Here is a 72,089-nt window from a genome sequence, read left to right on the forward strand (position 1 = left end):
GAAGATCAAGTCAAGTAGAGTCCTTCTAGACTTAAGGGTCAGAAGATCGAGAGATTTCAACCGCTCCATGTAAGATCTCCCTTTGATCATGAGTCGCGTGGCTCGTCTCTGAACGCTTTCAATCACGTCCTGCAAAAAGGCTTGGTGAGGGGACTAGATTTCACAGGCGTATTCAAGGCGAGGCCGCACAAGGTGTATGTAAAGCTTGCGAATCACAGCAGACTGTGTCAGATTTCCACATGTCCGTTTAATCAGCCGCAGGATCTTATTTGCAGAATTTACTTTTGTAAAGATGTGGTCATGCCATGCTAGTGTGTGATGTAGCATTATACCTAGATCTTTTTCCGTGTCAGATAGGAGTAATTGTTTCGTACCAAGATGATAGATATTGTGGATTGGGTTTTTCTTCCTTGTTATACAGAGCTGTTTACATTTCTGTGAATTAAAGTTCATTTCCCATAGTTTACTCCAATCATGTAGAGCTGACAGATCGTTTTGGAGGGTGTAACAATCATTAAGGTCGTTAATCACTCTGGCACACTTTGCATCATCTGCATAGAGGGGAAGACTGGTACCAGTAGAAAGGTTTTCCGCAATGTCATTTACATATACAAGAAATAGAATGGGGCCAAAGATAGATCCCTGAGGAACTCCGGAAGTAACTGGCTTCCAGTCTGACGCAATGCCTTCGATGAGGGTTCTATGACGTCTATTTGTAAGATAGTCTTTGATCCAGGCTAATAATGGATTTCGAAAACCAGGCATTTCGAGTTTAAACATAAGTTTCTCATGTGGTACCTGGTCAAAAGCTTTTGCTCTTCGATAACAGATGCCGAATTCGCTTCGATACTGAGCGAAATTGATCAATATTATTCTCTGAAAAAAGAACTCAGACGAAATTCTCCAGAGAAAGATGAGGAAGAGACTGCAACTCTCAGAGAGGAAATAAAAAAAGAATACCAAAAAAATTGGGCTCTCTACTTACACTCGCAAAGAATTGAGAGTTGAATTCGACAAAAGACCGAGTGGGTTTTCTTTGTTTATTTGAAGACAAAAATCATGAATTAAAACTTGGTTTCTTCCGCTGTTTCTGGTTTGTTCTTCCGCGACGAGGATGTAAACATGACAAAATTTGTCTGATGCATCAGACAAATTTTCATTGGTGGACGATTTCCATAACAACCCTGTCGTCTTTGCGTGGTATTTTGAAAAAAACAAAGAAACATTGCAGTTTCGATAGAAAGAGACTTTCGAGAGAAAGATATGCAAATTCGTGTAAAATACAAATTAAGCTATGAAAGAGAAGCGCTCTCAAAAATCTAAGGTGAATTTAAATTATTCAAATTCGCCATCTTTCATCATGTCAAATTTCTCTCACAAATAACTTTTTCTGGTCTGATCTTTTGATGAAATTTCTTTGATTATCCAGCGCATATTTAATAGCAGAAGAGTTCGAAATTCCACAATCTTTGGCGGCTTCTCCGAGTGATTGATATTCTTTGCGAAAACCCGTTTCATCACTCACTTCAACCTTCCGTTTGTTTTTCAAAGGACAATAGCCGAGCATTTCTTTCAATTCTTTGCTTGCAATCTTGTTTCTATATTTTATTCCGCAGCCTTTGGCAATTTCTCTGAAATCTTTTGTGATAAAAATAAATTTTGGAAAAATAGAATAGAAGAAGATAGATTAAGACTGAAGAAAACTTATCGCTTTCCAAAAGATATTGATGAAAACCTCTTTCTGCTTTTGACAGATGAAGAAATAAAAGATCACTGCGAAGGCGAGCGAGGGGAACTTAAAAAAATTTTACAATTTACTTTGAAAAGAAAAGCAGATTTTTATAATTACTACACGGATCTTATTCCAGCAAATTTCCAAAGCTGAAAAAAAAAAGAGATAAAATTTTTTAAAAATATGAATTTTTTATATTTTTATAAAAATGGAGAACTGGAATGTTAAAGAATTAAAAGCCGAGGCAAAACGACTCGGGCTAAAAAAATATTCAAGCCTCAGAAAGCAGGAGTTGATTGAGTTGATATCAAACATTATTGATCACCCAATTCCAGCAGATTTCAATGCTCCAGTTCTCAGACCAACAAGAAATTCTAGGCAGTCGCTAACGCTTGATCCGCAAGAACAAAGGAGAAGAGAAATAAGAGAAATTGAAGAGATGCTTGGATTGAGACCATACGTTACCACTTCGGATGACGCGACAATAGCAGATGAATGGAACGAGTTCGTTGAAAACTACGAAAATAATCCATTTACAGTTCGGGAGTCAGCATCTGCATTGAGAGGTTTCGCAAGACAATTCAGAATAGAAGGAGTTGAGGGTTTTGAGCCAAATCAATTCATGCAGGAGGCAAAACCGGCAGTCTTGAAAATCATGAGAGAGAACCGCCAGGCAAGACTCAAGATGATTCTTTCTTGCGAGATGAAGAGGCGAGCTATGGATGGAGAAGTTCAGTATCTTGACGCTTATTTCCACACCAACACATTTGAAAATCTTGATGCAACTGATGAAAGCGAAACGTATGAAAGATTTGTTCAAACTATTCAGGAAAGAATTGAAGAATTCAACAACAACGGAAGTAACTGGGAGTTTCACACAGTCATTTCACTTGACTTGCATCTTGTAGAGTACAACCCTTTGAAAGGCAGCTCTTACATCGAAATACCGAAAGAGCTCAAAGGAAAAAAGCAATAATCAATATGGAAAATCAAGATAATGAATGTTTTAAATGGTGCATTACAAGAGCGCTTTATCCAGTTGAGAAAAACCCTCAAAGAATAACAAAGATTCTTAAAGAACAATCTGATCTACTCGACTGGAGAGGAATCAACTTCCCGGTTGAGCTTGACAAGATAAAAAATTTTGAAAAACAGAACGAAAATATCGGGGTAAACGTGTTTGGTTATGAAAGTGAGGCCAGAGTCTATCCTCAGAGAATAAGCAAGTCACCAGCCGAAGAGAGGAATCAGGTGATCAATCTTCTTCTTATCGAGAAAGACGAAGTCGCTAACGCAGTTGCTATTAAGTACTACTGCTTGATAAAGAGCATCAGCAGGCTTCTCTCGAGTCAAGTTTCAAAGCATAAGGAACCAAAAGAATTTTGTCTCAGGTGCTTGAATCACTTTTAAAGCAAAGAAAAGCTTGCGGAGCACGAGGTACTCTGCGCAAACAATGAGGCTGTCAAGATTCAAATGCCAAAAAAAGGAACTTTTATCAAATTCAAGAAACATAACCGCTCAATAAGAGTGCCCTTTGTTGTTTATTCTGACTTTGTATCATTCACAAAACCTATTCACTCTTGTGAGCCAAGAAGTGATAAGAGCTTCACCATTAAATATCAAAAACATAAACCGTCCGGCTTTTGCTATAAGGTTGTCTGCTTTGATGACCAGCTTTATTCTCAAGGGCCAGTCATCTACAGAGCAAAGTCTGAGGATGAGGATGTTGCTCAGATCTTTGTTGAAATGCTAGAAGAGAATATCAAGAAGATTCACAAAAAATTTGACTTTAAAAAGAAGATGACCTTCACAAATGAAGACAAGAAAATGTTCAATGCGGCGAAGTGCTGTTGGATATGTGGTGAGTCTTTCCCCACTGATCCTGTTGTGCTCACTTTGATTGGCAACTCGCGCGGCAAAGTTAGAGATCACTGTCATTTCACTGGCAAGTATAGAGGAGCTGCACACAGAAATTGCAATTTTCAATTCGCAAAGCCAAAGTTCACTCCTGTCATATTTCACAACTTGGCTGGTTATGACTCTCATCTTTTTGTCAAGAATCTTGGAAAGACCGAGGGAGACATAAAATGCATCCCCAATAATGAAGAGAAGTACATCAGCTTCAGCAAATCTGTTGCTGTTGGCTCTTACACCAACAAAGAAGAAGAAGAAGTTGCCATCAAGACTGAGATTCGCTTTATCGATAGTTTTAAGTTCATGGCTTCTTCTCTCGATAAATTAGTCAGTAATCTGAGCCACGATAAGCTGAAGAAAACTGGGGAGGTGTTTAGAGACGCTGACATCGAGTTGATCTCAAGAAAGGGTGTTTATCCATATGATTACATGAGCAGCATTGAAAAGTTCAGAGAAACAGAACTTCCTCCAAAAAGAGAGTTTTACTCAAAGCTTAATGACTGTGATATAAGTGAAGAAGATTATGAGCGCGCAAAGAAAATCTGGAATGAGTTTAAGATGAAGAACATGGGTGATTATCATGATCTTTATCTCAAATCAGATGTTCTCTTGCTTGCAGATGTGTTTGAAGAATTCAGAAACGTCTGCCTTGAGAATTACAATCTCGATCCTGCTTGGTATTACATTTGACATTGGATGGGCATTTGACTTGGATGGGCATTTGACTTGGATGGGCAATGTGCAAACCTCTTCCTGTCAGAGGTTTCATATGGATAAATCAAGAAGAGATTGGAGACTGGAGACCGAGCGATAGCGAGCATCGCAATATTCTCTGCATTCTTGAGGTTGATCTTGAATATCCAAAAGAGCTTCACGATCTTCACAACGATTATCCTCTTGCTCCAGAGAGAATCATGATCAACTCAAACAAAGTTGAGAAACTTGTGCCAAATCTGAACGATAAGAAGAAATATATCATTCATCACCAGAATCTCAAACAGTGCCTTGAACTCGGCTTGAGGGTGAAAAAGATTTACAGAGGAATCAAATTTGAAGAAGAACCTTGGCTGAAAAGTTGTATAGAACTCAACACAAATATGCGCACGAATGCAAAGAATGAATTTGAAAAGGATTTCTTCAAGTTGATGAACAACTCTGTGTTTGGAAAAACAATGGAAAACATCAGGAAACGAGTTGATGTGAGGCTTCTGAACAATCGAAAGAAAGCACAAAAGCTTTCAGCAAAACCAAACTTCAAGCATTGCACAATATTTGACGAAAATCTCATTGCAATACATATGGGGAGAACATCAATAAAGTTTGACAAGCCAGTTTTCTGTGGAATGGCTATTCTTGATCTCAGCAAGACTTTGATGTACGATTTCCACTACAACTACATAAAAAAGAAATATGGAGATAAAGCCAAGCTTCTTTTCACAGACACTGACAGTCTCATGTATGAGATTGAAACTGAAGACTTTTACAAGGACATAGCAGCAGATGTTAAAGAAAAGTTTGACACCAGCAACTTTCCAAAAGACCACATTTCAAAGATCCCAACTGGTTGCAACAAGTTATGGGCATGATGAAAGATGAGGCTGGTGGAAAGATTATTGAGGAGTTTGTTGGATTGAGAGCAAAACTTTACAGCTACAAGATTCTTGAGGGCAAAGAAGAGAAGAAGTGTTAGGGAATCAAGACTATGATAAAGAAGAATATAACTCACGAAGACTACAAAAAGTGCTTATTTAGCGGAAACATACAAATGAGAAAGATGAATGTAATCAGATCACACAGACATGAGATATTCAGTGAGACCATCAACAAGATTGCTTTGAGCGCAAATGATGATAAGAGAATCATGAGAGAAGACAAGATCTCAACTTTTTCACATGGCCACCATAAAATATGAATCCTCAGAATATTCCTTTCAATGCATTAATAGTTGGACCAACAAATTCAGGAAAGACAAAATATGTCGTCAATCTTTTGAGCAATAAATTCAATCAGAAATTCGATTACATTTTTTTGATTTGTCCAACATTCATCCACAACAAAACTTATGATAAGTTTGGGGATTTAGACAAAGACCTCTTTATCTTGACTCCACTTGAAAACCAGATTGACTTTTGTCTCAAGCTCATTAGTTTTGTTTATGAGGGAACTAATACACGTATCATCCTTGATGACTGTGAAGCACAGGACAAATGAACTCGTGAATTTAGCATTTAGTGCAAGACACAAGGGAATCAGTGTTTGGGTGCTCACACAGCAGATGACAAGTATCGCAAAACCATTCAGAGAAAACACTGCTGCACTGTTTTATTCTACACACCTTCGGCCAAGGATATGAAGGCAACATTTGATGATTATGCAGGTGATTTGACGAAAGAAGAGCAAATTGAATTAATAGCAAAGCTGAAGAATGAAAAATATTCTCATCTGATTTTATCACTTTGCCATCCCTTCGATATAAAATTTGAAAAAGAAATAAAATAGAGATGAGCGAAGCGGGCAAAGAACAAGAAGCAATCACAGATATTATTGCTATGAACATTCTTGAAGCAGAACCCACAAGTCATTCAGATCACCGAGAGCAACTTGCTGTTCTCGTTGCGAGTGGAAGAGCAAAGGAAATGATTGGTGCTTCTCTCACCCAGGATCAAGTCAAAAGGCTTTCTGAAAAAGATGTTGAGAAGTACTTCAAAAGATATGAGGCCTCAATCTCTTCAAAGACTTGTGATGCGATAGTCGACACATTTCTTCAGCTTTCGTGTAAAGCGTTAGCGTATTTTCTCCCTGTTGATGAAGGAAAACTCATGAAAGACCTGAACGATGACTTCATTGCGAAGAGAGAACTCGGAATGATTGCAGGAAGCTTGAGTTTGAAGTATGGAAAGTACATGGCGATCGCAAGTGCTGCTCTTCTCACTGCCAAAAATGTTGAAGTTCCCTTAAAACCAAATGCGATTAATGTTGAAGTAGAAAGTAATTGTGAAGAACTTGAATAAAAACTTGAATAACAACTTGAATAAGAACTTGAAAAAGAACTTGAAAATATTGTGACAAGATTTAAAATGGAAGAAAAAGAAACTCAAGATCCAGCAGAGCCGTCGCAGTCGCCGCCAGCACAACAAGTCACTTCAACTGATCAAAATAAGACGAAACCGAAAAAAGATCCAGGGCGTGTCGCTGCTGGGAAAAAACTTACTGAACATAACAGAAGAGTTAGAGAGCAAAAAAAGGTAGATGCTTCGAAGCAGCCAAACCTAGAGCCAGAACCAGAACCAAAACCAGAGCCATCATCATCATCATCATCATCATTCTCACTCACTCAAATTCTTTCAGTAGCAAGTACTGTTCTTTCACTGGCAGGACTGTACTATAAAAGGAAAGAGTTGATGGAGCTCGTAAAATCACGACCAAACCCAGAACCAAGGAAAATTCAGCGCATCTCTGCGGGGGAATCTGCGGAGTTGCCTCAAATTCCAAAAGGAGTAAAACCAATGGATTGATTTTTTTTGTCTTCCAAATAAAAATATCTGATAATACACTTGTGAAAACTTTGACTGATTCAGCTGCGTTGACTGGATTGGCTGCTGGAATTGGATGGGTAGCAAAGAGAGTTATCAAAGAACCGATGACTTCTGATCCGAGTTCAAATCTCATGAACTATGTAAAGTTCACTCTCGTGATCGCTGGATTAATCGCAGCAAAAAAATATCTTTAATAACAGAAGATTTTGCCATCTTAAGAAATGCATTTGAGTTTGCGGCGACAACGCAGACTAACTCAATATTCTATGAGATTAGTTTCATGATGAAAACTTGCCAGCGATTAATAAAATGGCAAGCATAGCAACAATGATTGGAGGAGCACTCATCAATGCAACTGCATTTGTTGGTGGGAGCTATCTCGCAAAATATTTGAGTGGCGATAAAAATAGTGTTGAAGGAGAGAAGAGACATGATCTTGCTGTAGAAAAATACCAGGCAGCTTATGAGAAATATTAAGAGAATCGAACAAAGCTTCTCGATTGGATTGCACCAAACGACCGAATCAAAAAAGAGGCAAATCAAAAATTTTGTTGATACAGATTATGCTATAAAGCTTTACAACAAGGCACATAGTGAAGAGCTTGATATGAAAGAACTACATTTTTCTAACGTCTACAAACCGAGCACACAACAGAAACAAGGTGAAATGATTTATGCCGGAGGAATGGCTTTGGCTTTGGGATTAGCCGCAAGTCGATTTTTGTGAAAGCAAAAGAAAATGGAGAGAAAACTTTCAAGAGTTTACTATAGCCCGAAAGGATTTTGGAAGGGATTGGGTGCAATGAAAAAGTTGGCAGAAGAAGCTCGGGTTCCTGAAGATGTTGCAAAGCTTTGGCTGATGAGACAAGCCATCAGGCAGATTTATTTGCCTGCACCTAAGCATATCCCACGGCCAACGTTTGATGTTGATTTTCCAAATGCAGTTCATCAGGCCGATCTTCTTTTCCTTTCTCATGACAAACTTTTTAGAAAGGTCTATAAATATGCATTGACAGTGGTTGATGTTGCGAGCAGATTCCAGGCTGCTGAACATCTCACCTCAAAAGAATCTTCTGAGGTCTCAAAGGCTTTCCAGACAATTTACAAAAGAGGGCCATTGAGATGGCCAAAAATTCTTCAGGTTGATCCTAGACGTGAATTCATGGGTAAAACAACTAAAGCGGATGGCAAAGCATGATGTGAGAATTAGAAGAGGAAACGTAAACGTTCATAGAGATCAAGGGATAGTTGAGGGATTTAATCGAACTTTGGGTGAGCGCCTTTTTAGTTTCCAATACGGCCAAGAGATGAACTTCAAAGACAGAACGAGATCAACAGAATGGGTGAAGAGGCTTCCAGAAGTTGTTTCATCATTAAATCGTGAGGTGACAAGATTGACTGGAAAGAAACCAATTGGCGCAATCAAAGAAAAGCCGGTTGACGCAATGAGTTCAACTTCTTATTCAAGACCTGTTGGCTTCAAAGAAAAGAGACTTGACTATTCAAAAAACGTGAGATATCTCTATGCTCCCGGCGAGTTAGAAGGTGGACAAAGAAACGTGAAATCTTTAAAAGCGGGAATCTTTAAAATGCATGGAGAATCTTTAAAAGCGGGAATCTTTAAAATGGAGAATCTTTAAAGGCGGGAATCTTTAAAAGCGGGAATCTTTAAAAGCAGGAATCTTTAAAACGTGGAATCTTTAAAATGGAGATTCTTTAAAAGCGGGAATCTTTAAAAGCGGGAATTTTTAAAACGGGGAATCTTTAAAAGCGGGAATCTTTAAAACAGGGAATCTTTTAAAGCAGGAATCTTTAAAAGCGGGAGTCTTTCAAAAGGAATATCCATTGGCACTCAATTATAACTCTTTTTTTTATTAGCCGGCTGAATGGTAAGTCAGCCATCAGCTCTATAAGCCATTATGATTGAATACTCTGATCGACATCGTTTTTCGGTATTATCCTCAAATAACAGCCGGCTGCTTGGGGCAGCCTGAACTTTTAACATACTTTCTGGCAATTTTTCAACAAAGAACTAGAATGTTCATAGAAAATATTTTGCTTATTGATCGTCCAACTGAAGTAAAAGTCGCTGTCCTGTTATGATGAACATTTCATGTCAGACAAAAAAGCAGCTAAGAAATGTTTTAAAACCTTTCTGAAGACGTAAACGAGTATAAAGTTTCGAAATATGAAGCGTGCTACGAGTATTCTTGTTTACAGTATTTAGCTTTCTACGTATTTGTTCGAGCGTGAAACATGCCAGTTTGTGTTCACACTGTCACATTACGGTGTTTATGTTTCTGCCTGTACATTCTACCTTAAATAAAGATTTATTTTCAATGTCGTTTGTATTGCCTTCATTTCTCACGCTTTCAAATTAAAGTTGGTGTTTCACATAACGGATTTCCCATGACTGTAAGTGAAGAAGTGCGACATTTTGTCTAGACAAAGTTTAATATTTCACGCTTTAAACAGACACCGAAAAATTGAGTCGTTCACTACGCTTTTTTATTAGATAAGGAATTGCCGCAACGAAACTTATTGATCAAAATAAAGGTTCTGACGCTAGAATTATTTTAGTTATTTGGTCATGTTGAGTGTTGAAAACATGTGCTGAGTGCCCTTCCATTAGAGCTTAGTTTTACTTGTGTCACCAGTCATGAAGTTTGATGGGTTCCCTTGCTTAAAATTGAAAAAACGATCAACTTTTCCATAGACCACACATTCATTTGGCCGATTTCATTTCACGCTCCTAAAGATTCCTCGTTTTAAAAATTCTCACTTTTAATCATTCCTCATTTTAAAGATTCCCGCTTGTAACGATTCCCGCTTTTAAAGATTCCTCATTTTAGAGATTCCCGCTTTTAAAGATTCCTCGTTTTAAAGATTTCCGCTTTTAAAGATTCCCCGTTTTAAAGATTCCCGCTTTTAAAGATTCGCCGTTTTAAAGATTCCCGCTTTTAAGGAATCCCCGTTTTAAAGATTCCCGCTTTTGAGGATTCCCCGTTTTAAAGATTCCCGCTTTTTAAAGATTCCCCGTTTTAAAGATTCCCACTTTTAAAAATTCCACGTTTTAAGAGATTCCCGCTTTAAAGATTAACCATTTCAAAGATTCCCGCTTTTAAAGATTCCTCATTTTAAAGATTCCCGCTTTTAAAGATTCCTCATTTTAAAGATTTCTCATTCCCCATTCCTTATTTTAAAGATAGCCTAATGAAAGCGGTAAGTAGGACGGAAATTGATTATGTACAGCTATTCAGCGAAGTTTTTATTTGAAGTACGAACATTTTTGACAAGTGTCGTGGAAAAGTTTTTTCCGCCGAAATGTTTGTAGGTCAAATTTTTAAATAAGATATTTGGAAGAGATTTCTCTGAACAAGAGAAAATTATGTTCTGAATATCTGACGGACAATTTCTGGAAATGTCAAATAAATAATTCTTGACAGCCCCCTTGACAGTACAGGTTTAAAAATCCGTGTTCAACAACATGGAGCTTGTCAATTTGAAGACTAAGATAAAGGAAAACGATAAAGGAATGTCTTTCGTAGTTTAGACAGTCTTTTTTTTCTTTATCATATTTTATCAGTTTTTGTGCGGCAACATCGCACAAACTTCTCCACGAAATAGCATCGTAAAACCAGAACACACTGACAAGAGTATTTGGCTCAACACAAACGATACTGTCAAGTTCAGAATGGCCTGGATCATAACTGAAGAAAACTCTCTGAAATAATCGTCAATGACGAAAGAAATTAAATAAGCAAATTGTCGGTGAGAGCATTCCGTCACGTGAATTCGCCAAAAAAAAAAAAAAAAAAAAAAAAAAACAATGCCGAAAGCCGCGCAGTTTAAAACTTTCATGAGTACTTTGTCTGCGCTCACTTGATACAATTCACAGACAACAATTTTTGAAAGCTTTTTCGGGCAGTTCATCTAACATGAAACAGAAAACGAGAAATTTCACATCGCCTTACGGAAGAAAATTGAGACCAAACAGGTGCGTGTATCAATGCTACAACACCGCTTTACCTTTTCATGTCAACGTGTCACAACTTAAAGTTCGCACTGCATATAGCTCCGGTTCAAACTGTCGAGGACAAATAGTTTTTTTTCTTGTGTATGCGTTTCCTGGCTAAAATTTTAAGAGGAAATAGCTTTCTGAACAACAATTCGTTTAGTTTGTTTTTCTATTTTTGTTGTCCACAGCCCTTGCCACAAAAAAGTAAACAATATCGGTTGGCCTACTTGTTTGTGAATGTTAAAAGGAAACTTTACGCCGCCGGCAATGGAAACAAGTATTCTCAGAAGAAATCCTTTATTTTCGAGAATTGCTTTCATTAACACCTATCTTGTTGAACAATGAAACGAAATCATAAAGTAACGAGTTGTATATATGTATTCGCATATAATCGGCGAGACCTTAATTTCAAGTCGAGCGAAAAGCGAGAAATGTACCCTGAAAGGTCCCCAAAATATATTTTCTCAGGATGGCATAATGTTAGGTGTTGTTTTTACATTGAAGATAAAGGCGCAACAAGTTTGTTCCAGAATTATTTTCATTAAGTTAAGAATGTTTATTTTTTTAGCCTATTGTAACAAATACTGACTCTCAACTGATGCCGATTTTAAATCCACAGAGATCGCAAAAATTAACTTTTGTGGAAATTTCCGTTGTAAACGCCAACAAGGGAAAGAAACGCATCCCAAAAAGTTTTGACATTTAGTCCACACGTATCCGGAGATTTTAGTATAGGCAAATTTTTTTATGCGGATACACCTGGCGTCCACACTTGTCCGCCGTATACGCTCGGTGTATCCGGAGATTTCTTTATAAGCTCTCCTGAGTGGAAATTTCTGTATAAACTGTGTATCCGGATACGCGTGGACGCTCGTATCCGTATACTTTTGTATACTCTGACGTCACAGTATCAGAACCAGTCTTTTTCCGCGCGAGATTTTCTATGCTTTGTTGACTAATCCTTTGAGATGTCCTGATACGAATCGGATACGTGTGGACGGTCGTATGCGATTCGTATACGCTACGTGTGGACGCAGATATTTTTGTATCCGCAAAAAAAAATTGGCGGATACAAAAATCTCCGGATACGTGTGGACGGGGCCTTGGGATTAAAAAGAGAAATTCTATCAACGAGTGTTCCAGTCAAATTACTTGTTTTTTCTTTCATTTACATTTATTTCTCTTTCGTCAGTTTCAGTTTTACCTGGTTCTAAAGAATTTCGATCCATTTCAATTACGGTGCTTGGTTCAGTTGCAGCCCCTCCGTGCGAGACAAGATCTGACTTCAGAACCAGTTTGACTCTGATGGGGAAATTTTGTAAGATGCAAGGAATTGAAAATTGGGAATATGAGACCTTTTAAAGTTACTCTTCACCTCTTTCCAATTTTTTTCTGCATCTCACAATTTACTCTGATGGTCAGCTGGGAGAGAGTCGGTAAGAAGACGCTGATGAAAGATAAACACCTCCAAGTCATTGAGAAAATTCCTTGTGATTTGGATGAGAGGGTTAATTTTTAGTGCTCTGTATGAACCTTGCATCATCGAATTTCGGCAGAAGTCTGCGGACTTCATTCGGCTTAATTTAGAGAAGCTAGTGTAGTTAGTGGGGTCTCTGTGGTGTGGGTGGTTCCTCCCCTTAGGTTTCCTTTGGGTTCCTTTTCAGGTACTTTCGGCCTAGGATTTGGTTTAAATTCCGGCATAATTTTCGGCATTTTCGTTCAAGTTTTTCATCAAGACATTGCCGACTTCTACTTCAGTTCTTCTCCAATTTCAGCCATCATCATGTTCTTCGCATCAACTCTTCGTCTGCCCCGCAACTCCCTGCTTAGTTGCGCCCGCTAAAAAGCTAACTTTCATCTGTGTTTCACTTGATAGCAGCAACTCCACCGACGGCAATCTGGTGAAACAATTTAAACCAAATTGTTAATAAAAAATTATGTGGTAAACCATTTCGGTCATGAAGGTTCACCCAGATATTTTAATTAATTTGAGAGCTGGACGGGAGAGTACAAAACCTGGACCCTGGGTCCATGCACCAGTTCAATGGACCCCTTTTCGTGGACCCCACGAAGCGCAAAGCGCACGCAGTGGAATTCATTATGGTTATATTGTCGGATCAGATGTAGCCGATTAAAAAATGAATTTCTACTCTTAGTTAGATTTTCAAAAATGGCTGCGGAAGCTTGCTGTCTCATACAGCGCCACAGCTCAACTTCAGCATGACGTATGAAGAAGCCGTTGAGTTCCAAATGGAAATTAACATAATCTGCCATCGCGGTTTCGGTTCGCAGACGACGCAAATTTTGGCGATTTCACGTTGTTGTTTTGCATAGGACGGCTAAGAAATGTACAAAGTTTCAAAACGCACGTGCTGAGCTATTGTTCTGCCAATTAGATCTCTTGTTTTTCCACGACCTCGTTGCCGTCGCCGTCGTGGTTTCTAAAGGTCCCTCATTTTAAAAGACGAAAATTTAAAACAAAGATGGCGGCGCGAGGATTTTTTTCTACTTATGTAAGAAGTTTACCTAAGAGCTTGTATTTGATGGTTGAGCGGCCACTGTGAATGCAGGAGATAGAAACTAAGATAAAGAAGACGATTTTCGGAGAAGTAAAGGTTGCTTCACTTCACATTTAAAAGAAATATTCAATCGATATGAAATCTTGCGACGGGGAAAAAAGAAAGAACTCAAGTGAAGGAAAATCTACCTGAAGTGGAAGAAGACTTTGAAACTTAAAGGAAAATAATATGATATAGCCAGAAGTCGTGTGTAGGATTTTTAAGATAAGCCCGGGAGTCTGTCTTTGACAGCTGTTTAATGATTTTCTTAGCAGTAAACGTCTGTAAACATCAGCAGATCGTAAGCGCGCGGGTTGCTGGTATGTCAGCTGATAATGTCCGCAGCTGAGAGATTGTCCGAAAAATGAATATTTGGCCGCGAAGCGAAGCTTCGAGGGCAAATATGAAATTTTTAGGGCAATCCCCCAGCCAAGAACATTATCAGCCAACATACCAGCAAGCCAGAGTGGGGTTTATTTATTTTATAACCCTCCCATTAATTTTCACATCGCAATTAAACTGCGCGTAAACACAGTAAAAAAGCCAGTGGTGATCTGATGGCGAATGCACGTTATTGACGCAAGCAAAAAGAAAACGAGTTTGGTTTCCTTCCATGTAAATAGGAAAACGGAAAAGTTGAAACTCATGTGTTAATTGACTATGTTTCTTTTTCACGGAAAAAATCGGAGGACAAATATCAACACGGACAGGGGTTATTGCATGATAACTGTCCTGTGATTTTGCACCACGTGACGTAAAGTAACCAATAATGTAACCAAAACGTAAAGTAACTAATATGCCTGATTTAATTTTAACCTACAAAAAAGTATCACTACTAATGTGGACAATGTCAGACAGAAATACGTCAATGAAAACTCAATTAGTGTAGACAAGGCCAAATTAAATCCCTGCAATGACATGGTAATTTTTTTTTGTGTTCTATTCTATTAACTAGCTGGGTAATGGTTACAACAAATTTGCTAGGGTTCATATTACATTGTTTTTATTGTCTGAAATGTGGTCAGAAACTTTAGTAATCTTTGTTATAATGGGTTGGTAAAGAGCTCTGTAGTCAGGCCAAAGTTCATGAGCTATTAATCTCAGTTTTGGTGGCTTGAAGTGGCTTAGTAATACTGCTCACAACTCCTTATCTCCTAGATATAATGCTAATGATTTGCAGGTCACCTCCATCTGACATGTTGTGTTGTGCCAGGAAATATTCCTTCAATGCCTCCTTCATGGAAGTTTTTTTGGTTTGTAGTCTGGCCATCTGGAATATAGGCAATTTGAGGAACTCTTTAAATTACACAGGGGTTCTGTGCTACACTTTATATTGCAGTTTTCAATAACATATTTTGCATACTCTGAAATTCAGACCTAAAACAATGGTTACATTTTTCACTGCTGACAATCATCTTGGCTAGCAGACTTCTCTGGAAACAAAGCTTCACTTCAACCAGGTCAAAAGGTCACATCTGTCAGTTTTGACTGGTAGTTTTCGATCTATTTTGCTTCTTTCTGTTTTTCAAGGATTGTTAGCTATTGCCATAATTATTATTGACAGCAACAGGAAATTGCAATCATTAGTTGGGTTTTTAACTTCAGATTTTGCATTTAGGCCCAATCTGGTTTAAGCTTGATCCCTGTACTGTATAGAGTGCTTTTACAGTCACCATTTAAAGTAATTAATATACCAATATGAAGATGCCAAGGAACTTTTTTTGAAAACGATTAGGAACATCACATGTACATAATTTTCTTTAATTTCAGATTTAAATTCTGAAGAGGTTTTCAGGCCAACTAAAAGACCATTCAAGGTATGAATATCTACCTTACATTTAAAGGTTATTTAGGTTATTCAGATTAAATGCTTAAATGGTTATTTAGATTAAATGCTTTCAATTCTGTTTGTTTCATAGATTATTAAAAAAATAATTTACATTTCAATTAAGTATGTTGTTTTTGAGTGAGAACTGTTTAACTCCCCCTCCCCTCCCCTACCCACTTCATAATGTAATTAAGGGGTCTTTATAGATTTTGCATACTGTGCAAATGTAAATGATAGTAATATTAAATTTGGATATTTTAAGATAATCATATCAAATCACCTTTTCAGCAGAACCCCGCCCTTGATACAAGACAGTTTTTATACATGTTCAACTATTTTGTTTTTCTAGGCGAAAACTACAACATTTATGTACATTTGCCTGCCTAATACAGATACCTGTTAAATGAACAACAGACACTTTTCCTTGACCCCTGTAACATTTTCTCAGACAAAGTTACCCTCACCTAATTACCAAACCTTCTATAGTAAGTTAATTTTTCTTTCTTAATAAGAGGCCATAATTGTCAACTATAATTTAAATAAATGTAGTTAAAGTTGCCCGATTGAAAATTTGTATTTGGTGAATGTAACTATTTATTAATCTATTTATGAATGTAACTATTTATTAGTCAAGCAGGTGGTGCGGGTCATGGGCGGATAGCTGGTGTGAATGTCGGTGCTGGGTGATGGCAAGTGGCTGAAGTGGGGGGGGGGGGTGCAGCAATTGGCAATGGGAGTCAGGCAGGTGGTGCGCGTCGTGGTCAGGTGGCTGGTGTGGGTGGTGCCTCAGGTGGCAATGCATGTCAGTCAAGTGGAGCTGGGTGTACCCAAGTGACTGATGTGAACACAGCGACAAATAGCAGTGGGAGTCTGGTAGGTGACGCTGAGGATGGGCAAGTAGCAGCAAAGGAGGGTAATGGAGCGGTTTATGTTGTTGATGGCGAGATTCTCTCTGTTGGTATTGTAGACGAAAATCGTGTGACGCTTTATGGCCATAAAATTGAAAGAGGGTTTGCTTGTATTTTAATTACTTACGTAAAAAAGCCAACTGTGCCAGCACCAGTAATTTTGGGCGATCCTGAAGAGAACAGTCATCTACAGGAAGGGATGTTCTTTGTCTTACCTATTTCCAACTTGTTTAGGTGCGAAAAGTATATCGCGGGAGACAAAGTAGTGTTACGTGCATACCACAGATCAAAAAATGTTAGCGACAAATGAGTAAAGCTTGATTAAAAAGAGGTTCTTGAGTAATGAAGTAGTGATTGCTTTTGTACATCTCCGGGAATAGGGATTCCAACTCGCACACAAACCAAAAAGCCCTTTTTATAGCGTTTTTGGTCATTCATCCAGCCTCGATATACAGCATTTGGTTTGTATCCGATGGAAAACAATTAACGCAGTAGCTAATTCGCAGAGAAGCCCGTTTATTAACAGTCTCTTTTCCACCGTAGATATTTTGCCAGCATTTGACCAAGATATACTGCCTTTGAACTGCACAAGAGAAAATACGTGACGCAGTTATTAGCGCATAGGTTGTAAATAATTGCTATCATTTGACGGGGATCTGTTAGGTTCGGAATGCGTAATCAAAAATGCAACATATAAACAACGCCTATTTTCAGCAAGATTTGCATTAATATTTGTCAACGGAAAATATCCGTTCCAAGAAGGGAATGGTTTTCCGAGTGCGAAGAAATGGTGTCCAAGAACAAATATTTAACAATTATTCCACGAAAGCGCGTTGGATATGAGATGATAGATAGCCAACGAGGCGCGAGTGGAATAATTGTTTTATTAAAAAAACGCCCCCAAGACAGACAAATCTTCTCGACTTTATTTTGTAAGAAGAAACCCGATGTTACAATGTACAGATATTAGATTATGGTATATTGGCTCGATCATATAGCATAATACCTGAGCCAATAAAAAGTCTTGAAGCCATTATCCAATGATCCAGCGTTTAATAATAGTGGATATGTTTTTTTGCCAAGTTGAGGCTACTTTGTTTTCATCCTAGACAATTTTCTTACACAAGACCGCTCATGTTGACAGACCTTTACTTCAACCTCTCAAACGTCAAAGTTATACTTTCTGTGTTCAAAATATTGTTAATCTCTTCAAAAAATTTTAGCTCTCTTCAATGTTAATTAAGACAACCCAAATTGCGAAGGGTTTCCAGATCACGGCTGTGAAGCCAGTCTATTTTGGCATGTCTGGGTTCCAATCAATCTGGGTCTAAAAATTAATGCAAAGTTAAGCAAAATGCTCTAGGCTCCGAATAAGGTTAATTATAGCCAACTTGACAGGTTAGGTAGTTATAGCAGTTCCCATGAGAGCACCCCTTTTCATGTCCGTCATCTTGGATTTTTTTGTAAAGGGATAGCATTGGCTTGACCAGTCATGGTTAAGCCACGAAATTTTCTCACTTATAAAAGAGAGTCTAATATATTGTTGCTGTAAGTATCAAGTTATTTCATAACATTTCCAGAGAGTTACGATGTGCGTAAAAAGCTCAAAAAAGGAGAAAGACTTCCAGGAGAGGAGGGGAAATTGACAACGAGGTTATTGCACATTTTTGACGTGGCATTTTAATAAGCAACAACATATTATATACCATTAGAAAGCTCTTTAATAGAGCAACAATTTGGTATATTTCAAGTTTCCTAACCCTTACGTGGGCAGTCGCTGGAAGCCAGAAAGTTCAGAAAAAGAGGGCACATGAACCACAAGGGGAGGGGTAGAACTAAAACAGCTCTAAAATCAAAAATGCTCGTTCAAATCATGAGAGAATTGCTACACGTAATGATCATCACTCTGCAAATCCTCTCTGAAAATTTTAGCTCTCAACTCTTACGAATAAAGATTTCTTTAAAATTTTCTTTATGCTGGACTTAGTGAAAATTTCAAGAGTGAATAATAAGGACACAACTGGACTTTGTCGGTTGGTACCAATCCCAAGGCCTAAAAACCTACACTCACTTAAACGCCCGTAACTTTGCAACCGTTCATGATTAGACCACCAAATTTGGTCCACGTATATATTAAGGTTTGATCTAAAATAATTGTTGTAAGTATGAAGTGATTTCATTAATGTTCAACAGAGTTACGACGTGCGGAAAAAGTCGAAAAAGTTGAAAAATTCTTTTTTTTTTTTTTGCCATATTCGTAAATTACTTATCATGCTAATTACTTTGGCGTAAGTTTAATGAAAAAATGATAAAAGCTGAATTTTTTATGAATTTTTTAATTTAAAAAAAATCCAAGATGGCGGACGTAAACAGGGGTCTACTCGTTTGAACAACTGTAACTCTTAAACCCTGCACGGCGTAGGCATGAAATTTGGCACACTAGTATATAAAAAAGAAACATTTGCAAGCTGTAGATATTATTAGATTTCAATGACACAAAACAGAACTACGATGGTAAGAAGTAGCGAAATGGTTTAAAAATGGATCACTTGCTATGACTGTGACTATTAACTTTGTAACCAGTAATGGTTAAGCCATGAAATGTTGCTCACTTATAGAAGAGAGTCTAATATATTGTTGCTGTAAGTAGCAAGTGATTTTAGGATGAATACTCTTCGCGGAATTCGCGTGGAGAGCAATAAAAAAATGTCTTCTTCATTTATGAAAATTTTCCAAAATTCTGTTAAAATTAGGCAGTGAAGATACGGGCCTGTTATTGTTTGGTTCAGTTTCATACCTTCCTTAAATATGGGCGATTTTTCACATCTAATTTTGGCTGTATATGTTCCAAGTGATATATACAAATTAAAGATTTCTGCTACGACATGACGTAGAACGTCACCTGCACACTTTAATATCCGAGTAGGGCAGGAGTAGAGGCTGTGTGACTTATTGTTGGGAATAGGCAATATTTCCAGTCCAATTTCAACCGGAGTGATAGGTTGAAAAAATTAGCATGAGACGCGTGATTTACTTTTCCCTAAGAAATCAGTTAAATATTTTGGAGTTGGAGGTAACTGATGAGCCAATTTTTGTCCAACCGTTGCGAAATGCTCATTGAGTATATTAGGCATTATTAGCCTAAAAAATTGCAATATGCAGACCTCTTCTCCCAACCAAGTTCTGACAGAAATCGAAAACGGTTGTTTTATCATCGACCTAACAACGGATCTGCAAGAGTCTTTAGAAATTTTGTCAGTTCACGTTGTAAATTGACAGGGGAAAAAGCAAGCTTCCCTTTGGTATGATAACGGCTACACGATGAAAAGAAATGAGAGTTTACGGGGTAGATTTTTACAAAAACTAGGCTTTCCAGCATATAGTGCCTCGCGTCACGGGCCCCTTTCTCGAAGGTCCCGAACAGTTTTCTCGCTCGGAAAAGCAGTGGCAAAATCCTAAACCTTATTATTACAAAGCTGTCTTATTCACATATTCTGAATATGAACAGAGCTTGCCTTGATACAAGGAGTTTCAGGCGTATTCCCCAGATTGCCTAAAAACGGCTTTGCGGAACCAAAAAGTATCCGGGGCCTCAGAGAGACGATCCACAGGGTTCCAAAGAAAATAAAAACTGCAACATTTCGATGGTATATTACAAGGGAAAATCACGAGAAACTTTCGTCGGAGACAATATCAAGTTTTGAAACACGAGTTCAATAACGGTTGAAACCTGTTGTAAAGTGCGTCCAACACTTCAAGGGGCTCTCACTGTTCTTGTTAACCCCAAAGGGCTTGTCCATCTTGTTATAACAAAATAAAAGGAACGTTTTTGAAGTGGAATAGACGAATTTAATAATGCTGATATTAAAGTGAACGTGAAAATTACAGTCTACTTTGAAATTGTAGTGAGCCGGAAGGCAGGTGCACTGAACAAAATATTGCAAATGTTGCTTGTTTTCCTCCTCGCTGCACCATGTCACCGTTACAGTTAGAAACAGTAAAGAAAATGGTAATCAATAAAAGCATTCCGAGACGAAACTAAAAAAAAAAAAATTGAATTATGGTTAATAAATACAACATATACTTTATTTTCAATATTCAAGACCGATGATCAACTCACGGAATAGATCGCCCCCAAAACAAAAGTAGGGGAGAAACCTTTCCTCAGTATTTGATACAAAATGCCAATAATTGTTGCCGCCACCCTCTCTGCATTGTATATTATTAATAATTATATTATAATACTTAAAATGTATATAATGCGACTTTCAAACACGCTGTAATAAACAAAAATTCATTACAAGTTCCATACAGCGTACTAGGCTTGTAAATGGAGATCTGATCAAGTCTGACTTCTCCTGGCCTAAAAATAAATAAACGACAGATTGCAGGAAGTATCATCATTTAAATCGAGCACTTTCTGGCACGCAACTACAAATCGCTCTAAAAGACTTTGATAACCAAGTAATATTTGGGCACCAAGGTCATCATGACGATGACTGTCCACCATGGCAATAGATTGACCAGCTAGTGGTAAGAAGAGAACGGTCTTTTCGTTGGCTATAGATAGAGCTGCATTTCCGTGGAAGCCATCACACAGTGCTGATAACTGGCGCACTAGAGATGTAGGAGCATGGTCATCACAAACTCGTCTAACCAAGGGCGAATGCACGGACACACTCACACATTGTTCTGCAACAGTGGCTGCCTCTGAGGCTGAAAGAAAACGCTGAGGTAGGCTGTGTCGACAGCGGTCATAAAGGCGGTTTCCCACCCTGATTGATGCACAGAGTAACATAACCCCCAGAGGAGATAGTTCACGCGTAGGTTGGAGATCGAGCCGCTCATGCCACACTCCATGAGCAAAGATCAAAGCTATTACACTTCAAGCCGAACTGCCGTTTCTGCCGTCGAGCGTTGACTGGCTAATTTCCACAGGAAATTTCCATGAAAATGTATCGCAATGGGGAATTCCTTCACCAAGTACCACAATGTTAATTCCCGCACCTGGTACGTTTTTGTAATTAAAGGTGATTTCATCTTCATAAGAATCACCAGTGCTATCGTACGTGCCGTCGTCAACGTCAACGTCATCATCATTTTCTGCACCCTCTTGCAAAGGCAGACATTCCTCGTAGTCACTACCACTTAATGCAGCTTTGAACTTGGTAGCTGCAGAACAAATCTGACTCTTGCAAAAGGCAATTCCCTTTTTGGTACAACTCAACTTTCCTTGAAGAACCACAGCACTCATTGAACTACTTCTGTACTTCATCTCCTAGACACACGAAAAGAAAGAGGGTGTCGCAGAGAGAAATATTGATGCTACGTTACTTTTACATAGTGTGTCTGAATGTTTGCATGGTATGCCATGGACGCAGAGTAGTGTAAAGCAAAGTGTAAGCACATTATTGTAAAAGAGTGCACAATGTATTGCAAAAGAGTAAGAAATGTACTGCAGTTGTGAAGCAAAGGATAGTGTGAAAACTAAAGAAATAACGAAATAAATAATTATGTACGTAGATAAATAAATAAATAAATAAGTAAATAAGTAAACACAAAGATAAAGGTAATTACATTTTCTTCCATCTCGGGTTGCAAAGATGCTTCGTTGTTGTCGCGTGGTACGTCTGAACTGCTTTCAGGATCTTGACAGGGAAAAAGAACAAGAACGCTTTATCAAGATTACTTTCTATTAAGCACACTGTTAATATTAAGAACAGGAAAGACTAATGGTTATGACATGCTCACGCGCTAACTTATCCTGTGACTCCACAACAATCCTTTCAAGCCGAGGAATAGTAACGTCCATGCAGAACGCTACAAAGTTTGCCATCTCTTTTTTTACGAGAGTAATTTCTTCATCCCATCTCGTGATCATTTCATGTTTTTCAACGATGACTTTCTTGATTCTCATTGGTGTACCTATATGGACGAATAAAAACTGACTTGAATTACAAAAACAATGCATTCTCAATAATTGGTGCCAGTTTTTGGAATGAGATACCACGCAATATAAGAGAGCTACCCAAAAATTCTTTCAAAGCTAGAATTAAAAATGAATAACCAAGAATGCTGGACAAAGAAAATTCCTTTCTTATTAAACACGAGATTATTCAAGAACAGGAAACTTTAAGTAATTCAAATCAGTGTCTTCTCTCATTATTCTCCTCTCATTATTCTCCCCTCATTTTGTTTTGGCAATCTTAATATGCAGAAACTATTATAATAATATTACATGTAACTAAATCTTAATTGTTATTAATGTTATTTAATTGATCTAGTTTTATGCATAAGCAACCAATGGCCCGCCAAGATTAGCATTTACTATTTGCAAAATAACGTTTTAAAAGCAAAGAAAATAAGCGCCTTGTTGTTGTTGCTGTTGTTGTTGTAGTTGTTGTTGTTCTTGCTTTTAATGTCCTGCGTGCACAGGTTAGACAGAAGTAGGAAAAAACGCAACACCTCGGAAGAGGCCTGATCTATTAGAAGTTGTGAACAGTTTGCTGGTACAATTTGCTTGAGAGGGGCAGTGCTGGAGCATAGTGTCTTTCTTAAGACACCAACACAATGACCGTAGCTACTAAGTTACCCCTTATCACAAGTGTGTCTTATCTTGTATAAAATTAGTAAGTTGTACAATGTACAAGAAAATACTTTATCAATAATAGAATGAAAATATACTTAGAACAAAAATGACAGCTACAAGCTGAAATACTCAACAAAAGAGACAAGTTGAATTGAGTACTAAATTTCACAAAGTTTACCTGTTGTGTTTCCCCATGGGAAATTCCCCTTCATAACTTCAGAGACAGTAGCTTGCAAAGCTTCATTGCCTTCTTTCTCTTGATTGTACTTATCTATTAGGGAAGACAGCTTATTCTCGTTTGAAGAAAGCTTTTTGCGGAGGTGTGCACGCTGTTTGGACGAGTCTAAATAAGATAAAGCGTGAGTACAAATGGTAACATAATTTTGTTTGTTTAATAGCTATTTAGCAATAGTAATATTGCATAAATACTGACCCGTGTGTATCGTCTTGACAGACTCTGTGCCATGCTATTGATTTTTCTTTAATTCCAAGCTACAGCATGCTCACTAATGAGCTCCTCACGATCTAAAAGATATGAATAACTTACCTTTCAGTTGAATGTCTACAACTTCAATTAACTAAAATGAAGTAACTGACTAATTAAGGTCTAGTTACAACTCTGTGAATTTGATTGACTCTAATTTGTCAGTCCTCATTGTTTTCTAATTGCCTTAAGTCGAATGCTGCTGGACCTCCATTGTTCATACTGTACCCCTAGATAGGAAAAAATCGATAAAATGTTTTACACTATGTTCACTGCCCACTGTGCCAAACCATGCCAGCAGCCTGCGATCTCAAGTCCTGTCTCATCTAGTTTGGCTGTCTTTCTACCCTTATTAGAAGCAGCCTGCCAATGTGATTCCCCACACATATCGTCTCGTTCCTATTTACAGCATTTAATAACTATTAATACTGTAACAGAAAAGTCAAAATTTCATGCAATATAGAAACTTGTCACAGCTTGCTAAGAGGCTACAAACTTAGTATAAAATGATCAGAATAAAACTACATATATACACACCTTAGATTTGGACTGCTTTGCATATACTTTGTTCATGTGACTATCAACATCCCCCTCGTTGGCAATAAAAAGATCTTCATAATGTGATTGCCTCCTTTGTCTGTAGAAGAAAACAATTATAACTGGCTAAAATGTATCATTTTTTCATGATATAACTGCATATTATTAAAGACAATGGATGATAACAGTTACTATTGTGCTTAACCTAATGATTAAACCTCAACTTTATATATCTTTAATATAAATAAACTCAACAAAACACATCAAATTAAAATATAAGTAATGCAAGAACCAACTGCCACTTGTATTCAGGCCACTAATAAAAGTAAAATTTACAAATTTGCACCTTCAATCTATTGTACAAGTTTTATGAGCATTGATAAAATGCTGGGTGTTTTTGACATTGTTCTGTGTAGACCTTTCCTCTAGAATAAAACCTACCCTCCCAATGAACTGTAACGATACAGTTTCATATTTCCATAACATGGCAGGAGTGCTGAAAGATGGAACATGTAGGGGAAATAATCCAGTTGTGACCTTGCAGATGACCCAATTCAAACTGGCAGAATTTCCACTCTTTAAAAGATCTACTAAATGTGCTGTGATTGATGGTTGGTGCCTGAAAAAATAAAATAGAAATATCAATTTAGGTAGGTCAGTAATAGTAAATACTAGATAAAGTACAGCAGACAGCACAAAAGTAAGATTTCCACCACATTATGTACACAAAAACCTAAAAAAAACAAACAAGGTATAAAACCTGAAAATTATATTGAAATGTTCTAACGCCAAACTTAAAAATATGTGAAAAATCTATAGACAATCAGATTATTATGTCAGAGCCAAGAGAAAGTCATGTAACCCCATACATTTGCTACATTGTCTCTAAAATATTACAATTCAAAGATATGTGTTAAGCAAGAATGTGTCAGAATACAATTTTGACCATTCAATAGACTAGTGTACAAAAAATTATGCAGAAACATAAGTGGAAAATTAAATAAAATTAATAATAATAATAATAATAATAATAAAGGTCTTTATTAAGAATTATTGTGCAAACAGACGTGCTACAATTAACATGAATAACATGAATAAAATGAATAAGGAAAAAGAAAAGGTATTAATTACTATTGAAAAGACATCTATTAATAAAAACTGATTTAAAACGGCTTGTCTGGACCTTAGGCAAAATATAATTATGCGACCTAGTTCTCAACTGCCGTGTTCTCTGGGGAGGTAAGAGATCGCTCAACGCAGTGTTGGTGGAAGAGATCCTTTGCCATAATTTCTTAATTAATTCAACTAAATTCAACTAAATTCAACTAAATTCAACTAAATTCAACTAAATTCAACTAATTCAACTAAAAATTAATTCAACTAAAGAAAAGCATACCCTTCCTTTCATAACTGATACATCCTCAAGTGCATGAATAAAGGAGCTTTCTGATGTCCCATGCATTCTTTTTTGGATTGAATCCCATAACCTGAATAATTGTTGGTCAAACACATAACTGGTGTCAGTGCGACTCCCACACCAAAACCCTGCTTGTACAACATCAATCAGAGACCTGGATAGAATGATACTGTTGCAATTGGAACACTGGATTATGACTTTGTTCAAATCGTATCATCCTGAAAAAAAAATTAGTCACTTCATGAATAATGATAACATTAAAGTGCAGTAAAATGGCTTCAACTAGGAATTCCCATAACTATAGGTAATAAATTAAGGTGAAACTAATTAAAATTTTAATAAAATGAATCTCTTCTTATGATGCATTACAATCTAATTGATTACCATAAAAGGACATATCAAAAATTAATTTGAGATAAAGAGCAAGCCATATTACTTTTATTAATTCACTTAATAATTGGATACAGGAAATAAGTAAAAATCCAGGACAGTTTAAGCAAACAGACTCTATTACCTTTTTCATTAACTATTATTACAAAACCAGAAGATGGAACTTGTTGTATGACTCCAGCCTCTTTACAACTTGAACATTGATCTGGTATATTAGGGACTGGAAAAGACTTATCTAAGGAAAGAGAGAAGCAAAGCTACATTAAAAATGTTGTTTTGCATTGTGATATAACATAATCATCGTCATCATAAATTTCTCTAAAAAACCACTTGTGACTTTAAAGCTAATTAATACATGTTGGATGAGTCTCCATCCACCTTTACTTGTTTATGCTAAGTTCAATTTGAATATGGTGGTTTAAAAAAATGTATAATTAAGCATATGAAGTGAAAATAATAATTTAAAAAAATGGACACTGTATATTGTGAGATTACCTATTATTTGGTGATGACCTTTTCCATCAACTCCAACTATTGGGGGAATAGCATGAAAGTACCCATTTACATATGTATCTCTGTCATGAAAAGGCAAGGACTTGTGAACCTTTTCACCGCATGAATGGCACATAAACTGTTTTGGGCACTCTATACATCGTATACAGACTTTGCCTTCCAAACAAATGCTACAAATGTCTGGAGAGGGGAAGCCCTCACAGCTAAGGACTGCCTCTATTAGCTGCTTCCTGATGTTGTCCCAACTAGAGGTCAAATTAGACATCCGTGTTTCCCAATTTTTGGAAGATGCAATTTGAAATGTGGAAAGAACCTCTTCACATTTTGCAAGTGCAGCTTCAAGGTCATCTTCTATGAAACAAAAATAATATTTAGTCACAATGTGCATCAATAGATAATGGTACATTCCAACTCTTCTATTCATGACCATAATTTTTTAAAATAATTTAGCACCCCTTCTTTTAAATGCCAGTTAGTCTGTAATTTCACCAACTTTCTTTCTAACAAAGATTGAGACCTAGCAACATGGAAAATGAAATATACAACCCTATAAAAAATAAACCCTCTTTCTTTACACTCCCCACTTACTTCATTAAATCGAGTTGTTCCAAGAAAGCCTTATTAAATAAGCTTAAGGTGATTCCTCACATTTTGTGCATCCCTTACTGTGGATAGTTGATAGCATCATTCGCGCATGCTTGTGCATGTACACATTGAAAATATAGTAGATTTGCCTTGATATTTAGATCTATAGGTGGATAAAAGGCTACAGCTCACTAATGAGCACAGGGACCCCCAATTTTTTCCAGTCATTAACAATTGATAAATTATTTATCATTACCTTTCCATGAGAAACGATTGATCTCATTAAAGTGATTGATCTACATTAAAGTGGGATGTTGTGAAAAACAGTTGTATTGCAGGTGTTTGGATAAAAGAACATTCTGTCTCAAACAAAACTTATGCTTGACAATTGATGGTGGTGACATCTCATGACATGTAGGTTGTACATCATCATCTCCCAAATCTAAAGTTGGATCGCAATCTATAAGGTTTGAGTCAAATAAAACTTGCATGAGCTTTGTTAAGGCAACATGGCCAGCAGCTTGTTTGGAACATTGGATTAATCATTCTAGTAAATTTAAGGCGTTTTGACAATTAACTGTATTCGTTAATTTTAGGGCGATATCGTGTTGCAACAGATAAAAGTATTGTAAATTCACCTTCTTCTGTTGCACTGCAGAGGGACGTATTCGTCACCGTTTTTTCGCGAGGTCGATACTTGTGCTTGTATTTCCTCAAACCAGTGGTGGAGTTCCTATAAAATTCCAAATCACTCCGGCATTTTTTCCTCTTCCGTGATATTTCTTTTTCTCCAAGGAAACTTGTAACTTGCTTCTTGTAGCGGAGCATCGAGTTCATCTTTGTTCTTGGATCCGGACGCCTTCTTCGCCACCATTTTTCTCTTTCGTGTCTTTAGTGACTAGATACAAAGGTAAGGCAGACAAGAAACGAGTTACAGTGCGACATATCTTATTTTTATCCCCGCGGACGTTTCCCAGAAATACATCCTCGGAGACCCAGGGGCTGAGTCAATTTCAAGTTTAGGGCAGAAGAGCCCCTGGGGACATTGTCTTACAAGACTAGTTCCAAACGGTCGCAGTCGTTCTGGCATCTGATTGGTGCCAGAAAATCTTTGTGTTTTTCTGCCCAATCAGAGTGAAGTGTCCTTTCGTGTGTTTTAACACGCACACATACAACAAGCTCTGTTGCACCCTATGTTTGTTTGGGCCGGGCGACGAAGCTTTAGCCGAGATGAAAAGTTTCAGTCTCAGCACACAATGTAAGAGAAATCGATCAGATTGTCCGTGAAATCTTACCAGAAATTATACTGAATACTTTCGCAGGTATCACAAGAGAACGAGTGTAAAAGTTTGCGAGGTTCGTATAAAACATAATGGTTGCAGGCATTGATATCTCGCTTTAAACCTTAGATGAGATGTAAGCCTAAATCTTTCAAGATTTTTTGTATAATTTGCTGTAACTGAAACTTTTCCAATCCCGTGAAGCTATTTCGTCGCACGGGCCACGCAGGTATGTCGAGCAACTGGCGCTTACACTTACGTAGCTTTCTGTGCGCGCCAAATTCTAATCGTTGCTTTGTAGTAAAGTCTTTACAATATGGCCAAAGTTGCAGAGAACGTTAAGTACGTGGACGACCTCCAGCAAGCGATTAAAGAAAGCTTAGCTGAGTTTCCGGTTAGCTAATTAAAATCTGAACAAAGACTAATCATAGAGAACATCGTGGAAAGGAGATATGTCTTCGGACAGTTACCGAAGGGGTTTGGAGAAAGTTTAATCTTTCAACTGCTGCGTTGAGTGTTCAAATTCTTGAGCTCGAAAGGCCACGGATTCTCTTCTAGTCCCTTGGTCATTGTCATTTCACCTATTTTGTCGATTGTTGAAGACCAAGCTAAATACCTTTGATTATTGGGAATCGATGCTGCTTTCATTGGGGAAAACAAAACCAAAGACCAAGAAATATTGGATGGAAAGGGCGGGTTTGCTTTATTGTAAATATCAGCTTAGTACAGGGTTATCTACCCAAATCTAATAAACAAAAGTTTCCACGTTTAGCTTTTCTTTTTTTTTAAGCGAAGAGTATATTAGATTCTGGCCGGGCGTGCACAAAAAGTTGCGTAAGCGCCAGTTGCTCGACATACCTGCGTGGCCCGTGCGACGAAATAGCTTCACGGGATTGGAAAAGTTTCAGTTACTGCAAATTATACAAAAAATCTTGAAAGATTTAGGCTTACATCTCATCTAAGGTTTAAAGCGAGATATCAATGCCTGCAACCATTATGTTTTATACGAACCTCGCAAACTTTTAAACTCGTTCTCTTGTGATACCTGCGAAAGTATTCAGTATAATTTCCGGTAAGATTTCACGGACAATCTGATCGATTTCTCTTACATTGTGTGCTGAGACTGAAACTTTTCACCTCGGGCAAAGCTTCGTCGCACGGCCCAAACAAACATACCGAGCAAAAGAGCTTCAACAAGATATGCGTGTTAAAACACACGAAAGGACACTTCACTCTGATTGGGCAGAAAAACACAAAGATTTTCTGGCACCAATCAGATGCCAGCACGACTGCGACCGTTTGGAACTAGCCTCGTAAGAAAATGTGCCCAGAAGCTCTTCTTTCCTTAACTTGAAATCGACAGCCCCTGGGTCTCCGAGGATGCCAGAAATACTGAAAGACTAGGTTTTTCTACCAACGCGAACACATTTCCCGTCGGAATGATGGCGTTTGCTTGTACTCAACACTTTTATTCAGCTTTTTGCTCGCTGAATCTATTCTTCGTGCCTTTAGTGACAGGTAAGGCAAACAAGAAACGAGTTACAGTGCGACATAAGTTATCTTCATCCGCGTGGACTTAACTCAGCATTACTGCTCAACGGGAAAATGTAATACTAGGTTTTTCTACCAACGCGAACACATTTCCCGTCGGAATGATGGCGCTTGCTTGTACTCAACACTTTTATTCAGCCTTTTCCTCGCTGAGTCTGTTATTCGTGCCTTTAGCGACTAGACACGTAAAAGGTAAAGGGTAAAATAATCAAACATAATCAAAGCGTATTTCGTTTCCCTGATGGAGGCCGATCGAGGAAGCGTCCTTTTCCACCTTATTGATGTGATTGTTAGGAGAGACCATGTTTGAATTATCTTGCGAACAGGGTAATCGATGACAAGAAGATGGATATCGGAGAAGAGGTATTCGGATATTTCATACTTGCTTCAAGTGGAGCGTGTTTGAGGGTCCGGAATTGTCTTAAAGCTGGGCAGAAAGGACCAGAGCACAATCAAGTCAACGCACGACAGAAATGTGTTAATTTCAACTACTAGACCAATTGACACTTTTTGAAATGAAATCTTTTTTTCTCAGTAATAATGTTTCGGCCTACAATTTAAATCAATGTTTTAACCTCAATTCATTATATTTAGTATCTTTACAGGAATACACTGAGGGCGCTCATTTCATGTTGGGGTCAAGGAAGAAAATCACCACCAAAATAAGAATTAGAAGATGTTGATATTGCTACGAAGAAAACCTCAACTGGGCTTTGGAACTAGAATAGAAACTTTGGGGCATAGTGATATTGTCGCACTTAACTTTTCTGTATAAAGGCTGATAGTTTCGAAAGAAACCGAAATGCATAACTTTTCTGTGGCTGGCAAGTTGACCAGCGGTCGTCCGGCCTTCCCATCGTACCTTGTGGTTCTATTGGAATATTCCCACTTTGCCGAGGTGATTAGAATTTACTACTAGAAATCGAGAATCAACCTAAATTGGTAAGTATTTCGCATTTTCATCGCTTGAAGATTGCTTACAATATTTAGCTTTGACAAATTTTCGGAAGTACGAGTCATTGGTTGACCCATTGGGGTTTTGTTGAGCTAGCTATATTCTTTTCTACAAACTTTCACAAACCCAAAATTCAACACGGTGATTCTGTCTACAAATATTCACATGTACATATGTTGTCTTTCTTCCATGGAGAACAATTTTCTTTCTTTTCTTCTCTTTTTTTGACATTTGGCTCTCGTATGGACCTTGCTAGACTTTGTAACTATTTAAGAGGCAGTCTTTCTTATTTCCACAGTCAATTTTGCTTCAAAAGTAATTTTACTTGAAACTCTGTCTATAGAAAGAGTTTCGAGGTTCATAAATTCATAAATTATCATTACTTATCCCATTACGGCATCCATGGTATAGTTAATGACTGGTTCTCCTCCTATCTGTCAAATAGATCCAGACCCCACTCAAGTAGGTCCCCATGTATCTAGAAAGGAAAGTACGGTTTGTGGCATTCCTCAGGGGAGTGTACTTGGCCCCCTACTATATCTTATTTATGTAAATGATAACTACATGGCCTCAGACAAGTTAACCTTTTACCTTTTTGCTGATGACACTAACCTTTTATACGCTGATTAAAAATCTAAAATCGCTCGAAATTATTGTCAACTGTGAACTAATTAAAGTTGTCGTCTGGTTGATCTCAAATAAACTCTCCTTAAATATTAAGAAAACAAACTATACAATTTTTCATCCTTATCAAAAATGTATTAATTTTGACATTTACATAAAGGCCTATGATGGCCGCACTAAAACGTTTTTTGATCTTGAATGTAAGGATAATGTTAAATACTTAAGGGTAATAATTGACCAAGATTTATCCTGGAGACACCACATTAAATATATTTCTCTAAAAATAAGCAGAAATATTGGAATTATTTCAAGACTAAGACACTTTGTCCCTTTAAAAACACTTCTAAGTAATTACAATTCATTAATTTCTCCCTGTATATCTTACGGCCTCATTGACTGGGAGCAAGCTTCGAAATCTCATTTAGAAAAAGTTCTTATACTCCAAAAGAGAGCTGTTTGCCTCATCAATTTTCTGACTTTCAGAATGGATGGTATTCCATATTTTGCCCAATCTAACATTCTGCCAATCTCAATGCTCTACTTCAAACTTTCATCAATCTTAATGTTTGATATAACCGCTAACTCTGCACCTCAAAATATCTAACATATTTACTTCTACACAAAACACACATCAGTATAATAATCGCTCATCATCTTCTGGCAACTACTATATTAATCATTCTATCATTCTAGGCTCAATCATCATAAAAACTCTATTTCCATTGTTGGTGCTAAAATTTGGAACAGCATTCCCGAATGCTATTGGAAACTACCAAAGCATGTGTTCAAAAAGAAAATTCAAGCATTTCTATTTGAAACTCTAGAAACTCTGGACAGTTATGCTGACACTAGCACTCTTATTTCTGAAATGAAAAAGGCATCTTAATTACAATTCAATCATAAATTATATTTTTCTTCACTTTTTGTCACTTTTTTTTTTCTCTTTTGACAAATAATGTATTCAAAATCAATTTTTTTATCGCCTTAACCCATTGACACTTACGTGTAACACGTGCCGACGAAAAGTCAAAATTTTGGAGAAACCAAGAAGGCAAACACAATGCGCAGTAAATTTTTAAAAATAAGCTTTTCCGAAAAACAAGCTCCAGTGAAAGAGGACTAAGTAAAGAACTTATTTCCGGCGAAAAAAGCGATAGGTGCATATTACGTTTTAACTCAAAAATCAAGATGAAAGATAAAAATCGCTAAATATTTTCGCATGTGTGAAAATAGGCATGTGGATCATATTTCAAAAGGGAATATGCAAATTTGTCCGTGAGTGAAGAGATCTCAAGTTTCAGGGAATCTATCAATAGGAAGCAAGACTAAAATGGCCAAGAAATATTTCGGGACGTCAGATTTATTCAAAACAGTTTTTGATTTACTGTTATAAGCGAAAAACGTACGAATTTCTTACGTGTAAAAAGCCCACGCAGTAAAATTCATCATGCTTAGATCGTTGTTTACTTGCGTTCGTGGCCAGAAATTGCGCAGCGTTATGCTGAAAATTCTGAAAAACTTTGATTTGAGGCAAAATCTTGTATTAAACTATACTTTTTGAACACATTGTTACTCAAACATAATATTTACCGGGCCATCGAATCGTCAAATTGTCGCCAGGCCCTGCTTGAAGTCCGAAAGTTCGGTTTTCACTTTACGTCCATAATTCGCATCGCCTTAGAGAATCGTAGTGTCGTTGACTTGAGAGCTTATTCTGTCACTTTTAAGACCTGGATATCCATTCTTTTCCAAGTAGAGTATTCTATAGCATTGTTACTTTACATTCTGAATTCCGCAAGGTCTAACTCGATCGCAAATGAACGAAAAATCCGACCTGAAAATTTTGAGGGTCGGCCGCGTGGACGCCATATTTTCAAATTTGATCATTTAGTGAAGACGCATAGAGTAATGCCCCTCTAGTACCCCCTAAAGTCGAAAAAATATATGCGCAAACAACGGATTCTGATTGGCTTATTGATCTCCAAACTATAGAGGAAGTTTGGGGACAAAATTCCACTTAGTATGGGAGGTAGGGGGGAAAGCGTTCTCGCGCGAGGCGATCGCGAAGTTCGGGCGGTTACGGGCGGTTCAGGAGTCAATGGGTTAAATTAGTAATTCGTGTTTGTTTGTCCTTAACATCGCCCACCTAGATTAGCTCGCTATTTGCAGGCAGTGTTTATTGTAAGTAACTATTTTTAAAAAAAGAAAATAATAATTATTTTTACACGACTCCGGCAGTCAGAGGGCCAATAACTAAAATCAACCAATCAAAATCTCTATTGCCAATATTCATTCCATATTCATTCCATACTCTCTAAGTATTGGACCGGGCACTGTCCTGAATGGTCCCGAATAATACCACACATGTGTCCCTTTAAACTTCAGTCGTATAATAAATCTCTTATTAACCAAGCTTGCTCGGGACCGTACTGGAGGAATATCGGCCCTCGGTCTTTTTTGTACAGACCAAGCTGCGCTCAGTCTGTACTGTCAAGACCTCGGGCCGATATTCTCCCAGTACGGCCCTCACGCTTGGTTAATAAGGTATATGGAAAGAACTAAATTACATTTGGTTTGATTCAAAATCATTTACTGACTGCATTAGGGGGCATAATTAGTTCCTCTGTCTGTAGGGGCTGTCAACTTCTCATAAATTGAAAAAGACATATTTTGAAAAATTGTTAGCCCATTGACACCTGAACCGCCCGAACCGCACGATTGGCTCATGTGAGAACGCTTTCCCCGCTACATCCCCTAGTAGAGTTTTGTCCCCAAACTTTTTCTATGGTTTGGAGATCAATAAACCAATCAAAATCCGTCAATTGTGCATCTATTTTGATGGCTTTTAGGGGTGCTAGAGGGGCATTATTCTATGCGTCTTCACTAAATAATCAAATTTGAAAATATGGTGTCCACGAGGCCAACCCACAAAATTTTTAAGTCGGATTTTTCTTTCATTTACTATCGAGTGAGACCTTGGGGAGCTCAGAATGTAAAGTAGCAATGCTGTAGAATACTCTGCTTGGAAAATAATGGATATCAAGGTCTTAAAGGTGACTGAATAAGCTCTTGAGTTAATGATGCTACGATTCTCTAAGGCGATGCAAATTATGGACGTAAAGCGATGCAAATTATGGACGTAAAGTGAAAACCAAAGCAAGTAAACATCAAGAACAAGAAGCAGCAACTGCAGTAGAGAAGGATGATGCGAAGACAAATGAAGATAATGAAGAATCTGCACAAGCAAAATCTGTGAAATGTAAGGAACAAAGATCTTTTGAGCCGTGGCTCAAAACACATTTGTGGTTGGTCTACAAGAAAAATAGAAATTATACGTATTGTAAAGTCTGCTCAAAGGCTAGCAAATCCAATAGAATGAGTAAGGAAGCCCAGTGCCAAAATTTTCAAAACACCACGCTAAATGGGCATGCTGGTCTCCTTGAACACAAGATGGCCCTCAAATGCCCTGAGATAAGAAAGTCATTCAAGGAAGCCCGAAGAAAAGGTAAAACAAAGCAGAATAAAGCTGTCTTGGTGCTTTTTAAATGTGTACAGTGACTGTGTATTGAGAGCATCCCACTTGTAAAATTCAAATGGCTAATTAAACTTCTTCAGGATTTAGAGCTTGAGGACACGGCAGTTTTGAAACAAACCAACATCAGTTATGATTCTTACACAGCTCCAGATGATATCTTATTGTGCCTTTCGGATGTAATTGATGACGAACTGAAAGAAAAGTTGGAATAATCTCCAATAGTAACTTCCCTGGCCGATGAAAGTACAGACATTGCAAATCACAAGTGACTAGCACTGTACACTCAGATTTTTTAAGATTGCCCCCTGCTCAAAGTTGTTCCTGATTTGTATGTCAGACTTAAAGTAACTATTAAAATAGAAAACCTCATATAACTCTGTGTTATTCATAGGTACAACTTGTATAATGATGAGTGTGGAACTCGCACTCCTCTGTGTGAGGTACTCACACTCCTGTGTGTGGGACTCGCTGGATTTTGGCTGTGTGAGTCCCTGGACTCACTACTGCCTTTTTCTGGATGGATCACTGCTTAACTATGCAAATCAAATATTTTATGATGTTACAAAATATGCTTGCCGTATTTTTTCATCTATAAGCCGATCTTGGCTATAAGCTGAGACCCTAGACTTTGGTCTGTTTTAATCGGGAAGGTTCTTAAAACATGTAAATTGAAAATACTTAGCTATAAGCCGAGACTACATAAGAGAATTCCATTCTCAAACAAACTGAAATGAACGCAAAAGTTTCAAAATAGAAAATAGTTTCAATGCAGTATTGCCGCCAATAACACATTCCGAGATAACCAGAGAGTCAGTGAGTTGCTAGAGGAAAAATCAAGAGAAGATCTTTAACGGAGAGCTCGAGATGTCAGTGAAACACACAACGATGGGCTTTTACACACATAAATATATGCGGCTGGATGAGGTATTACTTGATTGGTTTACAAAGCAGAGAAGCCAAGATAAGTTTTCTTTTTACGTGATCACAAATTTCAACACTGTAACATTTGACGATCGACCAGTCTGTTTACCAATCGTGGGAATGGGTATTTCTGATCAGTCAGTACCTGCAGAATCTCTGATACTCTAGACAGCATGGAAGATGAAGCAATCTACTTGGAATAAATGACAGAACTAGCGGCTGAGGAGGAGATGGACGACGAATTCCATGCCGACACTGAGTACGAACAGTAAGCCATAATTTACTACGCGCTGAAAACAACAAACTGCTACATTGGAAGCAACCGCATATTTAAAGTCAATGACCAACTTCAACTTGTTTTGTTATTTCTGCATGCAATATCTCGTCTTAGAGACAAATGTATCTGTTTCCTTTGAATTTGCTGTTTCGAAAAATTTATGTTCGGAAAAACACTCCGCTATTAGCCAAGAACCCTTCTCTAGCTCAAATTTTCGAGATTTTGGTAAAGTTTTGTGAAAAAATCGCTCGGCTTATTGATGAATAAATATGGTATTTTTCAATTTTTGAGATGTTACAATGGTCCCTACAGACGGGGAAATAATTTTGGCCCCTAATGCAATCTTGAAAAAAATTATTTCAAATCGAACAAAATGTAATTTAGTTCTCTCTTAAGTGAAGTCTTTCTGATGACAGAATTTCAGGTAGAATTATTTTTGAAGCGAAATTGACCGAATAGAAGTAAGAGACAGCCTCTTAATGACTGTGAGGCAAATATTTTTTTTTTCACCTGGTTTGACCTAAGCCACTCAGTGAGCATTATGACATACAACTGCTGTTTCTCTCTCCATCTTCCTATGATTTGTATTTGACAGGGGCATATATTGGGTATTACAACCTTTTAGAGACTTGCTCTTGCTGCTGCATACAGCCATTATGGAATTATTTTTAGTTATGTTAATAAAAAGTAATGTAGGGCCTTACAACTCACAAAATAAGAACTATTTTAAAGTTGCTCTGTGCTCTCTTAGAAATGGAAAAGAATGGAAACTTCCCTCAAAAAGTTGATACAAATGAGAATGTATCAGATTTTTCTGATCTGTCAAAGGTAATGTCCTACTTGTGCAGGAATGTTCTTTTTAAATAACTGTTACCTCTAAAATGTGAGGGAATAGAAGTCCTTGAGTGAGAGGCTTGTTAGAAATGTTTGCTGTTTTATTTAGTGCCTTGCATTAAATTACAAATTGCTAATTTTCTAATGCTTGCGTTTGCTGAGAGGAAGAAAGGTAAAGTGACACTTTGCTTTTCACTATATATTTGACTATAGAATCCATTAAGTTATGTCATTATTGGTCTGGGCACCTGAAAAGTTCCTTTGTAACTGTCTTTATTTTGTTGATATTGTTAAAATGATTCTTTGATCCTGTTTTCACAGGGTTTTTATACTGTTGCACTTCAGTATCATGCTGCAAGAAGGTAAATTGTGTATGACTAATACCGTATCTATTCGTGTATAAGTTGACCCTTTATGACCAAAAAATCAGCTCAAAAAATGACCCTCAACTTATACAGGGATCATAGACAAAGAACTGACTCATGCAATCCAAGAAATTAGCATAACAATTGCCTGAAGTCCATTGGGAAAACCGACTTCACAAAACCCGTTAAAGTGTTCAAGTTTTGTCAGTTTGCAGCACATTTTTCATCAACGAAAAAGTTTGAAGTAATAAATTTTATGTGGCTTAAACAGAAACCTAGTGGGGCTGATTTCTATTGTATTTTCTGATCTGTAGAGCAGACATTTTTCCTTACAGCTTTGGTGCTGTTTTCAGTGCTGAATTCTTGTTTTCATCAAACGATTACAGTAGCTTAGTGACCTGGCAAATGCTGTTTTTTCGTGCGGTCTTGTTTGTTATGCACGTGGACCAATTATGTTATTGTGTAGTTTCCAAGATGGCGGTGTTTTCATCAAGCAATCCTTCAAAGTTCTTCGGTGTTCCTTTCGGTCTACTAAATCTCCTTTCAAAAGGTTATTTAAATGCATCAAGATTTCATTTTCAAAGAGATTTGCAAAACATGGTAAATTGCTTCTCCAGTAAATGGAGGTGGTCATATATGCTTAAATCATGAATCATGGTGATGCAAACAAGTGCTACTAAACTTCACAGCACAGGGTTACTTTTTGCTCTGCAGTTTTTAATTCACCGTGTTTTCAATACATTCTCAGAAATAAGGTCAGCCATTTGGGAAATTTCTATCGGTCTGCATTTTCTTTACTAGAAATGATGAAAAATCCGATTGTTGACCTTGAAATTGAAGGGGGGGGTTGACTTGTACATGGATAAATACGGTATGTTGCAAAACTCCTTTATGGAAGAGGTTGTACAGAAGTCAACTGTAAATGATTGTTGTGATTTTCTTTAGTCACTGATCATGAAATGTCCTATCAAAAGTAGTTTTCTAACCACAACCAGATGCAAAATGAGTTGAGACATGTTACCACCACAAGAGATGATTGTTCATCATGTGATCCAATAAAATGTACCCCCCTTACCCACTCCCCTCACCCTTTGCAATGTTGGTAGCTAAGTGGTGTCATGTACTGAAATTTCATAAACAACATTGAATTGTGTATTATATTTTACACTAAATTACATCTTTACTATCTAACGGGGTAGGGAAATGCACTTTTTGCACAAGGTGCCGCAACATTTTTGCAACTGGTTGTAGCATGTGTGAAAACTTCCTCAAGCTTCATTGCGAATTCAAATTTAAAATAGCCCCCTCCCTTCCCAAAAAGAAACATGCTCCAGATTTGAAATATCAAATTATGCAGTGGTTATAAGAGAACAAATGTAAGAATCACCTGGTGAATCCATTGTTTCCTTCCACAATTGAGAAAAAGCATGACTGCTTTGATGAAGGCAATAACTTTATCAAGTTCCAGTATTCATTGCCTACATGTACCTTGTTACCAAAAGTAGTCCTGTTTGCAAAATTTCAAATACAGAACATACAAAAGTTTCTCATTTTATGAGCAATTCTTTGACTGTGAGGATGCTCCTAGAGAAGGCATTTAATTCCCATGCATGGTACACACTTGACATGCTCACTGGTGTTGCAGTACAGGTGTGTTGTACTGCAAAGATAGTTGCTGTGTACAGTTTCTTTTCAAACACCTTGTTGAAATTTGTGAAGCGTATATGAATATTCAACATTCCTTAAATATTTGTGGCGTTGACAGTTTTTTGAATTTCACAGAAAAACAAGTTCAGAGATAAACATGGGACTGGAGAACTTCTCTTTGACGGCAGTCATCTGATGTACTAATCATCCCTACTCAGATTCATAACAAAATGCCACAAACAATTTTCAAACCATGTCATCTCACTACAACTTAATCTCCAAAGGGCATTTTACTGTTAAAATAAGGTGTATCACTGTTTCCTATTGATCTGTTTAAGATCCAGAGAACAGTCAGAGCAGAATATACCAGCTCTTAATATCCTAGCACAAGCCACCACCCACGAAGACCAAGCTCCTATAGTAGCTCGTGGAGAGGGTGACAAGGAAAAGGAGAAAAAAACAGTCACAAAGACAGTGCTGGTTCGTGTCCCTAAGTGTTAAATTAAGTCTGTAATGTAATGCTTAGCTTTACTTTCTGTATACAAACGTGATGTCCTAAGCAGGAGGATAAGGTGTGAAATCTTATAGAAAAATTTATGGCAGAGAACACGGAGTACTTTAACTTAAAAACTTTTTGTAACAAAAGTTGACCGATAACCTTCGTACCCCGAAATAAGATTTGAATCGAAGACACCACCATATTTATGAAACCTGATAGTCCCATTTTTTACCTTCCTACTGTGTATTCTGCTGTGGAAAAAAGTGTGTTACAGTTTTCTTTTAATCCATCTCCCCAGAACAAGGACTGTTCAAAAGAGACTGAAGGAGGTAAGTCTGGACCAACCTTAATTTACTATCTTTCTTCTCAATGTATGTTTAAATTCCATCTCTCAAAAACGTAAAACAGAGTATAGACTCCAGGATGCTTACAGACCACAAAATCAGTCAACTTCTAAGAACAGTAAGGCTCAGAATTAAAAGAATTTACAGTGCATTTGACTCATGTTCCATTTTGTTCCTCCTTCTTCATATAGCTAAGGAGGAAGATGAAGAAAGGCTGGAGGAGCGAGAAAGCATGCAACGGTGGTTGATTGACAACTGCTAACCATGGTGAACATGGCTAGTTCAGCTACCGGCGTCGCGAAACGCAGAATACAAGAAGTGACGAGAAGACTGGCTGAAAATAAATAGGCGTTACTCTGTTATATACTTTAACCATATAATTTGGATATATCAACAAAGTTGAAATGGTAAATTGGCCACCGTAACGATTACAAAAGCTGACGTTTCGAGCGTTAGCCCTTCGTTGGATTCGCTCCGACGAAAGGCTAACGCTCGAAACGTCAGCTTTTGTAATCGTTACGGTGGCCGATTTACCATTTCAACTTTTTTGATATATCCAAATTATTTCGTTACTCCCACCGATGCAGCCTAAACAGTTTCTTTCGAAACTATCAGCCTTTATTTATGTTAACCATAAAGCCTTTATACTCATTTTTGTCTATAAAGTAATCATTAATGAGCAATATTTAATATGTTACACGTTGTAGCTACCAAATTAATCTTTTGTAATAAATTACTTATTGACAAGTTGTTGCAGGCTCTTAATTCTAACAATATCTGCCTTTCTTGTTCTTTGCTGGCTCTACAAATTTCCTTTCGTAGTGTTTTTGTCTTCATTTGTTTACATTAAATTTTGTGTTTCTGTAAAACATCTTTGGCCAGTGAAAGAACCGCACTGACCTCTGCGATACTAGTGCAGCACTCTACCAATTGAGCTAACAAGCCAACTGGGAGCAGGCCATCAAATTAATTCGACATAAACCCGTAGATGATAAATCAAACAACAACAAACATATGAAACATGTGTGAACTGCGGTTATGAAACGTATATATGCACGATCCTTCGCAGTAAAGCACTATTTGAGCAATAGTGAAAATCAGACCTGAAAAAAATATTTTATTTTTTTTTTTATTTTTTATTTTTGGCCTGTACGGGATTCAAACCACTGACCTCTGCGATACTAGTGCAGCGCTCTACCAATTGAGCTAACAAGCCAACTGGGAGCAGGCCATCAAATTTATTCGACATAAACCCGTAGATGATAAAACAAACAACAACAAACATATGAAACATATGTATGAACTGCAGTTATGAAACGTATATATGCACGATCCTTCGCAGTAAAGCACTATTTGAGCAATAGTGAAAATCAGACCTGAAAAAAATTTTTTTTTTTTTTTTCAGGTCTGATTTTTTTCAGGTCGGATTTTTTTTTCAGGTCTGATTTTCACTATTGCTCAAATAGTGCTTTACTGCGAAGGATCGTGCATATATACATTTACTAATTGATATTGGATAATTTAATGCATTTGCAATGATCAATTTCCATTAAATGGAGTAGTAGCTCTGAACAATTTTAGTGGATAGACAATTTTCATGTATCCATCTCTTACACCTTGTAATGATAACTGGTATTCATTTGAATATTTCGTTGTTATGCTTGAAATTAATTTGTTATTCCTACCATGATATTGTAATTTGAATGGTGAGGTTTCAACAATTGTGATGTTGATTGTATATGAATAAATGAATTGCACTGTCATTGGCAAAAGAAGGTTTTGCCCTATATGATTTCCTGTTTGAAGCAAAAACTTCAGGACAATCACCTTCAAATCATGGATAATTGAGTGTCGAGCTCATTAGTTTTAGCTGACATATCACTTTGTTTCATGGTATGCAATGTTATTCTCACTGATGATTTGGCTCATTCAGTAGAAATGATATCAACCAGAGCTGGAGTCCACAAATTAAATTACACTTAATATCTTTCAACAGATCTAAATGTCATTCTTGGTCATGGGACACATGCATGAAAACATTAACCAGATGTTATCATGTTTTTTTAGGCAACTCTCCATAAATAATGTCCACACACTTGGTGAATCAAAAAAGTAAGAGACTTGTACACTCCCTCATGAAATAATTTTTCAACAAATATTTGCTTGTTTTTTTACAAGTAATGTAGCTTATAAAAATTATTTCTGACAGATGTGCCAATAATTTGCCAAAAGAAATTGCTGAGACAGATAATTTGAACAAGTGTTTTACATGAACATGAAGTTACCTTCTTGTATTTTAAAACAGATGTATACTGTATATTTTATATTTTAATTCTTTTTTTAGGAGATAAACTAGAAAGAGATAGTTTTTTTCTTCTTTTCACTTTTTGTTCAAATTGTCAATAAACATATTATTATGCCATGCTATTGCAGACAGAAGCAGTACTTTACAAACATAATAAAACTCAAAATACCATTACTTCACCCATAGTGCTTTGCCTTTCAATGAAAAATCTCCTAATGATATTATTTGAATTAAACAGTTTCTTTGATAGGTGAGACAAAGAGTACAATGTACAAACAGGCACAAAGTAGATTGATGTCCTCAGCTATGTATCCTAGGATTGACCATTCTATATTCAGGTGAGAAGTTTACATGAATTGCTTGAAATGAAGATGCATAGGATTGCGGATCCAGACATATTTAAAGCAAATTATATAGGTTGTGTACCAAAATTCTGTAGGCTGGAGTTATTTTTTTCTCACAATAAGCAGACATAAAAGCCAGATTTAACTTGATTCCAAATCTGCTACAGCAGTTCATCAACTATTTTATTGCTGATTGTATTTACATTTTTTTTTTGTTGACTCTTTGACCTACAAGAGTAACTGGCATCTGATTAACTAATTTCTCCTCGCGATAACAATTCTGAATCATGCATTACATTGTAAGGCTGCAACGAAGGAAATGATCACTGACTTAAGAAGCTCTTGATTGTGAAACAGTTTCTCCTTGTCAGCACATAAGGCAATTTATAGAGAACAGTATGGAGAATATGCAAACTGATGTAAGGGTGGGTAAGGGTCAAAGGAAATGTTGCACAGGGTTCTCATTAAGTGCCAGCTGCTGGCTTGAAAAATCAGCTACTAACTTTAATTTCTGAGCAGCTTACTTCTATGTAAAACAACATGACTGTAAACTGTAATTAACATTGAAACAAATTCATGAATAGACAATTAACATTGAAACAAATTCATGAAAAAAAAAATTCATGAATAGACAACTTCATTTAAATTTGTTTTCGCATTTAACAAATTGTGCTTTTACATTTCCTTGCTGGTTGAGCCCTCATTTCATCTCTACTCACGTTTGCCTAGCCAACCAACCCCTGTCTTGCTTTGCAGATATCTCTAAAAAAAGTGTTTAAAGTAGCATTCGAGAGCATTTGTATGGGGGAGGATTTATATGAGAGAGACTATGAGCGTTGACCCCAGGAAGGTGCTCTTGAATTGTCAGCTGTCTACTCCACGCAGCTGGCCATCTACTCCTTGACTTAGCGAGAACCCTGTGTGCATGTTTCACACTTTCACTTTGCAGGCGAAATGTGTATAGGTGGTGAAAATGACATGCATTTAAAATGCATGTTGCTCTTATGCATGTGAGAATTATTTTGCATGCGATTAATTTAACTTGTGACAGTTTGTTACTCCTCAATGGGAAAAAAAACTAATGGAAATTATCCTGTTTCTTTTTCAGGTGGAATGAGGAGTACAGTTTACAAACAGTGCAACACAGTTGATTGACATTTATTTTAAGCTGGTCCTTTCTTTGTTAGGGTAAGAAAACTGTTATGGAGTGCTTGAGCTATAGATAGATTTAACTTTGATATAAAACAAGCAGATTTACTTGCTATGGGAATCCCTACTACAACACTGTAGTGGACTGACAGGCTGGCTACATGCAACTAGGACTTAATGATGCACCAACTGTTTCACTGACTTGTGCACTGAGCGGCTAAATGAATGAGTGACTCTGCAAGTGACATACACTGTGACTGAGTCGCTGGATGACTGACTGACTGACTGACTAGATTGGTGGACTGACTGACTGACTGACTAACATAGACTGGCTTTTGAGTAACTGACTGAATACAGACAGACAGACAGACAAATGGACAGTCAGAGAGACTGAGAGATGTACAGGCTTTTTAACTTATCAACTGACTGACAGACTGGCTTGTTAACTGACTACATGGCTTACTTACTCACTAATTACAAGGTGTGGTGATCAATTAAATGATCAATTAAATTATATATTAACCAACCTACACTGGTAACTACACTGTAGTGGACTGAGAGGCTGGCTATATGTAATGATCCACTAACTGTTTCACTGACCAGCAGACTGAGCAGGTAATGATGGACCAAGGTGTAGTCTGTTTGGATGACTGGATGACTGACTGAGTGACTTACTAAAAGACTAATGATAGGAAGCTGTGGACTGACTGGCTGACACAGTGACTAACTAGTTGACTGAGTAACTGACACACTGATTGGCTGGCTGAATGAGGAAGTGACTGACTAATTTTATGAATTACAGAGTAATCGACTGACTGAGTGACGGAATAAGAGATCGACTTTCTGACCAACTGACTGCTTAACTATATGACTTACTGATTGATTGGATTGCTGATGGACTGACTGACTTTTGGATTAACTGATCAGGTGACAAACTGATGCTCTGGTTGAATGAGTGAATGACTGACTGACTTTCTAAATGACCAATAGACTGGGTGAGCCTGACTGATCAACTGTGGTGCAGACATCTGACTCACAGTCCATGTTGAGCTGATGATTATTGATTGACTGAAAGACTGATGTATTGATTTTTAAAACTGACTGAATGACTGAGTCACTAACTGACTAATATACTAACTGATTGATCGACTGATTGAGGGGCTACCTGGATAATGGACAGACTGATTGAACAAACAAACAACTAGTTAATGAACTGGCTGCCAGAATAATTCACTTACTGACTCACTGGCCAATCAACTGATTTATTGTCTGACTGACTAATTGAGTGATAGACTTACTGACTCATTGAAAACTAGTGAACTGATTGGCTGGCTAAGTGACTTGCTGCTGGATGGAATGACTTTTTTAACTGACTTGAATACTAAGTTGCTGACTGAATAAGTGAGTTACTGACTGATCAAGTGACTGACTGTTGAACTAACTTGCTGACCTAGTAACTGATGCACTGAATGACTTGATGGTTGATTGACTGATGGAATAACTGAAAAATTGATCAAGTTGTTGACTGATGGGATGTGTATATGATGGAATGGGTGACGGACACATTGACTGGCTGACTGGAAGGCTGATTAAACTAACAAGCTCATTGACTGGTGGACTAGCTGTCTGTGTGAATGATTGCTTATTGACTTAACTGGCAGATGATTGACTCAATGACTGACTGAGTGACAGAAACACTGACTGGTTGGTGGGATAGCTGGGTGACCAGTTGGCCGACTTTTGGACTGTCTGGCTGTCTGGCTTAATGATAGAGTGACAACATCAAGACTACATAACTGGTTAAATGGCTAGTTAGCTGACTTAACAGGTCTTTGACTGATTGAGTGACAAGCCTCAAGCTAAGAACCTTGGGCATGTGAAATCTCTTTTCCTTTTGCCTACACTTGATCACAATTATTATGACAAAAATCATGTACACATCGCTCTTTCATAATTTCAAAAAATTATTTGAAGAGCAGTGGATGGATGAAGTGACAGGAGTGAAACTTAAAACTTGACTATTAAGAAACACGAGCAGATCAATTCATATGTTAAGCTGAATCCTACACAAATTTTCATTGGTTCTTATTTACCGGTATTATCCACTGGAAGACAGACACATAGATGACATTACTATCACATGTTACTTTAATTTGATCATTTAAAGAAAATCAGTGACACAGTCAGCTGCCCCTTGTGTGCCATGATTGTTTTTCTTACTACAATTTGATGTCATCTGTGATCCGTTACTGAACAGACACATGGCAACATGGAATCTATTTCTTAAATAGATTGTAGTTTGGGATTTGAATCTTTGCTCAACAAGGATTGGGGTAAGAGTACATTCAAGGGTAATTACATGGAGTACAATGGGAGACAAATGTACGAGTGATACAATTTTTTTTTTCAATGGCTCCACCTCTATATTGTCGTTTATTTCCCTTCCATAGACATACTGCAACATTGTCTTGTACTGTGTTGTCAAATGCAATAATCTGTCTCATATAGCAATAACTTTTTTCTCTGATGTCATTTAGACGAATTATTGCTCTTTGAAGACGTTGAGGAATTGTTTGTGAAGTCAACGCGGAGTTAAAGTTAGAAGTTGATAGTGTTGCTGTTCTGATCACAGGTGAGAAAGTTGTGGATGTTGTATATATATTCAATATATCCCAAAGGGAACCATTTTCTGCAGTCAGTTATTTTTTAGGTCACTGTGTTCACTGATAGTTCGGATGAACAAATTAAAATCAATTTTAGTTGTCTTTCGACAGGCTGTGTTTCACTGATATTGCTAGATAGGCTATGTCAGTTTTGCTTAAAATGCTCAGCCCTTTCAGAAATTCACTTGCGAAACGCAACAAATTATATGCAAGTTCGATTCCAAGAGTGAATTTCACGCTGTGCAACAAGCCGCTCATTCATTATCAAAGGATATCAAGCAGAAGTCACTGCATTTAATTAAAGTCAAAAAACGGCACGGGACTGGGGACAGTTTGATTTGACGCATGCATGGTCACCGGAAGACCTGTCGAGTAACATGGGTAGTCGGCATGGTAGTGGACTAACACGAGAAACAACACTGGTTGATGATAATTTATCAATGGCCAGACCTTTCGTTATGGAACCTTTGAGAACGTTTCAGGTTTGTTAAACATTACGCCCGTGTGAAAGTTTGACCCTGCTAAGGCAACACCCTCCTGAAGGGGGATCCAGAGGAAGGTTCGAGCATTCGAACCCCCTCCCCCCCCTCTAATTTGTTTAGTTGGCGATTAAGAGAGTATCTAATGAAACTGAAGGCAGTAAAGGATAAAAACGGATGAAAACCACCAGACAAAAAGGCTGTTAACTTTTAGTAACAATTCTTCTCTTTCTCTCTCCTTCCACTTTCTCTCTGTTCTTTACCCTTTACACCCAAACATCAGCATGCATATTCTCCATACTGTTCTCTATACATTTCCTTGGGCGCGAACATGGAGAATTTGTTTAACAATCACGAGACCGTTTAGTTGGTGATCATTTTCTTTACTCTCATGACTTTAATGTGTGATTCAGGGGTGATATTGTAAGGAGAAATTAGATGCTAGTCACTGTAAGGGGTCAAAGGGTTAAAACATCTATGCCTTTTCGCTTCACTGACAGGAACACAGAATCATACCAATTATTCAACACGTGCTAGAAACAAACCTGGCTGAACAGAAATACGACCCAATCTTCTGCAAAGATGCCACCGTTAAAATAACTGAGGAGATAAAGGAACGAGTAAAGAAATTGTGTTATCCCCGGTACAAATTTGTTTGTCACGTGATTGTGGGTGACGCCAATAGACAGAACGTGAGAGTTGTGAGCCGGTGCGCTTGGGATGCAGCGGTAGATCGTTATGCGCAGTTTGAACATCGAAGCTTTTATCTGTACGCAGTAGGAATTGTTTATGGAATTTACTGTGAATGAGATTTGCTAATTACCTTGGGATATACGTATGACATGTTTTTCTCCCTCGCCTTTCCAGAGACAAACTCGGAACTGAAGGAATTTCTTAAATATTTTAAATGAACTGTCGGGCAAGGAGGACGACAAGGAGAGATGATGGAGAGAGAAACTGGGAACGAGGTTAGAGAAAAGTCTGAGATGCCAAAGTCCGCTCTTCATTTGCTTTTGAGCCGGTTAGACTTTCGTTGATTAGCCTGCATAACAAGCGCTTATTTAGCTGAGTGCGAAGCGGGAGACATTAAGGTGGCTCGTACTGGTTTTCATCTTTTTGATGGTTTGTAACTTTGAAAGAATACAACAGAAAGACTGACCAAGGCCAGTTGAACACTTTTACGGGGTTGAATTACATAATCATTGGTTGTCCAAAAATAAGTGTCATTTCGTCACTAGCAGTTTCCATGGCAACGCTTTATGGGCTTACTTAGACGCATTTTTTAGCGTGTGGCATAAATAATTCGAAAACTAACCCGGTGACCCCCTGATTTTTTTTCTGTGATTGCTTTTGGTACTTGAAAAGGAAAATGCACAAAGATTTTTAAAAAATACTACGGAGCGGAATTTCAGAAAATCTACAAAAAGTGCAATTTCACACATCGCAAATTTCCTTCCGTAGAATTTTCTAGTTTTTTTTCTGATGATTCCTTTCGACGTTATTATCATATTGGAACAATAAAAAGAAGGGGTCACCGGACTTGTTTTTATGCAATAGCTTTCGTGAGTTTAGCAATTTCCACGCGCGTTCTCGCGTATTTAAAACTCTGGATTCTATAAGATCGACATTTGCTCATGATCTGTTTTAGCTACCGCTGACAATTGCGTGTGCTTGCGCGAGCACCTACGATCTGATGTTTACAGACGTTTACTGCTAAGAAAATCATTAAACAGCCGTCAAAGACAGCCTCCCGAGCTCATCTTAAAAATCCTACACATGACTTCTGGCTGTATCATATTATTTTCCTTGAAGTTTCAAAGTCTTCTTCCACTTCAGGTAGATTATCCTTCACTTCAGTTCTTCTTTTTTCGCCGTCGCAAGATTTCATATCGGTTGAATATTTCTTTTAAATGTGAAGTGAAGCAACCTTTACTTCTCCGAAAATCGTCTTCGTTATCTTAGTTTTTATCTCCTGCATTCACAGTAGCCGCTCAACACATCAAATACAAGCTCTTAGGTAAACTTCTCACAAAAGTAGAAAAAATTCCACGCGCCGCCATCTTTGTTTTGAATTTTCATCTTTTGATCTCGCGCTTCTTTCGCACGTTTCTCTCGCGCGCGTCACGCAAGAGTGACCTGTTTCCCGCGCGAGGAAACTGGTACGAGCCACCTTCAGCGCGAAGCGCGAGACAAGGGAAAGAGAAAACTACGGTTATCTTTCTCTTCCCCTCGCCTCGCGCCCCGCGCTCGCGTCTTGCGCTTCGTGTTTGATGTCTCTCGCTTCGTGCCTGTAACGCAGGCTATCTACTGATCGACGCGAGATAGTTCAGCTGTGCTCGAGAAAACTCAAGTGAAGAGAGGTCTGAAAAGAAGAAAAAAAATCGATAACAAATAAACTTTTTTTGTTTGTTTGCTTGCTTTTTATTATAGTTTTAAAAAGTAAGCTGCAGTTTTCTTCGAGAAAAAAACTGAGCATTCGCTCCTCAAAATTGCACTTTGAGAACAACCTTGTTCCACTAGCGACTAAATACAGGAATGGCTCCGACCTGTAATTGGATGATAAATATAGTAAAAGTTAATAATTTACATCTTAACTCCTTGCTTGTGAGTATTGTTTAGCCGTGTGTCTCGAAGCGGAACAGTGAAATATCAATGAGAGTGAGAACACCGATGTGTCAAACAGGAAATGGTTACTTACATAACGAAGGGAAGGCAGAGCCTTTCTTGTTTGGCGAGGTCGTTCTGCGATATTACGGCGATGACTAAGTCATCCGCTGACTACTTTCGCTGACTAAACTCATTTAGTCGATTCAGGCTCAGTTCAGGTGGACGATCAGAGACGGAGGGGTGTCTCGAAACCTCAGACCTCAGACCTCAGACCTCGAAACTTCAGACCCCTTGAAAAGTGATTGAGATTTATGTTTTAACGCAGTTAAAAAAAAAGAAAAGTGATTGAGATTTATGTTTTAACGCAGTGAATGAATATTTAGGACCTATCCGCACTAGCGACAATTTTTCTGTCATCACCGACACTGTATAAGTGCGAATGGTTTCTCACGACTTGAAATATCGGATCTAAATAATCAGATATTTCCAGGGGGTTCATAGTATAGTTCTCACTGATTTAGGAGTATAACCATTAAAGAAGATTAAAGAAGATAATTTTATAGAAAACGTATTATTCTGGTATTAACATGCAGGACATCGATCGTTGTTGCACTGTCTGTGGAGGTCATGTTTTTTTTTTTTTTAGGGATTACACCCGAGAAAGTGAAATAATTTTGCCATAGTTCTTGTCGTTCTCGTTTTTGTTTTGAATAAAAATATAGGAAACCTTCAGTATCTGTCTCCAGTTATCTATGCGGGATTGTTGTGTGACTTGGCACTTGGGGTTAGTCGTAAAAAAATATTCATTCATGTAGAACTGCGTTTACAATTTCAATCTATTTTCAAGGGGTCAAGGGGTCTGAAGTTTCTTCTGTTCCGCTTTGAGACACACGGTTAAACGGTACTCACAAGCAAGGAGTTAAGATGTAACTTATTAACTTTTACTATTTTTATCATCCAGTGACAGGTCGGAGCCATTCCTGTAGTATGTCTGGTTCGGGCAGACGGTCATGTGAGTTGTCACGTGATGATACAGTTATTCGAGAGCTTTAGATTCGAGTACGAGAACGAGTACGAGTACGAGTACGAGTTTTGACCGCGCGAGATCTGGCACTAGTATCTCGTACTCGTATTCGTGCTGACGAAAATTGTAACTTTAGATTGAAAACAAATGTATCGATCCGAGTGCGAGGATTTTACTGTAACATTCTCGCTATGAAAGCTATCCTAGAAGCATCCGTTTACCTCCTTGGAGATGAAGAGATTGACGAAGAAGATTTCCTCGCGATTTGTGAAATCGCAACGAAGAGAAAACAACATCCTTAAAGGCAGTATGAAAGGATTGACGATGTTTTTGACGCCATTTCTCCTGAAGAGTTTGAAGCAGAGTTCAGGTTTGGCATCACAGAATTACCTCTCCTTCTTCGGGTATTAGCAATTCCAGAAATGTTTACTTGCGCCAATGGCACGGTATGTTCAGGAATCGAAGGACTGTTGATTTTATTGAAACTTTTTTCTTACCCATGTTGTCTCTCGGATATGATTCCTCGCTTTGGTCGTTCAGTGCCCGAGCTGAGCTTAATCTTCAACGAGGTGATCAGCTTTATTTACATAAACCATGGGTACTTGCTCAGAGATCTCGATCAACCCTGGCTGAGTAGCCAACATCTGGAAGACTTTGCTCTTGCTGTCCATGGAAAGGGAGCAGCTCTTGAGAATTGCTGGGGGTTTGTAGACGGGACAGTTCGCCCAATTTGTCGCCCAGGAGAGAACCAGCGTGTGATGTAGAATGGGCACAAAAGGGTACATGCCCTAAAGTTTCAATCAGTTGTGGCGCCAAATGGTTTAATAGCCAATTTGTATGGACCAGTTGGTAAGCTAATACGATTATTTGCATCGTTCTACTGTAATGCCTCCCCTTATTTAAGCCCCCAAATTTGAAACTGAATGAAGTGTCACTACCGTAAATTCTCGAATAAAGCGCCCCCTTCGAATAAGTGCCCCTCCTATCGACCAAAATTTAAAATAAGCGCCCCCTCCCCTCCCCTCCCCTCATTTTGTGGACAAGTACTGAGACAACAAAGGATGCACAGTTTTCGTCATGTAGTATTAGATTTGTACATTGCACTAATGGTGGTTTAAACTCTAGGATCAGTTTTATGTCAATAAACAGCTAATGTTGTTTATGTGCAGATGATGTATTAACAAAATGGTCATGTCAGGCCACCATTTGGGAAAAGTTAAATTAGCGCCCCCTCTCAATTAAGTGCCTCCCTTGAATAAGTAAATGAGTAAAGTAAGGGAAGCTGTGAAGTGGGTGTTTAGCAACATAGTAACATACTTGGCTTTCCCAGATTCTAAGAACTTAAAGATTGGATTAAGTCCAGTAGGTGTAATGTATTCCGTGTGTGCTCTGCTTAGGAATGCACGTACCTGCTTATATGGATCAACTACAAGCACCTATTTTGATGTTCAACCTCCTACATTAGATGATTATTTTCAGGTTTAAAACTCTTGATTTGCTACATCATAGTTGGTACTAACTTTGGCTACATTAAAGTAATGTAATTTGGCAAAGTGACGAGGAGATAAAAGAGAAGAATTGAACCAAAATCATGTAATTATATTTTCTGCATGTAAATTTCTATTGTATAGTTGGCTACAAAAGGAGTAATTGATGACGATGGGATGTGGATCCATGGCCATCAATTTTTTTTCCATACTGGAGAATTTTCAAATCTAAATTAATTTAGATACAATGAAATATATGAAGTTCGTGAGGGAGTTCGGACTGATTGTTCTATTACCATATCAAATGGTACTATCTACAAGACAGATATAGTAAACATTGAGCAGTCTTGACTTCCGCCATTATATTTAGAAAAAACTATTGCTTTTGAAACAATTTTCAGTGTTAAGAATCCAAATAATAATTTTAAAGGCTTATTATGTGAAATTCAAGATATTCTTTTAAGGCAACAAAATCGCGCGAGGATATGATGGGCAATGGGCAACACACCCATTAATTGTCTGTGTAGTACTCAGTTGCCTAGTAAAACAAAATCGCCTTTCAGATCAATCAGTCTTTCAGTCAGGTCGGAGCTAGCAGACAGTTTTATCTGCTAACCAATAAACTTCGTTGATCATACATTGTGGCCTGTGTTTCCATCTGATTGACTATAAAGTGGAAACTGTTTTGCAATACGCACAAACCATTAGCTAGCTGCCATAAATCACTTATAAAAGTTCGCGTTATGTTAATCTGGTTTTTAATCAAGGGTAAACATAATTTTGAATTGCATTAATTCCACATTCCAACTTCGACATTTTGTTATGTCCTAAGTCATTTCGGGATACAATGATTCGCAACTGTAATTAAATTGTAACAAATAAAAAAAACGTAAATCATAAGTATCGTTAAATTATTCTCTTAATTTCTTCTTTTATACCCCTATATGAGCGTAGTTAATTGAAGTGGAATGGTTGGGGAACCATTTGTTGAATTTCTGTTGGTTTTTTTGACGGAACCGTGCACAACGTTCAATTTGGACTGACCGACCAATCATCCCGGGGGGACTCCCATATAAAAAGGACTGGGATGCTCGTTGTCTCACGTAGGGCTGTAAATTTCAAGATAATGGTCTCACTTTGGGTGTTCTGGGAAAAATTGAGTTACATTTAGCCGTAAGGGTATCTTTTAGGGTTGCACGTGATGAAAAATATATTTAAAAAATTCTTTTTTTCAGGAGCCTATTACTCAAGAGCCAATTGCTCCAGGCTTTATTTACTCGATTCATGTTATTAAAGATTGAAATGGTCTCACTTAGGGGTCCAAAAACGGTTAGGCCACGCATACATTTGTCTCCTTTAGGAGTTTATTTCAAAATTCCAGACGAGCATCCCAGTCCATTTTATATGGGATTTGCCCCCCGGGCTAATAAAATCATAATAAGTTATTCATAATTCATTTGTGAACATACGAAACATGATTGTGCACGGCCAGAGAGCTTCCACTGATTCCAACTGATGTTTGCCAGGTTTCCTGTATACATGGTATACAGGGTATACAGGGTATACTTGGGTATACATGAATATACAAGGTGTACAGGGTATACAAGGTAGACAGGGTATACGAGGTATACAAGGGTATACGAGGTATACAAGGGTATACATGATATACATGGGTAAAAAGGGTATAATGGGTAAACAGGGTACACAGGGTATACATGAGTAACCAGGGTACACAGGGTATACATGGGTACACAGGGTACAGAGGGTACACATGGGTACACAGGGTACACAGGGTACACAGGGTACACATGGGTACACAGGGTACACATGGTACACAGGGTATACATGGGTACATAGGGTACACAGGGTATACATGGGTACACAGGGTACACATGGGTATACAGGGTACACAAGGTTCACAGGGTACACAGGGTACACAGGATACACATGGGTACACAGGGTACACATGGGTACACAGGGTACTCATGGGTACACAGGGAGTCTATATATGTAGACTGGGTAATAGGGAGTCTATATGGAGACTGGGTAACAGGGAGTCTACATGTGTACCGTTGCACTTATGTCCTCTTGTTGTAGATATGTCCTCTGACGTAATGTGATACAATGGCCAATCACATCCTGTGATCTATAGAGCGACAGGCGGCTTGGGACTGGTTAAGAGATTCCGTTGGAGTTATGTCTTCAAGCAAAAGTGCTCATTCAAGGGGGTCGGGATAAGTAGAAAATTTGACACGTATGAGCAACTTCCAACTGATCTCAGGAAAACACGCTGTTCGCAATCTCTCACATTACTTTCCTTGAAGTTCTATCACTCCTTCGTTAACGCCGTGTGATCGCATCGTTCTTCTAATCTAAACGTCCTAAACGTGGAAGAGCAACTTGCTACGTAAATAACAAAGGGACTTTTGACCAAAGGATGCGTTATTGTTCACGCTTCATTTACAGTCTTGCTTTATTTACAGACGTCATTGTTCGACTTGCGACTTTAATGACAACATTTTACCCATATCACAATTGTTTTATTTTCTTGAATAGTTGAAGATCGTAGATTATGGTTCGTCGGCATAAAATTATATATTTTTGACGCTTCGCTGATCTGCCGAGGTAAGATCGATTGAGAGGTCAAAGTTCTGATAATTTGTCTGCGTCACGAAGTCTTCCTTCAATCACAGAAGTTTGGCCTTCAGTTGATTATTTCGAATATCGTAGGTTTTTGCTGTATGGCAAAAATCTGAAGTAGTAGATTTTGAAATTTGAAATAGTAGATTGTGATGTGATTTTATTACGGTTCCGCTGATTTTAGCTGTACTTTCTTTAGTTCTGTCTCTAAATTTCATTACGGTCCGGTTCCGCTGTTTTAAGCTGCTCTTTTTTTAGTACTGTCTCTAAATTATTGTCGGATTTGTCGTACTTTTGGGTGGATTTGTCATAATTTACCCCGTTTACGACAAATTCACATAATGATCAAATCGAAAATCGGGTAAAGATGGCTATGGCAAGTCATTAGGATATATTCCACCTTGAGGACCTTAAGGATGAATTTCACAGGATTTACCCTGTTTTTCTAGAATTCGCTGATCAAATTGAAAAACAAGGTAAAGGGGATGGCATGTGGAAACTTACCGTGTTAGCCACTTACGGATGAATTCGTAGAATTTATCCCGTTTTTCTAGAATTCATAAAAAAATGGAAAATCGGGTTAAAGATTGGCTTTGGCAACTTGTGATCTAATTATTTCGGAGGATGAACGCTTAGACTTCACCCCGTTTTTTGTCAAATTCACTGAAAAAAAAATTGGAAATTCGGGATAAAGATAGCATGTGGGTACTTCGGGTATTATTCACCTGTAACATGAAGGCTCAGAATTTACCCCGTTTTTCTCGAATTCGATCGGTGATCAAATGGAAAATCGGGGTAAAGATGGCATATGGGAACTTAGCGTGTGAGCCACTTGCCGATGAATTCGCAGAATTAATCCCGTTTCTCCTAAATTCATTGAAAAAAGAAATGGAAAATCGGGTTGAAGACTGGATATAGCAACTTGGGATCTATTTCATCAGGGAGGATGGATTCTTAGATTTTACCCCGTTTTCCTAGAATTTGTTGAAAAAAAATTGAAAATTGAAAGATATCGTATGGGAACTTCGGGTATTATCCACTTGTGGCATGAATGCCCAGAATTTACCTCTTTTTTCTGAAATTCACTGATCAAATGGAAAGTTGGCGTGACGATGGCATATGGGAACCTAGGGTACTAGCCACTTTTGGGCCGAATTCTCAAAATTCATCCCGTTTTTCTACAATTCATTGATAGAAAAAATGGAAAATCGGGTTAACCATTGGCTAGGGCAACTTGGGATCTATTTAATTCGGAGGATAAAATCTTAGACTTCACCCCTTTTTTTGTCAAATTCACCGAAAAAAAAACTTGGAAATTCGGGATACAGATAGCATATGGGAACCTCGGGTATTAATCACTTGTAGCATGAATGCTCAGAATTCACCCCGTTTTTCTCGAATTAGCTGATCAAATGGGAAATCGGGGTAAAGATAGCATATGGGAACCTCGGGTATTAATCACTTGTAGCATGGAGGCTCAGAATTCACCCCGTTTTTCTCGAATTAGCTGATCAAATGGGAAATCGGGGTAAAGATGGCATATGGGAACTTATGGAAAATCGAGTTAAGGATTGGCAATGGCAACTTGGGATCTATTAATTCGGAGAATGAACTCTTAGATTTTACCCCATTTTTTGTCAAATTCACTTAAAAAAGAAATTGGAAATTCGGGCATATGCCGGGAACCTCGTGTATCATTCACTTGTAACATGAAGGCTCAGAATTTGCCCCATTTTTCTCGAATTCGCTGATCAAATGGGAAATCGGGGTAAAGATCATAATATGGAAACTTAGCGTGTTAGCCTCTTGCGGATGAATTCGCAGAATTAATCCCGTTTCTCCAAAATTCGTTGAAAAAAATAGAAAATCGGGGTGAAGACAGGATATAGCAACTTGGGATCTATTTCATTTGGAGAATGGATTCTTAGATTTTACCCCGTTTTTCTAGAATTTGTTGAAAAATGGAAAATTGGGGTAAAGATATAATACGGGAACTTTGGGCGTTATCCACTTGTAGCATGAATGCTCAGAATTTACCTCGTTTTTCTAAAATTCATTGATCAAATGGAAAATCGGGGTGAAGATGGCATATGGGAACTTAGCCTTCTTGTAGACCGAATTCTCAAAATTCATGCCGTTTTTCCAGAATTATTGAAAAAAAAATGTAAAATCGGGTTAAGGATTGGCTATGGCAACTTGGGATCTATTAATTCGGAGAATGAACTCTTAGTTTTTACCCCGTTTTTTGTCAAATTCACTGCAAAAAAAATGGAAATTCGGACATATAGGAACCTCGGGTATTATTCACTTGTAACATGAAGGCTCAGAATTTACCCCATTTTTCTCGAATTCGCTGATCAAATGGGAAATCTGGGTAAAGATCATCATATGGGAGCTTAGCGTGTTACCCACTTGCGGATGAATTCGTAGAATTAATCCCGTTTCTCCAGAATTCATTGAAAAAAAAAAAATGGAAAATCGGGTTCAAGCCTGGATAAGCAACTTGGGATCTGATTTCATCTGGAGGATGAATTCTTACATTTTAACCCGTTTTTCTATAATTTGTTGAAAAAAATGGAAAATCGGGGTAAAGATATCATATGGGAACTTCGGGTATTATTCACTTGTAGCATGAATGCTCAGAATTTACCTCGTTTTTCTAAAATCCACTGATTAAATGGAAAATCGGGGTGAAGATGGGATATGAGAACCAAAGGTATTAGGCACTTGTGGGCCGAATTTTCAAAATTCATCCCGTTTTTCTAGAGTACATTGAAAAAAAAAAAATGGAAAATCGGGTTAAAGATTGGATTTGGCACTCTAAGATCTATCCCACTCGAAGGAAGAATTCTCAGAATTTATCCCGCTTTTCTAGAATTCACTAAGAACACAAACATTTTTTAAAAGTGGAATTTTTTCTATCTTCCATTTAACTAAGACTAGCGAGCCGCACAAAGAAACACTTTTTGTAGTTGTAAGCTTCTCATTTATTTCAGACGCGTTTCGACCCCAGTTAAGACTTCTTTAGGGAATGATTACAATTAAAGAGGAACAGTACATTACATAGCGCGTTGTGTCTAAGTTTTTAATTTCTATAGACGTTAATTAATTAATAATAACTGAAAGCGGGCCGGCGTTATAAAAAACTCCTAATTACAATTAAGCTATTTGCGTATTGCTTTATTTTAGAGGGCTAACGATTAGCGCTAATCGTAGAATTCACCGCTGAAAAAAGAAATGGAAAATCGGGGTAGAGATGGCATATTGGAACTTGATAAAGTCTTTATTAAGCACTCTAAACAACAAACGTGTTTAGTTACAATGATATAAACTCAGCAAGTATAAAACTAATGAACTAACTAAATTACTAACTGACTAACTAATAAGAGAACAAACATCTATTGACAAAAGTCCTCTTGAAACGTTCAGTTCTGACAAGCGGGAGAATATAATTATGGCGCCTCTTATGTAACGTAACCATTGGTCGCTCTGGTGGCAAAAGGTCATCTAAAGCTGTTGTAAAATCGCTGTCGATGATCTTGGCCCACAACTTCTTATCTTTTAGAATAATAATATTTTCAATCGAAAAAAGCTCTTTACAGTAGCCAAGCTTAAAAGCTCTCTTGAACAGCCTGTCTATGCGACTCAGATACTTATGATAATACGCGCAGCCCCATACTTCTACAGCATATGTAAATATAGGTAGAATAAGACTGATAAAAAGAAGGTGAAGATGATCCAGCGGCAGTCCATAGAATTTACAAACACGTAAGATGTACAGACGACTACTGGCTTTCGATATAATATTATCAAAATGTAAATCCCAGTTACACGGATCAGATTAAAAAGTTACACCCAACAACTTCAGACATGGTTTACGCTCTATAGAAACCAGAGGAGCAGGTAAGGCCTGAGTGGATTTCCCTCTAAGATCGAAGCATCTCCCACGTTTTCTTGAAGTTTAGTTGCATACGGTTAGCAGATGTCCATGCGACGATCGATCGGACCTCCTCAGCTGCTGAATTGCCGTTGTTAGCCCGCGATTTTACTGGAATACATAATGTTAAATCATCAGCATATTTCACAAGTAAATTCTGATTTTAGAGTCTTATCCACTTATAGCGTGAATCCTCAGAATTTACTCCGTTTTTCCAGAATTTATTGAAAAAAGAAATGGAAAATCGGGTAAAGATTGAATATGGCGAGTCAGTGGGAGCCCCGTTTTTCTACTCATTGAAAAAAAATGGAAAATCGGGGTAAAGTAGATTAGATGTGGCAAGTCAATGGAATATATTCGACTTGGAGGATGAGTTAATAGAATTTTCCCTGTTTTTCTATAATTCCTTGAAAAAAATTCCAAAATCAGAGCAAGATGGCATAAGGGAACTACGGGTATTATCCGCTTGTAGCATGAATTCTCAGAGTTTACACCGTTTTTCTAGAATTAATTCATTAAAAAAGGAAAATCAGGAAAGATTTGACATGACAACGTAGGTTATATTCCACTTGCGGTATTAATTCTAAGAATTTACCCCTGTTCTCTAGAGTTCACTTAAAAAAAAAATTGGAACATCGAAGCAAAGATGGCATTTGGGAACTTCGGGTATTATTCCCTTGTAGCATGAATTGTCAGAGTTTGTCCTGTTTTTCTGGAATTAATTCATTAAAAAAAAAGAAATTCGAAAATTGGGGTAAAGATTGGCTATGACAACTTAGGATATACTCCCTTACGGTATAAATTCTCATAACTTACCGTCCCCTTTTTTTCTTGAGTTCACTGAAATAAAAATAGAAGAGCGGGTTCAAGATTGGATATGGAAACTTAGAATGTATTCTACTTATGGGGTGAGTTTTCAGAATGAACCCCGTTTTTTCGGAATTTATCAGAAAAACGGAACATCAAGGATGTACCGAGTTATAATTCAATCACTGTGCGTTGGAATATATTCTTTTTATGACATGAATTGTTGTTTTTTTAGAATTCTCTGAAAATAATGAAAAATCGGGCAAAGATTACACACAACAAGTTGGAATATGTTTCATTTGCAGGATGAATTGTCCGATTTTACCCCATTTTTGGCATATCCCACATGTGGGAGTAATTGTCAGATTTTACCTTATTCGTCTCTAATAAACGAAAAAAAAATGGAAAATTAGGGTAAAGATTTGATATGGCAACTAAGGTTATATTCCACTTGCGCGATGAATTGTCAGAACTTATCACGGCTTTCTCGGCACTCATTGAACAAATGGAAAATCGGGGTAACGATTGGACACGGCAAGTCATGATGTTAACCGATCGAATTGTCACGATTCCCGTTTTTCTACAGTTAATTGAACAAATCGGGGTAAAGATTGGATATGGAAAAGTTAAGATATAATCCACTTGTAGGATGAATTGTTGTAATTAACCCCGTGTTTCTAGAGTTGATCGAGAAAGTGGAAAATTGGGGTGAAGATTGGATTTGGCATGTTAGGATATATTCTAATTGCTGGATAAAGTGTCAGAATTTATTGCCTTTTTTCGAGAATTTCCACATTCAGTGAAAAATGGAAAAAGGGGTTAACAATGGATATGTCAAGTTTGGATGTATTGCACATGCAGAGTACGAGCTGTGAAATTGTTTTGATTTTCGAATGCACTCAAAACATGGAAATAGGGATAAACAGATATACTGCAGTTGTAAGTTAGATCGCTGGAAGTGCACCCTTAATTCGCGTAAGAAAATTTTGGGTCGGGGGGTAGTTGTCGGAAGGCTATCCACGGGTGAAGTCAATAATTTTAGTTGGTACTTTGTAGGATCCCCTGCACAAAGCCTTAGGATTATTCGACAAATATCACTTAGTTTGAGGAGATTATTTTGCTGGAAAAGAGAATGTAGCCTTCCCCATAAAATATTTATCAGTATGCAAGTTTTGGTGTTATGTTTCACCACTGTGATGTTCTGATTGTTGAAAAGAGTCTGCATATTATTCACACCCCTGGAATTTAAGTCAATTTAGCGTTAAAAATGTCTTCAGGCAATGAGAAATTTTCCCAGAAGTCGCTGTATACACGGATGTATGTATATATATTGACGGCAAACTATTGATTTATCTTTGCTTGACAAGCAAAGTGAACGTCTTCGTAGAGGCTCACGGGTACTATTCACCGCCAGATAAAACATTGTAACAGAATAATTGAAGGGTTCATTCCAAAAGAAGCCCTTGGTGAGTTAGGATGAACTACTGTCGTCCCATTCCAACGTGCTGCCTGTTTACTTGTGGGACCGAAGGAGAACTTAACATGACATCAAGACTCACTTAGTAGGGCTTCACAAAAGAAAAATCTATGTAAGCAAAGGACAAGTTTTAAGTTTCTCTTCCAAATATTTAATGTCTTCCGATGACATTGTCGTACTAATATGGCTGTTCTATTATAAACAAGATCATTAAGCTCACTTAAAAATAAAAAAAGAAACAATATACATTAAATTTATATCCCTGATAGAGTAGTTTTCCAAGAGATTATGATTTCACATATCTGAAAAAAAGAGGAATTACTGTGTGACATAGATATATAGGTTGAAAATTTTAAAAGGGATAACTTGAGTATAGGTATGTGTCGGAAAAATGATCTTCTCCCTTTCTTTGTTCTCTCTTTTCGTTTGCTCCTCCCTTTTTCTTTGTTCTTCTCTTCCTCTTTCCAGCTGCTCTTCCATAACTATTTCTTGTTCCAGCCAGTCCATGTTAATCACATGCTCTTCAAAACATGAGATATGTATCACTTAGTAACATCAATATACGACATTTTACAAAGCTGTTTAGCCCTGAGCCTCTGTGGTCTAATACTTCCTTCAAATCCGTAGACATGGCCGTCCAGTGATGGCCTTTGTCAAAAATATCACCACCAATGTTCATACTAGAGATACAATAACGTTCACCCTAGAATGTGCACATGAACCATTAGGGAGAGTACCTCTTTCCGTGCCAATATTCTTTGATATGCCTGACACCTAAGTCGCTGATTATTAATTTTTAAGTAATGTTATATGTGAGAAAACAGTAGTTTGATTGCTTCTCAGGGATGAAATGCACCAGTACTTCACTATGCCAGACACCCTCATCTGAAGTTGTGTGTAATTCATAACAGCCTTGTTCACTGGTTTTATTTCATGATAGGCGATAAACCTCAAAGCAACTTCAAGAACTCCCTTAGAACATTCAATTTAAAAGGGATGATTTCCTGTTGAGTTGTTAGGTTAGCCAAAATTCTGTTCCATTCTGAAAGTATGAGAAACCCTCTCAGGATGGCAGAGAAGAAATTAGTTTATCTCACCACGTGGTCCTCCATCTTGAGCCGTGGTAAAAATTGATCAACAATCCTATTTTAAAGAGAACGAGAGTATATGGGTGGTTACCAGTTTGCTCGGCTCCCAGGTATTCAGAGAAAAACATAAGAGGATATGCAGAGGCTAAAGCCACTATGTATCAAAGCATTCACTTCAATATTATAAAAGTCATGCAAATTTTTCGTTTTTAGGGCAGATTTATATGATACAACTTAATCACATGCGAGAAGCTCAAGGTTACTTCCCACTTTTGCGGGTGTCCTTAGGGAAAAAAATTGTTTGCACACTACAGTAGTTTCACTAAAATCTTAGCAAACTATAATTATATCAGAAGAAAGCTTCATAAATGTTTACGATAAAAATATGTCTCAAGCAACTTTTCTTTCAAGGACATATCAAGATCCAATATGGCGTGAAATGACCGAAGGGTCTTCTATTGAAATTATTGGATATGGGATGCTGCAGCACGAGCTAATTCGCTGCACAGTCTTATTCACACTTATTACACAACACCTGTGCAAAGCATGTCAATTAAAAATAACAAATATGGAGAGTGCAGACTACTTTCAATAATTTATAATGCAAGCAATTTGTTCCTTACCATCATCATTTTGTGTTTACTTTCCATTTACAGACTCAATTGGCTGTAAAAAAAAAATTCAAAAAATTTTACCTTTACTTACTTCTTAAAGTAAGAAACCACAAGACTAAACAACAAGTGTAGAAACTTAGACATACTTAGGCTAAAACTCTGATTCAAAAATAAAAAACTACCCCCCTGCAAAAAAAGAATTATACCAGTCTTTGATACCATCCTGTTAATCTCCAATTTTTTTTTCACTTTTCTTTGCTTTTAATCTTGTAAACACATATCATGCTTCTTCTCAATGGCAAGAGCCTGAGTTTCCAAGAAAACCCAAATAACCAGAAAGAGTATTGGCAAGAAAGATAACTAAATGAGCAGTGGTAAAAAACTAGAGCTTGGAGCAATTAACCGACCTGAATGACTGCTACACTCCATTCTTTTTTCCCAGGTCTATGTAAACTAGATTTTGAGCAAAGAATGCAATACCTTGCCAAACACCTGCTAGGATGACTCTATTAATAGTGTGCATGATCATCATCTCTTCCTGAGATAGCACTCTTCACTTCAATGTTTTTATTACTACACATATGGAGGCTTTGGTAAGATTGTGGAAAGGAGGGACAACATTTGAGCATCTAGGAGGGACCAAAATGACAGTGTGGCAGCCATTTATTCCCACTTGGATGGCAAAGTCTGGGGAACCTTCCCCTTGAGATTTAAAAGTTTGGATGTCCAAAAGGGTCCATTTTTGGTTGCTATTTCCCAAGTTGGCTAAAAATTATAGCTACTATGAGGGAGAGTATGTGGAGACAAGGTGGCCTCATGGTTAGTGTGCTCAACTCTGGATCGAGTGGTCCGGGTTCGAGCCCCGGCCGGGACATTGTGTTGTGTTCTTAGGCAAGACACTTTACTCTCACAGTGCCTCTCTCCACCCAGGTGTATAAATGGGTACCAGCAATTTAATGCTGGGGGTAACCCTGCAATGGACTAGCATCCCATCCAGGGGGAGGTAGAAATACTCCTAGTAGCTTCATGCTACAGAAACCGGAGTTAAGCTCCCGCCTAATGGGCCACTAGGCTCGTAAACAGACTTTACTTACTTTACTATGAGGGAGAGTATTGACATTGAATTAATGAATAGAGTAGCTTTTACCTATCTGAGTACATAAACATTATACATAACAATGTTGTCTCTGTGATGTCTGTGTGGCCCTTGATTGATTTTTAGCTTTGCCTTGCTCAAAAAATGAAATTGTGCTGAGGACATTAGATTTTGGGATATGGTGCTGTGATTTCTAACACAGAATCTTTAATGCAATTACTGATGGTGAAGGAGTTAATTACCATATTTATCCATGTATAAGTTGACCCCCATTTTCAAGGTTGAAAATCAGATTTTTCATTATTTCTAGTAAAGAAAAATTCAGACAGACAGAAATTTCCCATATAGTTGATCTCTTATTTCTGAGAATGTATTGAAAACACGGTGAATTAAAAAAAAACTGCAGAGCAAAATGTAACCATGTGCTGTGAAGTTTAGTAGCACTTGTTTACATCCCCACGATTCATGATTTAAGCATATACAACCACTTCGATTTACTGGAGAAGTAATTCACCATCTTTTGCAAATCGTTTTGAAAATGAAATCTTTATGCATTTAAATAACCTTTTGAAAGGAGATTTAGTAGGGACTAAAGGAACACCGAAGAGCTTCGAAGGATTGCTTGATGAAAACACGGCTATCTTGGAAACTACACAATATTTAACATAGATGGTCCACGCACGTAACAAACAAGACCGCACAAGAAAACAGCATTTGCCAGGTCACTAAGTTACTATAATCATTCGCTGAAAATGAGAATTCAGCGCCGAAGCTGTAAGGAAAATTGTCTGCTCTACAGATCAGAAGATACAATAGAAATCAGCCCCACTAGGTTTCTGTTTGAGCCACATAAAATTTATTATTTCAAACTTTTTCATCGATGAAGAACGCACTGAAAACTGACAAAACTTGAACACAATTAGAACTTGTTTTGTGAACCTGGTTTTCCTAATGGACTTCAGGCAATTGTTATGCTAATTTCTTGGATTGCTTGGGTCAGGTCTTTATCATTCTATGATCTGTTGTTACGAGGATCGAATTATTTTTACTGAATCTGTCACGCAATCCCAGACTTTTCTAGAATTATCTATAATCTGTAATATTCCAGAAACTTCTTTCATGTGACTCAGCAGTTTCCAAAAATAGTACAACTTGTAATACGCTATAAATAGTAATAGAACATTCTAGATAACTAAAGTAAATGTATAAAAGCTGGCTTGTGAGAAGTACAAAGGAGATTTGCCCGAGGGCTTACCCTCGTGGCTTGCTGACTGAAGTTGTGGAAGCTATGATGTGACGAGGCTATGACCTTTTGACCTTGCGATATCCAGAGAGAGGAAAGAGATGAAAAAGACGATAGTCGAGAGAGGAAGAAGATAGAGAATACAGAGTTTACTATGGAGTCCTCCGGAAGAATGCGATAAATCAAGAAAGCCAAGCGCTGTGGTCTTCAGTCGGTGGATGTTGGAATTGGAAGTTGATCAAGACGACGAACACTTACACAGCATGAAGGATTGTAAGCCTACTTTATGAACTGCTTAACTTAATCTTTAACCTAACTAAATTAGACAATGTAAAACTAATTAAATAATAGTTAAAATGGGTAATTGCTTGTTGTTACATTTTTGTTGCGTGCCATATATCGTATTAGGGAGTCTATTTTCATATATGCTTTGTTAGCGGACATTTGTTGGTCGTTCGTGCACGTAACACTGTGTAAAAGACGAGAGTGATTTTTTGGGCTAATTTTTCCGTCATAAAGAGTCGACTTATACACAGATAAATATGGTGATACTTCAACGATAAATGTAGAGCATGGCAATCAATGAAATGATCAGTGTCTAATCATGAACTAGCTCTTTGTCAGTGACAAGTTTGCAAAATTAATATTGGAGAAGGGTACATTACTTCATACAACAGTTACTGTGAAACCATCATACTAAAAAATATGGCGACTGCTACACTCAACCAGACCTCTTTGTGCAAGAAAATCCTGGAACCACTCATAAAAACAAGCAGTAAAGGTCTGAAAAATTTAAACCTTGCATACATTGTTGTTTTGAGAAATATTGCTTTCTACATGTGCCTTAGCCTAAGAGTAATGGTAAAATGTACAGGTGCCATATTTGTCTGTCAGTGGATTGAATCTATTGGGTGAACACCAGAAAAATAATAATATTGATACGATTAAAATGAGGGTTTAGTATAGGTATGCTGTGATTCAGTTTCATCCTTAGTTTAATTCTTTCACTTTTAATAGCTGAGACCAAATTGATGGTGACACATCATCTCATCATAACATACACTCTAGGAGCTACATTTTATTTTTCTTTACACAAAATGCATTTTCATTCATATCATTAACAAAACCAAAGGAAAATTATGCTCATACCAAGGACAAAAATTAATCACAACATTTACCTTTTTATAACTAGTGCATAATTTTCCAAGAAAATGTTTACAATGGAGCTTACCACCTCATTGGCACTTTTGTTTACTTTGCTTTGCTGCTGGTTGTCATCCATGCCTGTATGTATGAAATTAAGTAAGGGTGAAAAGATTAGTATTTTCTTTGCAAAGATAGTTGCAGCGAGTGTCTCCCCTAATATATGGATCACCAAAGGCTCACAATGAAAGCCAACAAGACCAAGTTCTTGCTAACACATGTAGGAGCAATAATTGCTAATAATAGGCAATAGTCTCTACTGAATTAAGTATTCAATTGTGCATGAATTAGTATTTATTTCATTTCAATATTGAAAACACATAGTTGAAAAGTATGTAAAGTGTGGTAACATATAACATGCATATTATTATCATATTCCTTATGATTTAGTTCAAAGGGCTTTATTCTAAATAGATCAAAAGAAAGAAAGTGGCTTACGTCAGCCACTGATTTCAATCAAAAAGCAAATATTATTAAGTGAAGAGTAATTTCGCTGCAAATCTGTCCTCTTCTGGGCGAGCAAAGAGAATGATTTAATGCATTGTAACCCAACTGTTTCTTGCTGGAGAGCAGAGGAGAGAGCACCCTATCCTTTGTAAAAGATACCAGATCTTCATCATACGTGTCAACAGTTTGTGAGTTAACTTTCCAGGATATATGATGTTTGACATCAACCATACCAGAGGTTGAATTTTTGCGTAGTCCCATACAATTACAATGAATACATGTCTTCAATTGTCTCCATAATAACCATCAAATTATGTAGACACTAGAGATTACTACATGTAACATAATAAAAATTATAATGAGGCTGGAAGAAAATCACAAATTTTCGGTCATTGAAACACGGAGATCTGTCTCGTTTTTTAATTTTGTATCATCTACTTTTGCATGTCCCAAACAAAATAATAAAAAAAAATCATCCCTCGACACAGAAGGATTCAATGAATCCAGGTTAGTAGTTACTCGGACGCTTTATCGGTATACATCTGAAAGTATTTAGCCCGAAACTTGAACGCGATCTTTGAAGAATGGTTGTAATATTTAAATTTAACAAAAATACTAGCATGAAGTGCAACCCTACCTTACCTTACCGTACTAGTTCCGACAGTAAAGCACAACTTCGATCACCAACGCACTCCAAACTAATAAGGGAATCGAAGCCACGAGGCAATGTCAAATTCTCGTCTTCCTCAGCTCTCCAACGTATCGAAGAAAATTTCGCCAATAATTCGCACTTAAAAACGCAGCCAGAATCTTAATCTTTCACCAATCCGAAGTGTCCCAAACGACACCAAGGATAGCTCATGAAACAAGGATATCCCGTGAAGTTCTTAACCTCCGAGCGCGGAAATCTTCTTGCAATTAATATTTTTACATTGCATCCCTCCCCTAGTTGGGAAGTGACAAGCAAGAGACACGTTCACAACGCCTTTTGATTGGAAGAAATAAAACCACATTCCATTGGTTAGTCTATATGGACACTGCCATAAGTTACTTGCCGTTGTCGCACTCGAATCTGGAGCTCCCTACTTGACGAAAGAAGAAGCAATTTATCCGTGGAGAGAAAGGACTTTTGAAGGTATGCAAGCTTGTTAGAAGTACAGAAAATGTAAGAAAGGATCAAAACTGGCTAATCTCCCTTTAGATGATTGTTACTTTTACACTAGGAACAAGTAAATTCAGTCAAGCCTTTCCCAACGTGTGAGCGTGTCAGCCATTTTGTTTCTGGTCCACGTGGTGGAAGGTATCTTGGCTCGAGGAGGCTTATACTATTTGGCGAAACGAAACGAAACGAAATTGTACTATTTTGCGAAACGAAACGAAACGAAATTTTGCGAAATGGCGTTTTTTCGCCTTTATTTAGCAAATATGTCCTCGTCCGAAACAAAATGTTTTCGCTGATAAAATGATCAATATTTCTAAGAGCCTGCTCACCTCTCATTTTATTGACCATAGTAGAATTTGTTTCGCAAAGTAGTAATTTTTGACAGAATTACTATTTTGCGAAATGGCGTTTTTTCACCTTTATTCAGCAAATATGTCTTCTTCGTCCGAAACAAAATGTTTCCACCAATAAAATGATCAATGTTTCTTAGAGCCTGGTGACCTCTCATTTTATTGACCATAACAGAACTCGTTTCGCAAAGTAGTAATTTTGACAGAATTACTATTTTGCGAAATGGCGTTTTTTCACCTTTATTCAGCAAATATGTCCTCTTCGTCCAAAACAAAATGTTTCCACCAATAAAATGATCAATATTTCTCAGAGCCTGGTCACCTCTCATTTTATTGACCATAACAGAACTCGTTTCGCAAAGTAGTAATTTTGACAGAATTACTATTTTGCGAAATGGCGTTTTTTCGCTTTTATTTAGCAAATATGCCCTCCTCGTCCGAAACAAAATGTTTCCACTAATAAAATGACCAATATTTCTAAGAGCCTGGTCACCTCTCATTTTATTAACTAAAATAGAACTCGTTTCGCAAAGTAGTAATTTTGACAGAATTACTCTTTTGCGAAATGGCGTTTTTTCGCTTTATTTAGCAAATATGTCCTCCTCGTCCGAAACAAAACGTGTCCACTGATAAAATGATCAATATTTCTAAGAGCCTGGTCACCTCTCATTTTATTGACCATAATAGAACTCGTTTCGCAAAGTAGTAATTTTGACAGAATTTCTATTTTGCGAAATGGCGTTTTTTTCACCTTTATTTAGCAAATATGTCCTCTTTCCCCAAAACAAAATGAAAGACAACTACTTGTTTTTGTTCTCGATTGCTCTTTATTGGCTCGGAGTTTACTGTTTATTGTTGTTATAATTCTATTTTCTATACTATTTTGTGAAACGAAACGAAATTTTGCAAGATTGCCTTTTTTCGCCTTTATTTAGCAAATATGCCCTCTTCGTCCGAAACAAAATGTTTCCACTAATAAAATGATCAATATTTCTAATAGCCTGGTCACCTCTGGTCACCTTATAACGTATTTTCCTAGCAGTTTGACTAAACATCGAGCGTTAATTGAGTTCGGCTGAAATTGCCAGTCACGCATGTGGCTTGTTGGTCAGCGATAAAATCGAGTTGCGGCAACCATAAATAGAACAGAACAAAATACAAGGAATACAGAGCAGAATAGAAAACAGAATTATTACAACAATAAAGAGTAAACTCTGAGCCAATAAAGAGCAATCGAGAACAAAAACAAGTAGTTGTCTTTCATTTTCTTTCGGGCAAAGAGGACATATTTGCTAAATAAAGGTGAAAAAAATGCCATTTCGCAAAATAGTAATTCTGTCAAAATTACCACTTTGCGAAACGAATTCTACTATGGTCAATAAAATGAGAGGCGAGCAGGCTCTTAAAAATATTAATCATTTTATTGGTGGGAACATTTTGTTTCGGACGAAGAATGAAGGTGAAAAATAAAGGCGAAAAAACGCCATATGGCAAAATTTCGTTTCATTTCATTTCGCAAAATAGTACAATTTCGTTTCGTTTCGTTTCGCAAAATAGTATAAGCCCTCGAGGACATACCACTATGCCAACTCCGACACAAGTTTTCAACAAAGTCGTCTCCTTAGAAGCGGCGATGTTTCCCTCAATCCTGGTCCGAGCTCATTCCTCCAAAGTGCTCTGTTTGTTTGAAGACCGTCGCTTGCAACCACAGAGCGGTGATTTGTGACCAATGTGAAAAATGGTGCCATATCCGATGCGGCAACATCAAGCCCAACAATTACAAAAACTTGCAACGCCTGACAACCTTTAAGTGGTCTTGTCCTCACTGCCAACAATCCACTGAGATTACTGCAAATATCTCCCGAAATGAATCCCCACTTACAACTACTACCTCGAATGTAAACGACAGCAAGCTTACAGAATCCCAGGAAGATCCTTTTCTCGTGCTTAAACAAACAGTTGGCGATAAGAACCTTAAAATTGGTCATCTCAACATCAATGACCTTATAAACAAGCTGTGTGAGGTCCAGCACCTCTCGTACGAGATCAAGTTTGACCTTCTTGGTATTACTGAGACCCACCTTAACTCAAGTATGTCAGACGATTGGATCAGAATTTCTGGATATAAATTCGTGAGGAGGGATCGCAGTTCCTGTGGAGGTGGTGTTCTGAGATATTTCAAAGAAGATCTTACTGTATACCCTTCTGTTTCTTGGGAAAGACCAAATTTAGAAGCATCATGGCTGAACATTACCATGAGATCCCAATCCTTCCTTGTTGGCTGTGTCTACAGACCACCCGATGACTCCTTTTTCGACTCTTTCAGAGACCTGATTGCTAATATCTGGCTGAAAAGAAAAAATGTACTCCTTGTTGGCGACTTCAACTCTGATATGTTGCAAACCTAACAATAGGGAATCCGAATATGGAAAACGCCTACGAGGGATTCTATGTAGCTGTGGACTAAAAAACATCAACAGCCCAACCCGTATTACTGTCACCTCCAATTCACTTATTGACCTCGTGATCACTAGTCAACCCTCAAAAATCCAAACCTCTGGCTCCATCGACCTGGGTATCTCTGACCACAACCTAATATTCGCTGTCTTCAAAGTTACAAGAGGTAATGCAAAATCCAAAGTTATCCCAACCAGGAATTTTGAATCACTAGACACAAGGCAACTTAGAAGTGACTTTGACGGGGCTCCCTGGCATATAACTAGTTTATTCAACGACATCGATGACTGTGTAGACGCTTGGCAATGTCTATACAATGAAATATTACATCACCACCTACCCCCACGAGATGCTAAAATAAGAGATAAGTCTCTTCCTTGGATCATCACCTCCATCAGGAAAGAAATGAACAAAAGATACAAGCTCCTTAAAAAGGCAAAGTCATTAGGCGACCCCGAATTATGGGGTCTCTACAAACAGAAGCGATATGAGGTTAAGAAGCTACTAAGAAGTGCTGAAGCTGATTATTGGCAAAAATTATTCAATGAAACTACTGATTCTAATGAATTTTGGAAATTGACCAACCAAGTCTTGAGGAAACACAAAGTTAAAAACATTGGTCCAATCTGTGATCACAACGAGGAGATAATAACCCATGATTTAGAGAAGACAGAGTATTTTAATGACTTTTTTTGTGAATGTCAGCAAAGACCTCACTAAGTAACTTGACCCTTTGAACTTGTCATGTATAAACACCTTTATCACTAGGGTCACTCCTACCAGGGACAAAACTGACGTGAGCTGGGAACTGGTAAAAAACAAACTGACTAAAGCTGCTAACCCCAAGGCTACTGGTACAGACCAATTATCCTCCAGGGTCCTCTCCATGATTGGTGACCCTGTTATCCACAGTCTTTTACCAATCTTCAGGAAGAGTATATGTGATGCATCTTTCCCTTCAAGCTGGAAATTATCACGCGTTAACCCCTTATTTAAGAAAGGCTCACCAACAGAAGTGAACAACTACAGACCTATCTCCCTCCTCAGTATCCCTGGGAAAATCTTAGAAGATGTTGTCAGTGATACCTTGAACAACCGTTTGCACACACAAGGCTTGTTATCTCATAGACAGTGGGGTTTTCCGAAAAATTATTCAACTGAAAGCCTCTTACTTCACCTAACAGAGACCTGGAAAAATGTGCTGGACAAGGGCCTTAAAGTGGGCCTGCTTTTTATTGACTTTCGAAAAGCATTTGACACAGTGAACCATACCATCCTTCTAGAGAAGCTAAAGGCAATTGGGATATCTGGCGATTTGCATTTGTGGCTTACCGATTACATTATTTTCAATATTTGTAAACGATCTTCCAGAATCAATAACTAGTGGTGAATTATTTATGTTTGCCGATGATACCACTATTTTTACATTGGAAACAACATCAACGATATCATCTTAACACTCCAGTCTGTACTAGACCAGCTGTGCACCTGGTGTCAATCAAACAGATTAATCGCCAACGAATCGAAATGTGAAGCCCTGATTATTTCTAGCCAGAACTTTATTGGCCCACCTCCTTCCCGAAGACATGAAGAACTGTTCAAACTTAACTTCCTTCAAGAGAAAACTAATGGAAAATAAGAGAATTCTGAAATCTATCTGTTTTGCTAA

At 37.6% G+C, this 72,089-nt stretch overlaps 3 protein-coding genes, 2 long non-coding RNA genes and 2 pseudogenes across 9 annotated transcripts in view; 4 read left to right on the top strand and 3 right to left on the bottom strand.

Moving 5' to 3' along the window:
* The first annotated feature begins 4,753 nt into the window (after positions 1 to 4,753).
* On the top strand, positions 4,754 to 5,707 carry LOC148725588 (uncharacterized; annotated as a pseudogene).
* A 14,613-nt stretch (positions 5,708 to 20,320) lies between these two features.
* On the bottom strand, positions 20,321 to 22,389 carry LOC148725589 (uncharacterized). The gene is made up of 3 exons (XM_088729611.1): positions 22,254 to 22,389; positions 22,072 to 22,142; positions 20,321 to 21,772 (listed from the first exon to the last, which is right to left on the bottom strand). Exons 2-3 carry the CDS (start codon positions 22,081 to 22,083, stop codon positions 21,380 to 21,382), a joined length of 405 nt encoding a protein of 134 aa, XP_088585737.1. The 5' UTR covers positions 22,084 to 22,142; positions 22,254 to 22,389; the 3' UTR covers positions 20,321 to 21,379.
* Positions 22,390 to 23,291: 902 nt separating this feature from the next.
* Positions 23,292 to 28,034, bottom strand: LOC148725590 (uncharacterized; annotated as a pseudogene). The gene is made up of 7 exons (XR_015990398.1): positions 27,648 to 28,034; positions 26,407 to 26,775; positions 26,036 to 26,146; positions 25,501 to 25,739; positions 24,546 to 24,723; positions 24,105 to 24,204; positions 23,292 to 23,608 (listed from the first exon to the last, which is right to left on the bottom strand). The product of XR_015990398.1 is annotated as an uncharacterized LOC148725590 (transcript).
* Positions 28,035 to 29,283: 1,249 nt separating this feature from the next.
* On the top strand, positions 29,284 to 40,117 carry LOC111342063 (uncharacterized). The gene is made up of 7 exons (XM_088729612.1): positions 29,284 to 29,807; positions 30,435 to 30,782; positions 36,904 to 36,980; positions 37,308 to 37,348; positions 39,337 to 39,478; positions 39,796 to 39,826; positions 40,033 to 40,117. The coding sequence occupies exons 3-7, from the start codon at positions 36,906 to 36,908 to the stop codon at positions 40,101 to 40,103; spliced, it is 360 nt and encodes a 119-aa protein (XP_088585738.1). The 5' UTR covers positions 29,284 to 29,807; positions 30,435 to 30,782; positions 36,904 to 36,905; the 3' UTR covers positions 40,104 to 40,117.
* A 617-nt stretch (positions 40,118 to 40,734) lies between these two features.
* LOC111326195 (uncharacterized) lies at positions 40,735 to 52,799 on the top strand. Of its 2 annotated transcripts, XR_015990399.1 has the most exons (5): positions 40,735 to 41,953; positions 42,385 to 42,484; positions 43,599 to 43,678; positions 46,177 to 46,271; positions 47,649 to 49,190. It is a non-coding gene; the product is annotated as an uncharacterized LOC111326195 (long non-coding RNA). The 2 variants fall into 2 exon arrangements; XR_015990400.1 differs by lacking the exons at positions 40,735 to 41,953; positions 42,385 to 42,484 and adding an exon at positions 51,810 to 52,799 and having other exon boundaries at positions 43,143 to 43,678; positions 47,649 to 51,261.
* Positions 52,800 to 61,175: 8,376 nt separating this feature from the next.
* On the bottom strand, positions 61,176 to 67,082 carry LOC148725591 (uncharacterized). 3 transcript variants are annotated; one of them, XR_015990401.1, is made up of 4 exons: positions 66,033 to 67,082; positions 62,472 to 62,514; positions 61,858 to 61,903; positions 61,176 to 61,281 (listed from the first exon to the last, which is right to left on the bottom strand). It is a non-coding gene; the product is annotated as an uncharacterized LOC148725591 (long non-coding RNA). The 3 variants fall into 3 exon arrangements; XR_015990402.1 differs by having other exon boundaries at positions 62,472 to 62,648; XR_015990403.1 differs by having other exon boundaries at positions 65,980 to 67,082.
* A 375-nt stretch (positions 67,083 to 67,457) lies between these two features.
* The window catches only part of LOC111326196 (uncharacterized), a 10,432-nt gene continuing 5,800 nt past the window's right edge, over positions 67,458 to 72,089 (top strand). The window contains exon 1 of the mRNA XM_088729609.1: positions 67,458 to 67,586. The gene's annotated coding sequence lies outside the window, so the exon portion shown is untranslated. The remainder of the gene's footprint in view (positions 67,587 to 72,089) is intronic.

The sequence above is a fragment of the Stylophora pistillata genome, chromosome 8 (genome assembly GCF_964205215.1).
Source record: "Stylophora pistillata chromosome 8, jaStyPist1.2, whole genome shotgun sequence".
Classification (NCBI taxonomy): Eukaryota; Metazoa; Cnidaria; class Anthozoa; order Scleractinia; family Pocilloporidae; genus Stylophora; species Stylophora pistillata.

What these genes read in the sequence shown, in the direction of transcription:
- LOC111342063 (XM_088729612.1), top strand. Translation starts at nt 36,906, where the DNA reads ATGGAAAAGAATGGAAACTTCCCTCAAAAAGTTGATACAAATGAGAAT. An exon ending in CAGTCACAAAGACAGTGCTG is followed by an intron (nt 39,479 to 39,795) that starts GTTCGTGTCCCT and finishes CCATCTCCCCAG; the next exon opens with AACAAGGACTGTTCAAAAGA. An exon ending in TTCAAAAGAGACTGAAGGAG is followed by an intron (nt 39,827 to 40,032) that starts GTAAGTCTGGAC and finishes TTCTTCATATAG; the next exon opens with CTAAGGAGGAAGATGAAGAA.